The sequence below is a fragment of the Nomascus leucogenys genome, chromosome 2 (assembly GCF_006542625.1).
Source record: "Nomascus leucogenys isolate Asia chromosome 2, Asia_NLE_v1, whole genome shotgun sequence".
Classification (NCBI taxonomy): domain Eukaryota; kingdom Metazoa; phylum Chordata; class Mammalia; order Primates; family Hylobatidae; genus Nomascus; species Nomascus leucogenys.
In genome coordinates this window covers 123,549,604-123,610,551 of record NC_044382.1, presented here as the reverse complement: position 1 = coordinate 123,610,551, position 60,948 = coordinate 123,549,604, and the positions used below count along the sequence as shown (strand labels likewise).

The window sequence follows — 60,948 nt, the reverse complement described above, 5'->3', positions numbered from 1 at the left end:
CTATTTAAAGAATCGGAAATAGAATATAGGCTAACTCTTCCCAAAATTGCTATCCAAAATATTTTCAGGAATATCTCAGATTCAGATAATGATGAGTGTAGGCTCTAGGTGTGATAGTGAAGATGCTGACATTTCTAGTCTTATGTCAGGAGCTGCCTAAATAGGGGATCTCCATCTCTGGGCGGCAAATGCATTATCTCAGAGTTTCACTTATGTGCATCTGATGCTGACACCAAGGAGGTCATGGCTATGTTCCTGTCCTCCACCTAAACCTTGTCCTTTGAAACTTCTCTATCTTATATTTATGTTAGATATAATATTATTTAACCTAATCTAATATTCTAACATACAGAAAGAATAGGAAACCCCATATCTACAGGAATAAAATGATAGTTTTTGTTTCAGTAATGGCCTTCTGTGGAATAATTAGAGTCCTTGTTGTATTTCAAGCATTGTGCTGTGTACTGTACAGACATTTTCTCCTTATCTCATTCAATCCTTTCAGCCACCTACAATTATCCCGTTCTATAGATTAAGAAAGTGTATTAGAAAGGTTAGGTAATTTGCCCAAGCCTACATATTAGTAGGGGATATGAGACAATCTAGTCTCAAAGATTACGTTTGGGTCAAAATTCCCATTGCTGTGTTTTCACTGTAAACTGACCAAATTATGGGTTATTTTTTTCCTTGTAATACTTTGTAGTCCTTAGTAAAAGTGTGTACTTTACATAAAGATTATATTAATTTGTGTATTTTATAAAGCTTTCTCACATATATGTTCTTTCTGATCCTTATAATAATCCAGGGAAGTAAAGGAAAAAAAACTAAAAATCTGGAACAAAATTAAGTTCATATTCTCTAGATTATGAACCCTCCAAGGGCAAGAATCTTGTTTAGTTCATTTTCTGTCTTTATCGGGCAGAGTGAATTGAGTGCAAAAATGAACAAAATTCTTCCCTGGCCCCATACCCACCTTTGCAAAGTGTCTGTGGTGGATTTGTATCGTATTAAATTAGCTAATTCGGAGCTACTGTTTCCTAGAATTCTATTCCTTGCATAGACAAAGGTCAGTGTATCTGAAGTAAGGAAGCGGCAGCGATATTCTTTTTTATGCCTGAAGTCTTCTGACTCCCAGGCCAGGTATATGTTTAGTTCCATGAAGAAGAAAGACAGCTTTTCCTGCAGTTCACCTATCACTGAAGGTTGGGGCTTGGAGGCAGTGAGAAATGGCTGTACTTGTGGCCCATTCTCACCGGCTCTAGTTTCTCTTTATTTTTCCACTTCACATCCATCTTTCCTTCTTGACTATGGTCATTATCTTCAGACTTCAGGCTCCAGCACCAGGCACAGAAGCAACAGCCTCCCACACACTGTTTAATCAGCTATATAATAGATGTATATACAAAGACATCTATGTACTTGTTTATTTATTTATTTAGCCTTCCAGTGATTCTGCTTCTCTAGTGAAACCCTGACAAACATAACTCTTCCTTATCCCTGGAATCTGGGCTGACCTTGTGACTTTTGGATAATAGAATGAGACAGAAGTGACAGGGCCTAGTACTGGGCCTAGCCCTCAAGGGGCCTTTCACATTCTCTCTCCTGAAATCCTGAGATCATCATATGACTAATCCCAGGCTAGCCCATTAGAGGATGAGAGACTCCTACATGGAGAAGAGTTCAGTTTTCCTAGCCAACACCATCCTAGACCAGCCTATAGCCAGTTGTCCTGCCAAAATATGCGTGAACCCAGCCAAGATTAGCAAAGCTGTCTGTCCAATCCCCACTGGACCACTGAGGATGAGTGAGCCCAGGTGAGACTAGACCCACTCAGCCTCCCTAGGGTCTAATGTGCAGTAAACTATGAATGCAGATTTTTTTAAGCTACAAGTTTTGATGTGTTTTTCTCACAATAATGACTAACTGCTGATACATCCAGTATATTAAATTTTCCTTCTTTTGCTGTGAAATATAACATACATGCAGAAAAGTACATAAACCATATAATAACAAGTAAATATAAAGTGACCATACACGTAACCACCACCTATGTCAAGAAAAAGAGCATCACCAGCACCAAGGAAGCCCCCCACTTTCCCCACCCTGTGTTGCCTCTCACTTATTACTCCATCCTTCCCCACTCTCCTGACTATTGAGAGAATCATTCTCTTGCTTTTTTGTATAGCTTCACCACATATTAGGGAAAATGGGATTGTTCAGTTTTGCTTGTCAGCCTTTATATGCTGATTTTTTTCTGCCACCTTCTTTTGCATCATGCTTGTAAGATTCTCCAGTGTTGTGCTGTGTAGCTATAATAATGCTCATTCTCATTGCTATGTTATGTCCCATTTTTTTAATATACCTACATATACCTACATTTATAGATATCTGGGGTATTTCCAGTTGAGACTGTTACTAGGCTTTGGATTTTAGTCGTCTTGTATATGTATTCTGGTATACCTGTGCATGAGCTTCTTGAAAGTAGTGATTCTCACACTTTTTAGACTCAGAGTTTTTTTTTTTTTTTTTTTTTTTAAAGACAGGATCTGGTTTTGTCACTCAGGCTAAAGTGCAGTGGTGTGATCATAGCTCACTACAGCCTCAAACTCCTAGGCTCAGGTGATCCTCCTGCCTTAGCGTTCCAAGTAGCTGGGACTATAGGCATATGCCACCATGCCTAGCTAATTTTTAAAAACTTATTATAGAGAGGAGGTATCACTATGTTTCCCGGGCTGGTCTTGAATGCCTGGGCTCGAGCAATCTTCCCACCTCAGCCTCCTAAAGTGCTAGGATTACAGGCGTCAGCCACCATGCTCAGCTGGGCCTCAGAATCGTAAAAATCAAAGATTAAATAAAAATTTTAAAATTAAAAAATGTCCAATAAAAGTTATTGAGATCTGAGACATTTAAAAATATTTGATAATTCATTTAAAATAAACAATAAACCCATTACGTGTTGCATGAGTTTCCTGAGGATCCCGTCACAAATTACTACAAATGGGATGGCTTGAAACAACAGAAATTTTTTCTCTCAGAGCTGTAGAGTCAAGAAGCCTGCAAGTAAGGTATTGCCAAGGTTGATTCCTTCTGGAAGCTCTGAAGGAGAAGGTGTTCCAAGCCATTCTCCTAGTTTCCCATAACGATGGGCAATCCTTGGTGTTTCTTGACTTGTGAACATATCATTCCAATCTGTATCTTTGTCTTCAATATGCCATTCCCCTGCCCCCACCCTGCCCCTGTATCTTTGTGTCTGTGCATCTCAAATCTTCCCTCCTCTTATAAGGTGTATTAGTTCATGTTCATACTGCTATGAAGAAATACCCAAGACAGGGTAATTTATAAAGAAAAATAAGTTAAATGAATTGACAGTTCCACACGGCTGGGGAGGCCTCACAATCATGGTGGAAGGTGAAGGCAGAGCAAAAGCACATCTTACATGGCAGCAGGCAAGAGAGCATGTTCAGGGGAACTGCCCTTTATAAAACCATGAGATCTCATGTAGCTAACTACCTGTTATAAAATATGAACAATGTTTATAAACACGAATAATGCATTATAAACATGAATACTGTTTTATGGGAAACATGAATGAATGGGAAAAACCTGCCCCCATGATTCAATTACCTCCCACCAGGTCCCTCCCATGACACATGGGGATTATGGGAACTACAATAAAACCATCAGATCTCATGAGACTTACTCACTATCACCAGAACAGCATGGGAAAAACCTGCCCCCATGATTCAATTACCTCCCACCGGGTCCCTTCCACGACATGTGGGGATTATGGGAACTATAATTCAAGATGATATTTGGGTGGAGACACAGCCAAACCATACCATAAGGATAACAGTCTTTAGATTTAGGGCCCACCCTAAATCCCAGGATGACCTCGTCTTGAGGTCCTTAACTTAATTACATCTGCAAAAGCCCTATTTCCAAATAAAATCATATTCACAGGGGTGGAGGGGTTGAAACTTGGACATGTATTTTTTAGGGGGACACAATTCAACTCACTGCACACATTTACATAAATAACACATCTTTTAACAAAAATCTTTTCCAAATAAAAATTTAGCAAGAACAGTGACCTTATTTTTGTAAATCTTTCATATCTAGATTTAAGGAAGAAGGTGGGTGCTCATTTCCTTTGATATTCAATCTGTTATGCTGTTTTGGTTGAAATACATAATGAAAATCCAGCTTCACACAGATCATTACATACCCTCTGAAAGGGTTTCAAGAGGCCTCTGGGGATCTTCAGAGCAACACTTGAGAACCACTGCTCTAAAGCATGTACTCCATAAATATATATAAAGTGGAATTTCCAGACTGTGGCTATATATTCCAGGCCATATACATATATACATATGTATATGTATATATATATATATATATATATATACACACATACAAACACACACACTGTATATAGGTGTGTGTGTTCTGTGTGTGTATACACATATTCTACTTTATTAGATAATGGCACATTGTTTTCCAACTTGATTAACCAATTTACTTTTTCACTAGCAGTGTATAAGAGGTTTTGTGGCTCTATAAGTCGACCAATATCTGTTACTGTTACACTTAAAATTTTTGCCTATCTAGTGGTATGTAATGTATTGCACTGTGATTTTAATCTTATTCATTCATCCTTTTTTGTCTGTTTGTATTGCCATTTTATGTATGAAGAAACTTAGGTTTATTTAGAAGACCAATGTTACTTGTCCCAGGTCACAGAATTAGTAAATAGAACCCATGTTTTCTATTTTCGAATTCAGATTTCTTCCCACTCACCAACACAAATAATGCTTCGGTTTCTGGCCCATTTCTCAGGAAGGCTCAACGTCCCCCGATCCCTTCCCAATAACTAAGAATCTTGACTTCAAATCTTCTCCCCTCATTTCCCCACTGTGGAGGCTTTGGGCACTTCAGGCGGCTGGAGGACTGCACAGCAGCCCTGCATCTCCCTCCCTTCATACCCCACTACCCACCCACCCCCACTCTCACCCTCTCACTTCCCTGTCTGACTGCTTCCTATCTGCCTCTATTTCCTTTTTATAAAACCCTCTACTCATCTTCTGCTGACTAGACCCTCATCTAATCATTTAAAAAGGAATAATATCTAATTCGTGTGTATAATGCAAGAGAAAATGTATAATGCACTATAAGAATCACCTGTTAGCTGCTATTATTACCTATTAATACTATTACTTTTTAAGCACTTCAACACAAACCAGTGGTGTGATCATAGGCAGTTACTCAATGTTTTTCATCCTCAATTTTCTCATCAGTGAAAAGGCATAATACCTACCTTATGAGGTTGTTTGAAGGATGGAATGACATAATATATGTAATGTGCTCAGCACAGTGCTTTATGATAAGGCGTGCTCAAAGACGTTTAATTTACTTAACAAAAGTTCATCTAGTGCTTGCTATGTACCAACCACTTCTAGGTACTTTTTCCAAATATTGGTACTTTGTAATAATTCTCTATGGTAGGTGTTATTATCTCCATTCTACAGATACAGACTGAGGCAGAGAATTTAAGCAAGTGGCCGGACGTCACACAGGCAGTACGTGGCAAAGCAGGGATTAAGCACTCCTGCAGTCTGCTCTTAGAATTCGCGCTCCTTGCCCAGCTGCTTCCCCCAAATATTTATTATTATGAGAAAACTCTGCAAATTGCAAAGTGCTCTATCACCAAAGATTAGCACCTTAGGGCAAAATGAGCCCTTTACCACTCCCTAGATGGTCCCCAGCGCTAAGTTCCCAGCGGAGGTTGCAGTGAGCGCAGATCGCGCCACTGCACTCCAGCCTGGGTGACCAGGGCGAGACTCTTGTCTCAAAAAAAAAAAAAAAAAAAAAAGCCAGTGATTGGAGCGTAATTACCCTCGCCAACCGCCTGTAACCACGGCGGCCGCCACGCCCCGTGTCCTGGCCTCGCCCCTCTCCGCCCACGACTCTGGCCCCGCCCCTCGTCCCAGGCTGCCACGGAGGCAGAGCCAACGCCTCGCGGGCTTCCACGTACGCACTCCAACGCCTGTCCCCGGAGGAGAACACATCCGGGTCACAGGAGCCGGTGTCTCAGGCTCCGCCCCTTCCCCCCCCCCCCCCGTCAAAGGCTAATCCCCACTTCCGACCCTCTCAGGCCTTTTCCGCTTCTTTTTCACTGACCCAGGTGCGCCCCTTTGCGTCCCTCACGGGAATCCGGAGGGTCGCTCTGATCCCGAATCTCCCACAGGCGTGAACCTGCTCTGCGGTGTATCTTTGCGGGGCGGCCTGCGCTGAGGCCTGCCGCGCGCGGTGCGTCCGCGCAGACCCGACCGTGCGTCTCGCAGCTCGGTTGAGGCCGCCGCCGTCTTCTCGGGATGCCGCGGCCGGGGTCTGCGCAGCGCTGGGCGTCCGTCGCGGGCCGTTGGGGGTGCAGGCTGCTCGCGCTGCTGCTACTGGTGCCTGGACCTGGCGGCGCCTCTGAGATCACCTTCGAGCTTCCTGACAACGCCAAGCAGTGCTTCTACGAGGACATCGCTCAGGGCACCAAGTGCACCCTGGAGTTCCAGGTATCAGGGGCCTAGCAGTCCCTGGGCCCCAACTCACGGCTCCAGGATTGGGCGTGCAACTTTCCTGTCCGTGTTTCCCCATTCTTAGTCTAATTCAAAAATCGCTTCTAGGTAGCTGATGCCCAGCGTTTGACTTTCCTCTAATAAACCTTGGGTGAGAGATCTTAAGACTGGATATTAAAATATATGAATTCCAGAAATGCTCACTTTAGCATTTCTTTCCATTATCATTTTTAAGGCCTATTGAACTTTCTTCCTTAAAAGATTCCCTTAAAGAAAATCATTTATACTCTATAGTACCCAGTGTCAACCCCTCTACTCTTTAATCCGCACCTCCAATTTAATTGGATTTGAAGTGCTGCCAATGTCTTAACTTCATTGCTTTTCAGTTTTACCAATATTAGGACTGTTGGTTAATGCGGTCCCTGTCATTGGAAGAGCTCCATTACAGGTTGAACGGCCATTTGCCAAGAGTGTTGTAGAAAGAATTGCTGTAATAAATGAGAGGCCCTTTCTGATCTTTGGGATTATGTAAAAAAGAAACTTTAACAGAATGTGGTTTCTTCGGTTGGTTAGAACAGTCTTTACTGAGTTTCAATTTTGTTCGGTAGGCGCATTTAACATTTGGGTAGCTATTGAATACTAGGTGCCAGTGATACAGAAGTGGTCGAAACAGATAGGGTCACTGCCATCATTCATGATTCCCCTCTCACCCTACTTTTCCTAACTGGTGTCTGCTCATTCATCAGAACTGTGCCTTAAGAGCAGTAAGTAGGATCCATGAAGGAAGGCTTCCTTTGGAAAATTATTTTAAGCTGAACTTTAAAGGATGAGGTATAAACACCTTGGTAAGGGAGGAGGGGGAATAGCCTGTGGTTGTAGTGAACACTGAGAATTTCAGGGCCATAGAGAGAGGTCCAGTATGGTTAGGAATAAGGAGCCAGAGCAAGGGGGTCAGCAGGGGCAAGCCAGATAGTGTCTTGCTGACCATGTTAAGGATTTGTTTTTCCTGAAGGTGCAGGAAGCCATCAGAGGGTTATAAGCAGTTCAGTGATATGGCCAGAATATTCTTGGTGGCTGCATTAATAATAAATTGTGCAGGTAGAGAAGTGGTGGTAAGATGTTGCAGAGTGGATGTGGAAGGCTGATTAGGAGGTTATTTTGGTGGTCTAGACAAGAAATGATAGTGGCTTAGAGTAGGGTGATAGCAGTGGAGTAAATGAAAAGTGAAAGGATTGGAGAGAAAGTAGTAAGCAGAATCAACAGGACTTGGTGATGATTTGGCTATAGTGGGTTAGGGAGGGGAGGCCAAGGATGACCCTTAGGCTTACTTACCTTCATGGATTAGCACCAGGGGACAGAAAAGAACATAGCAGGAATTGTGATAAAATGTATAAGCCAACATTTTCTTTGTTTGAATTTAATAAACATTTCCTGTATTTTTGTGTATGCAGACTCAGTGATTAGTGCTAAGGATACTACTACAATGACTAACAAATTAGCATCTGTTATGTGTAGACAGTATGTTAAGCATTTCAGGTGTGTTCTCAGGAAAGCCCGATATGAAATTGTTATAGCTCTTACTCTTTTTTACTGATGAAACTGAGGTTTAGATAGGCTAAGATCCAAGGGCATAAAACTTAGAAGTAGCTAAATCAGTAATGCAGTCCGAAGTTAAATTCTTAACCACTTTATTATACTACTTCCCAGAGACTGACTTTGACCTGAGAGAGCTTACGTAGACATATATAGTCATAAAATGTTAAATGCAACAATAAAGGTATACACTAGGTATAGTGCTGGCAGAAGACAGAAGGATCATCGGGGGACATTTAGCTGAGGAGCTGATGTTAGAGCTGAGTCTGCAAGATAAGTAGCTGTTGCTCTACAAGGCGGCAGAGGAGAGAAGAAGGGGCCCTGGGCAGATATGTTCATGACAGTTTCAGCAGGCCTGAAATTAGCCTGAGCTATATTGCTAACATTTGTGCATAGCATTGAAATACACCAAATAATAATAGTTTTGTGACTATAGTTATATCTATTAATAGTCACAAAATGATTATTATTAGCTTTAATATAAAGCTATTATAATAGCTTTGTGACTGTGAGTCCAAGGACCTTGGGGGCAGTTTGTACCAGTTTGTCAACATTATTTATTGGTAACAGTGAGACTGATGATTTGCTCCTGGTCTTGATGAGACCACACCCCCAACCCAGAGCTCTGTTGTTGAGACTAGCTCCGTAGCAGGAATATGCCTTTGTGACCAGCAAAATATTTTAAAATGCAATCAAGACTCCATTTTGGGTTCCTTGGTTCCAGGGTGTTTTCTTTGCACACTTGGGTGGTTCCAGATCTGAGAGAATATATGTCTGGCCACAGACCTAACAGAGGGAAGACAAAGGAGCCCACACCTGACTTTTTCAGATCTCTTGCAGTGAGACAGCCTTTGGCTGTGATGTTTTATATTCTTTTCCTTTTGGGACTCTTTTCAGTCCCAAGTTAAATTCTTAACCACTTTATTATACTACCTCCCAGAGACTGACTCTGATCTCAGAGAGCTTACATAGACATATATAGTCACATAATGTTATAAACTGTAGATTTATAACATTATAACCTGCAGTAATAAACTGTAGATTTGCAAACACTGTCATTTTGATCCCCGTGATTCTTCTTTAGCAAACCCTGTTGAACTGCACTGTCAGTGCAGATGTAAAGCAAAGACTTGTTCAGAGAATTTCTGGTAGTCTGGTATTTTAGGAACATAGAACGAGTAAGGGTGTGAATAAAAGAGGTTCTGAAGCTACTTGGGAGGAAGAACAGGTGAATAGTATACCATTGTTAACAGGTTTAGATTTTTCTGCAGACCACAGGTAATTATCAAAAAGTGTTTAAGTGATTGCTCAATGGGAAATGAGGAAAGATGGGGAGATTGGCACCCCTCCTTCCCAGGGAATATTCGGCATCATGTTAGGAGAAGGGCAGCTACCTGCATCTAGTAGGTAGAGACCAGGTATGCTGCTTAAAGTGTCACAGTGCACAGGACCGTACAGCCTCCTACAATACAGAATTATTCAGCTCAGAATGGGAATAATGCTGAGGTTGAGAAACCCTGAGTTAGAGGGAGAAGATACTGGGTAGTGGGAAGACCTTTTAGGAAGTTGTGGCAGTAGTCCTGTCTGGATTGTGGTTTAGGAATGCGATGAATTTGAGAGGGGCAAAAAGATTGAGAGATTTGTGTGATCATATGGATAGATAGGGACACTTAGTTTGAGATGATCCTCAGTTTCAATAGTAGATGATTGGACAGGTTTGAAGGATACTATTAAGTGAGATTACTTGTTTTAAGTTTGGTGGAAGAGAAGTGATGTGATGATAAGTTCTGGTCCTATTCAGTTTGTATGTATGTGTTTGATTATTCAGAATGCAATGGTCAAGTATGTATAATTCACTATAGCAAAATGAAGTTATTATTTTCACCTGGAGAAAAAGTTACTTTTTGTTGAGGATGGGGATTGGTAAATCCCCAATTGATAAGACACTTTCATATCAAAACATTTTATCTGTATATTAACATTTACATATTTTTACAGTTTCGTAAGTGCATAATTATTTTCATGTGATTATCAAAATGATCTGTAACACAGTTCGTTAGTCATCCTCTCTCTTAAGTGAGAAAAGGTCACACAGGTCACAGATCCTTCTTTTAAATCCAGAGTTTGACGTAGAACGTCAGTATGCTAACTAAGAGAGTTCAAGGTTGAAAATAACAATTTTGTGCTGCCCAATCACATGGTGGTTTGGGAACCCTTCAACCCAATGTCTCTTCCTCATCATCTCTTTTACAAGTGTATACGTTCACTCTTTCTTCACCTCTCTCCAATCCCTCTTTCTTCCTACTCAGTTCTTTCTCATGTAAGGAAGCCTTTCTCTTTAATCCTTTCTCCCTTTTGTCTCTTACAATACTTATCCAGTTACCAGAGGAAAAATCTCTCCCTCCTCTGTTTGTACAACCCAAATGGCTGGAATTGTAACTGATTAAGCATAAGCCCTTGAAAGTAGTTCCACAGTTCTGTTCAGACTCATATCATCTACCTCCAGGCTTCCATTCAGCATGTTTGTCATTAGTACTGGCTTCCTAGATAAACAGACTTGCTGTCCTTCATGTTATTTTGTTTTTGCTTTAATCACAAGAGTTTCAACAATATTTTGTTTAATCAGTTATGCGTCTCTCCTGAAAACGTGGTTGTAAATGATTATATACTTTTAGAGTAGCCCACTCCATTACTCAACTTATAGTGTAGTTCAAAACAAAATGTATTTCAAATTCCATATAACTGACTGTAAAAGAACTTAATAAACACAATCTAATTTGGCAGTAAAATGAGCTTAAGTTCTACGATAGAAGTATAAATGGGGTGTTATCCTAAGGATTGGCCTACCTTATTACTTCACTGTGTGTGTGCTTCGATGATGCTAATAGGAAAGTGGGTGAGAAAATTTTCAGAAATATTGCAGGCAGTAAGCTTAGAGGTTAAGAATATGACTTTGGAGTTCAAGTTCTGCCTTCCCACTTAACTAGATGAATAGTCTTGAATAGGTTGCTTATTTAACATCAGTTTTTCAGTCTGTCAAATGGAAGGAAAAAAAGTATATTGTAGGGTTGCTGGGAGAATTAAGTGATCTAATAGATCTACATTAATTAGCACAGTTGTCTGGCTAGTTCAAAGTGCTTAAAAGTTGGAGGAAACTTGTTCAGTTTCTGTAAAGTTTAGTTGAAGTAAAATCTCCCAAGTTCTATCCGCTGGTGAAAATTAAAAAATGTAAAATTGTCTGTGATAGTAAAAGTCCTTTGCCCATTACCTTATTGCCATTTTAATAGGAAATCTGATTAAATCTGATTAATTTTTCAAACTTTTCACAGTGATTTTTTTTTTAATCTCTTACAGGTGATTACTGGTGGTCACTATGATGTAGATTGTCGATTAGAAGATCCTGATGGTAAAGTGTTATACAAAGAGATGAAGAAACAGTATGATAGTTTTACGTTCACAGCCTCCAAAAATGGGACATACAAATTTTGCTTCAGCAATGAATTTTCTACTTTCACACATAAAACTGTATATTTTGATTTTCAAGTTGGAGAAGACCCACCTTTGTTTCCTAGTGAGAACCGAGTCAGTGCTCTTACCCAGGTAAATAAAAAAATCAGCAATATAATGTTGGTATATTTAAAAGGAGGAAAAAAGCATAATTTAATATCATGCACCAACTGATGAGCATGGAATTTTGAGACTGACAGCCTTTAAAATCTATCTTAATTCTTACATGTAGGCATTTCACAGAGAACTTCAGACTTTTATAGTGAAAAATAATGTTGAAAGATTTTATGAACTTTTAATTGTAAAGAGAAAGAAGCATTAAAATAAGGAGGAATATCACTAAGGTAGAAACATCAGTGCTAAAAGAAGTTTGGGAAGGCTGAGCAGTGTTCCAATCTTCTGAAGCATTTTCTTTAATCCCTGAAGGAATGTTGCCGTCATACTCAGGAGGCTGGTGTAACTGGAAGCAAAATGATGCCTAAATTAGTAGATAAATAATACCATATGATAGCCTTTAATAGCATTACTTAGTGTTACTCAAGCTGCTGTAACAGTAACTTGTGCTGTAACTTTAGGTGAAATATTGAAGATTAATGGTAAGTCATCTCACAAAAATAGTTACAAAAGCTAAATTCAGATTTATTTTGGAGAAATAGAGAAAGCGTAAAAAATTTAAATCCAGTGAACAGCTATTGCTTAGGTGATGAGGACTGTTTTATTTCTAGTTCAAATACAGCAAAATCCAAAATGCTTCAAAATCCAAAACTTTTAGCTCCAACCTGATGCCACAAGTGGAAGATTGTACATCTGATCTCATGACACATCATTGAAAATATCATATACAGTTGCCTTAAGGCTGCATGTATAAGGCATATATGAAACGTAAATGAATGTCATGTCTAGACCTGGGTTCCATCACAAAGATATCTCATTATGTATTTGTAGACTTTCCAAAATCAGAAAAAATCTGAAATTCAAAGCATTTCTGGTCCCAAACATTTTGGATAAGGGATACTCAACCTGTATGGGCTTAGATCATATCTAAAAGTTACTCAATTAGGCATGAAAAAGAATTATTTACCACTTATTCATTAAAATCTTAAACTGGTATTTTAGTGTTCCCAGGTTCTATTTAGTCTCTTGGCCAAAGTCATGGTGAAAGAGACAGCTTTAAGAATGTGTAAAAGCCTTAATTCATAAACCTGTTGTTAGAATTAGCAAGATATATTCAAATACTCTTAATTTTAGAAATGTTCTCTTTATTTTAAGGTCTTGTGTGAAAGACACCTTTCTTTGTAAAATGATATTTCTTTGGGGCCATTACCTTAACCTGTATCCATTCCTTCATGAATTTTAACTTGTATAAGGTGGCTTGTTCTAAAAACCTAAGTGGGTAAACAGAAGAAATGAATGGTAATAAAGCAGTTAGTATCATAGCCGTCTTTATCCATGCTACATTTTTTAATTTTTCTCAGTCTTATTTTTCTACTTTCAAAAAGATAATGTATCATATAATAGGGGTAGTTATAAAGCAACTTTTTATACTACAAAATTGAAAATTACCGGCTAGTAATGCAGAGTAAATGGTAAGAGTTTTACTCTCACCATTTTTTACCTGTTGATAAAATGATGGATTTAGAGTAGGCAATGATCACCAGTCACTACTAAAACCATTAAGTAAAAGGCTGATGGGGAACTTTATACTGAGCGGATCAGACTGAATGATCATTCACAAATGGAGAGATAACTAGACATTATGTGCCTTATGATAACATGCAGTAAGAAGTACACAACACTGACTACTAGACGTTCCCACCCAGAACATTGCACCTGAATTCCATCAAGTCTCTAGCTCCAAATGCCAGTTTACAAGAAATACAGAGGATAAAGGAATAGCATGGGAATGCAATCAACAAAATCCAGGAAGTGGGAAATGCCACAAGATAGGGGTAGACGGCAAGGAAAAAAGAAAAAACAAGGAAGAAAGCCTAAAGATTAACGAAGACTTACATCAGCCAAATGATTGTGTTAACCTTACTGGGATTCTTATTTGAAAACCAATTTTGAAACAATAGGGGAAATTTGAACACTATTTCCTGACTTTAAGGAACTGTTTTAAATTATTTCATGTGTTATAATACTATTGGGGTTATGTTTTTAAAAAGTGTTATCTTTTAGAAATAAAGTATAAAAGTATTTGTCGCTGAAGTGATAAAATATCTGAGATTTGCTTTAAAAATAATCGGGGAAAATACGTGGGGAATGTAGATGAAGCAAGATTAGCCATGTGTTAATCTTTGTTGACATGGTGGGGGTTCATTGTACTTTTCTCAATACTTTTGAATATGTATGGAAGTTTTCACTGTAAAAGTTTTTTAAAAATCACATCTCTGGCCAGGCATGGTGGCTTACGCCTGTAATCCCAGCACTTTGGGAGGCTGAGGTGGGCAGATCATGAGGTCAGTAGTTCAAGACCAGCCTGACCAACATGGTAAAACCCTGTTTCTACTAAAAATATAAAAATTAGCTGGGTGTGGTGGAGTGCACCTGTAATCCCAGCTACTCAGAAGGCTGAGGCAGGAGAATCGCTTGAACCTGGGAGGTGGAAGTTCCAGTGAACCAAGATCGCACCATTGCACTCCAGCCTGGGTGACAGAGCGAGACTCCATCTCAAAAAAAAAAAAAGTCACATCTCAAAAGTTGTAGAATGCATGTAGTTTAATTTCTGTGATTTTCTCTAATTCAGTAGTTCTTAACCCATACCCCATGGACAGGCTTCAAGGAGTTCCTAAACATTCTGCATTTGTGTCAACTCCTTGCCTTTATGTGTACTTTCCAGGTGAAGAATCCTTGGGCAATATGCCATTTTGAGAATACACAGAAAGCAAAGAAATGCTAGAAGAACATCTCTCTGTAGCTCCTCATCACAAATTAGGAATCATTTTACCACAGTTTTGCAAATTTTTCATTCCTAGGGGCCCAAACAAAGCAAGGACAACAAAAATATTTGAGCCTTCTAATAGGTTAATGCAGTTTGTTGGCCTCATAATTTCTTACATTTTTTAAAAGTACTTTTAATAGAATATTTTAATAATTATTCCTTTCATACTTACTTTGGCAGAACTTTATTAAACATTATTTTCTAATTTCTATATTCCTTAACTAAAATTGAAACAAACTTAGATTTGTTTTTAAAACTCTTAATACAGGCTTGTTGCATAAAATAATAATAAAACATGTATTTTACCACTAGGATTAAGTTTGCAGCAGTAGAAAAATATTAAACCATGGTATACAAAAAAACTAGTCATTTAAGCTTTCTCAAAACAGATGGTATAATAAATGTATAAAAAGGCAAGCTGTTATCAGCTAAAGGCTCACAAATTGATTACACAGTGAAACTGAAACTTGCATCCTGTTGGGAACATACATATTGGTTTAGTTGACTGGCATGAGGTAAAAGGCTGATTTAACAAATAGATAAATGTAAAAAAAAAAAAGTCATTCCTATTCTGATATATCCCTTTCGGATTTAAAAGTTACTAACAATTTTGATGTTGTGGCTGTTTTAAACATAGTTCAAAGAGCTTTGACTAATTCAGCTTTTTTTTTGTACTATGCTTTATTTTTATAGATATTTGGACTTTGACTTATATTCTCATTATGGGTGAGCTCACTGCCATTCTCTTCCTCCTAATTCTTCTTTAAAGAACTTGGGCTGGAAATTCTGTAGTCACCAACCTTAGCTGATAAGTATTTCTGCTATTGTTAGCTTAGTGTTCCATCTGCCCCCTTACTGATACCATGGCTGTGACATCTCAGTTGGGGAAAACAGCTGCTTCATGAGATCTCTAGCCTTAACAGTTGTCCTAGTGAAAATGAGCAGGGGGGTTTCATTGCAAGGACAACTGGCATAAATGTATGAATGAATGCCAGATTAGTAGCATGTTAGTCAGAAGAGGAATTGAGATCAAATTGAAAGAAAAGCTGAATATGATAGATGAAGTCTACAGAAAGTATCACACATACTGACTGAAAACTATTTCTCTGCAGATGGAATCTGCCTGTGTTTCAATTCATGAAGCTCTGAAGTCTGTCATCGATTATCAGACTCATTTCCGTTTAAGAGAAGCTCAAGGCCGAAGCCGAGCAGAGGATCTAAATACAAGAGTGGCCTATTGGTCAGTAGGAGAAGCCCTCATTCTTCTGGTGGTTAGCATAGGGCAGGTATTTCTTTTGAAAAGCTTTTTCTCAGATAAAAGAACCACCACAACTCGTGTTGGATCATAACTACGTTTTGAGAATTGATGCACCATTGCCACTGTAATATTGCTGTCCTCTAATTAATTTTAGGTACTGAAGAACTTAATATTGGCAACATTTTTAAAACCTTACTCATACACTTGTTGGGAGGGATGTACAATGCATATTCCCAAACTGTGGAAAGGACACCTTTTTTTATTTGTAAAGGTGGAAAAACTTTGGAACTCATTTTGGGCTATTCATGTTACATATTCAGCACCAATGATCTACTCTGTTCTCGGTTGTTTATATCTACTCTTCGCACACTAAACTTTGGTATTTTGATTCCTTTTAACCATTTAAGACTACTTTTCTTATAGGTAGTTGATATTTTAAAAACCTTAGATTTAATGTCTACATGTGTTAGGGAGGAAAAAAATTGCCTTTTAATTGTTAATAAGAAAACCAAATGTGATGAACTGTAGCCCAAGCCCTATTCTGCACTGTTCAGTTTTATGGAGGAAAAATAAATCTACCATAGGAATGTTAGTTAATATTGATACATCATGGTAAAATTTATTTCTCACTAGCTTAGAAAATGTCAGACTTTTGTTTTTGGGGTTTATGATTTATAACCAGCTATACTATTTTTTCATAAAGGCATTTGTAGCACACAGAAAACAGTAGTTTCAGTAGCATAAAAGAGTTTATACAGGCCTTAAATATCAGACTGTTTGTAACAGGTAGAAATATTACAGAATAATTTAAGACACTATAATGGGGGCAAATGAAATAGGAAAATTTTTAGTGAGTTACCCGTACTCATTACATTTTCAGTGCTTTTACAAAGAAAAAAGGTGATATGTTTAATTTTAACATTTTAATTGGCTGGCTTTTGCCCTTATATGACTTTAATGTCTGAGTCATTCCCAGCTTAAATTAACAATTGTTAGTATTAGTGTCACACATAAGTGCCATACATTTTATCCTCATGGGCGTGATGCACTGAAAAGTTAGTTGCTCTCCTTTTTTCTTTTTTTTTGTCTTGCATATTTTATTTCTGTAGTTTCTAGTTAGCTACCCTGAAGTGATTTAAAAATTTAGAATGCAATGTGTTTCTTATTTGGTAATCTTCATTGACTTTTCTTTATTTAATGAGTATTAAATAGTGCATATTCTGTAGACTATAGGGTTTACATTGTGTTTGCATCTTATAACTTGTATAGATTGAGCTGATTGAAATAAGATTTTGTTCCAAGTATTATCTGATAGAATACAAGATGATTCAAAATTATATAGATATTTAAAGCTTTTCTGCTTTTTTTTTTTTTAATTGCAACTGCTTTTCTGCCATGCCTCTCTTCCCTACCCAAAAGTGATGAGTTCTGAACAAGACAAGACTGTCATATTGTAGAGACTTTGATATGTGATACCATAGAATACTGATTGGATAGCCATCCTAGTCACTTACCAGTACTGACTAGAAGTTAACTCTTAATTCTAAGCTATCTTAAAATGCATATATATACTTCTTGCATGGAAGAGCAAAACAAATTCAAGTTGTCATGCTTGATAATTTCAGATGCCGCAGTATAGCAAAGGGTGAACATGTTTTCAACCCTTTTTTAAAGATATTTGAAGACCAGCTACTCCTTAATATTTATCAATGGATTAAGAAGTTTAAGATTTTGCGGATTTATCAATTTGGGTTTTTGTACTGAAGTTGTCTTGCGGCTTTGTAAGTGTCCCTTTATATTTAAATTTGAAAGTTTTAAGCACTTATGTTAATGTGATTGATCAGCATGGGCATATGTAAAATGTCCTTTTCTGGTTGCCTCTCTATGCTATTATGTTCAGATACTTATAATTAAACAGTAAGTTATAGACTTGCTGAGTTTGGCATAGATAGTGTACTCATTTAATCTGTGCCTCTCAAAACTTCAGAATATTAGCATATTACCACAAATAATTTTTGGTGAAACTATTGAGATATTAAAATTTTTGAAATCACTACTGTTACCCGTTATAGAAAATAGTGTGGGCTTAGTCTAGTCTCTGTGTAACTGGTTACGTTTTGATGGTTGTCTATACTCAACTGGATATGTATATGTAAATTAGCAAATACATACCTATCCAGACATAAATGCTAAGTAACATTTTTTTTCTTCCTCCAACTACATAATTTGTAGCTCATCATTTTTCCTTAATCCTTTCCTAACTTGTTGCAGCAGTTTGAATTTCCCAAATATTTATGTTTGGACATAATGGCTCAGAATACATATTTGAACATCATAGTTGTATATATTTTTAAAGTAGAATAAATAATGGAAAGCAACTTGATATACAAGTTTATACTAAAATTTCAACTGTGTGAAGATACGTTTTAAGGTATTACTTTGCTAATAATCTACACATTCTTTTTTCTATTAAAGAAACAAATGGTTTGTGGTTCACAGCTTTCATCCAAGCTTGGTGATAATCAATTTTGAAAATACAGTGGACTGAAAAGCAAATTTACTCTTTCGAAGATTTCATTTAAATCTCTGTACTATGCATTTTTGTTTCAGTTTGTAAATGTGTAACATTTATAGTTAAATAGGACAAAGCAGGCCCTATGACTATTGTTTTCAAAAAATTAAATTAATATATAAATAATTCAGAGGGGTTTTTCATTTACTTTTGAAAAGAAATTTAACAGGATCGCACCTATCAATTTCTTGTAGAATAAAAAAAATCTTTCAACAAACTGACTTCAGTTGTTTCTGTCAGGATTTAAATCTTTCTAAAGCTCCTTATAAACTTAAAGCCTGGAGTACAGTTCTGTAATGAGAGTGATTATTTATTTGGTATTTTATTAAAATATCTGAGCGACTGTCCAAGAAAGAAGGTGAAAGAGAAATACCACGTGTGTACTGCCTAATTTGTAACCTTCTCTTTGCATTCCTTACTGAAAGTTTGTGTAGGTGAAAAGCAGTTAAATCATCAGTTGCTCTAAAGAGGTCTTAATTTTTAAGTAAATTACCTTTAGTTTGTATATTACCCAGTTGTATCAATGTTTTTCTTAATAATGTAGTCAGAGGGGACAGTCTGGTTCCTGGGCACAATTCTCCGAAAACAGCAGGGAAATAACTATAAGTATAGGTTAACATTTATTGAATGCCTACCTTGTGCTAGGTGCTGTGCTGAGTATTTGTATTGACACATTTAATCTTTGCAATGATTCTATGAAATAAAGGTATTATTTCCATTTTACAGATGAGGAAAGTGAGGAATAGAGGGGTTAAGAAGTCTCATATCACATAGTATATTAGCAGAGTTTGAATATGAACCATAGCAGTCTGGCTCCAGAGCCCTCTTTCTCAAGCACTATGCAATACTGCCTTACAAAAAACCAATTAAGGATAGATCTCTGAAGGCTTAGCTATCTTGATTTCATTACAGCTCAGTAGCGGTTCAGTGCTTTGGCTTTGGAGTCACAGTCAAGTTCAAGTCATGGTTGTGTGACTTTGGATTTTATTAACTATATATTTCTGTTTTCCATCTGCTGCTAAGGTGATGCCATCTGGTATAATGAGAATGAAATGAGATGTTTATTAAACACTGAGGATCAGTGCCTAGCATATACAAGCACTTAGTAATTATATTTTTATCATTAGTCTAATTCTGGTCTCTTGATCTTTCTTTAGTTCCTAAAGTCCTTACTGTGGTTTCTATTCATGTGGCTCTTACATGAACAATACATAACACAAATATGATAGTGTTCGAATGTCTGTCATGCACATAATGGTCTGCTAGAAATTTCAAAAATGAATAAGACCGGCTGGGCGCAGTGGCTCATGCCTGTAATCCCAGCACTGTTGGAGGTCAAGGCGGGCAGATCACCTGAGGTCAGGTGTTCAAGACCAGCCTGGCCAACATGGTGAAACCCTGTCTCTACTAAAAATACAAAAAATTGGGCATGGTGGCGCATGCCTGTAATCTCAGCTACTCGGGAGGCTGAGACAGGAGAATCACTTGAACCTGGGAGGTGGAGGTTGCAGTGAGCCGAGACTGCACCACTGCAGTCCAGCCTGGGCGATAGAGCAGGACTCAGTGTCAAAAAAAAAAAAAAAAAAAAGAATAAGACAGTCTGACCTCCAGGAACATAACCTAGATGGTGTAGATAGGATAGCTGTATGAGCAACTAATGTTACACAGGTAATGAAGCAGAGTGGACTCGAAGGGTGCTAGAGGAAGAAGAGAATATATAGGTCCAAAGACTTATTTTTAGGGAGTTTTACGTTATCTCCCCACAGCGGAAGCCCTGGTTATATGACTATGCCAGTAATTGAGTGGTTTAATCTCCAGTTTAGGGATATGGGTATTAACCAGTCCCTGTTGCTACAGATTGAAAGACATATTCTTTAATTTTGTTAACAATAAAGGTGATGTTTGATCTCCTGAGTAACTTCTCCATCTCAGGAGTTTCCAAATTCTGGAGGAAAATACAAGGATGTTATCCTATTTTTATCATTAGGAATCAGCTTCCTTGCTGAAATTTAGATACAAAAGTGACACTGGTCTGGCATACTCTGTTTTTAGTGCTGGATCATTTAGATTCGTAATGATCACTACTATCTTGAAAAGGCAACAGCATAAGAATTTGATTAATAATGGTTCAAAGAACAAAGTCTACCCAGAATTTCATCATTCTTTTTGGTGTATTTCAGTTATTTTTTATAGATATTTGTGTATCGTTTAAAGAAATCGGTGTTGTACTGTCTATAACAAATTTTTACACTTTTACATTTGTGAAATCTATCATATAGAAGAGAGCATTCAGCATGTACAATTTAATGAGAAATAAAGTTATAAGACAGATACTCATATACCCAATGCTCAGGTTAAGAAATGTACATTGCCAATACCTTAGAAAGCTCCTATGTATCCTTTCCTGGTCAGTTTCCTGAATCACCCCGAGAGAGAACCAATATTCTGCTTGTAATGCAAATAATCTTTTCTTTGTATTTTCACCAATTAAGTATACTAGTTCTCACACTTTTTAAAACATAATTTCTAAACCATCATAAAGTGATCCTTTTATAAATACAAAATCATGTACTTGAATGTATTGGCACTGTCAGATTACTATCAGCATTTCTAAATGTTTATGCATGCTTGCTCACTTCATGTGCTTATCTCTCCATCAGCTAATGACAATTGATCAATATGGGATCAATATGGGACCACACTTCGAGTAGTACTGATGTCTACATTCGTTAAAAATAGTCTAAACAGGTAGAAGTAAACATTAATAAAATTTAATAAAGTATTAAATTCTATTTAATAAATAGAAATGTCACTTTTTTATGACTTGTTGAACATCTAATGCCATCCCTGATGATGCATATGGCTATAGTTTTTGTTACTGTGTTTATTATTAACATACCACCACTATGTATTTCTTCCATGAAGATATTTGGATGATTCCACCTTTTTTGCTATTTTGAACAAAGCCACTATGAACATTCTTATATATATGTCAGGTTGTACATGTGTATGATCTCTTGAGAATACATCCAGCAATGGAATTGGTGGATCATAGGATATGTATATCTTCAAATTAACTAGGTGATACCTAACTTTTCCAAAGTAATTAACCAGTGCTTTCACCAGCAGCATTAAAAGATTCCACATTTGGTATTGTTAGACTTTAAAAATGGAAAATCTAGGCTTGTAATGGTACCTCGTTGCTTAATTTGCATTTCCATGAGGTTAATGAGGTAAACCTGTGGTCATTTGTTACCCAGCATAGAAAACTAACACAAGAGATAAAGGAGCATTTGGATGGAAATCTATAGCTTTAAATATGTAAATCAGAATAGAAAGTTGAAAATTTGAGGAGCTAACCATCCACTACAATAATATGACAAATTAACATAGAAAAGAAAAAGCTGAAATCAATAAAATAGAAAAAATAACAAAGAAGAAAAACAAAAATTAATTTCCATGAGACTCATTTCCATGAGTCTCAATATCTAGCATTTTAGTTATTCACTAACTGCAAAGTTTTTTATTTCATTATCATTACTACTTTGTTCCATAGATATTATTTGGAACTATAATTTCCAAACATGAATATTTAAGTTTTCCTTTATTGTTGATTTTTAACATAATTGAATTGTGATCAGAGGATATATTCTCTATATGATTTAAATTCTTTGAAATGTAACTGTTAACAGTTGCTTCATGGCATAATAAGTGGCTGGTTTTTATTAATTTTAGGGTGCTTGAAAAGAAAGTTCTACAGTTATTTATGTTCATTAATCATTTTAGTCATGTTCATTAATTTTCAAGTCTTCAGTATCCTTGGTGATGATTTTTTTGTTTTTGGTATATATCTCTTGATTTACTAAGAGAATTGTGTTAAAATGTAGCTAGCATGATTTTAGATGTGTCTGTGTGATTCTTTCAATTTCTCTATTTTTCTATTTTGTATTGGGATACCAATGTGTAATTGTTATATTTTCCAGGTTAATTGAAAGAAGCTTTATCATTACAAAATTATCTTTATTTCCACTAATAAATTTTGCCTTAAAATTAATTTTATTTGATATTGATGTAGCTATACCAGCTTTTGTTTGGCTAGCACTTGTGTCCTATATCATTTTCCACAGTTTTACTTTCAGCCTTTATGTATACTTAGTTTTTAGAGGTGTCTTGTTTATATCATATTGTTGTTACTATTACTATGTGTCCTATCTGTTCTATGTTCCTTTTTCTCTACTCTTTTTTTTTTTTGATAGTTTTGTTTTTGTTACTCCTTTTTTTCCTCTACCTATTAGATTGGACATTGTATATATTTCTGTTCATGGTTATTCTAGAAATTTCATTATGCGTCTCTGACTTATCAGCGCCTAAACTTGCCCAGACTTCTGGGCAGTGCAGTAGCCTTAGAACACTTTAATTCCATTTACTTTCCTCCCAGCTTATATATGTGGTTGTCACATATGTTGTATCTCTTTAAATGTAAGTTATTACTATTGTTTTATATAGTTAATATTGACTTAGATTTACCCACAAATTTGCCACCTTTCTTACTCTCCATTCCTTGCTGTGTCTTTGAGCTTCCATCTGGAGTAATTTTTCTTTTGCCTGAGTATATGTTTAGAATTTACTTTGGTGCAGATCACCTGGTGGCACATTTACTTTGTTCTTGTTTTTTGAAATGTCGTTATTTTGCCTTTTTGAAGGACTTTTTTTTTCCCCCTTGAAATGGATGGTTATCTGGAAAGGTAAAGATAACTTTCCCTTGTATTCTGACTTCCACTGTTACTGGGAAGAAGTCACCTGTCAGTCTTTTGCTCCATTTAGACTAATCCATTTTTTTTTTTCCTCTGGTTGCTTTCAGGATTTTCTCTTCGCAATTATAATTTTTTTTTTGAGTTTCATTATGTTGTATATAAGTGAGGATTTTACTGTATTTTCCCACTTAGGCTTTGTTTGGCATCTTGGATCTGTGGGTTGATATGTCAGTTCTGGAAAATTCTCAACCATCATTGATTTGTTCAAGTTTTGTTTAGAATCTTACATCTGTATCCATGAGAGATGTTGGTCTGTAGTTTTCTGTTTTTGTAATGTCTTTTTTCTGATTAGTATGATACTAATGCTGGCTTAATAGAAGATTTCAGAATTCTATTGAATCCTTTTGAATTTTTTTGAAGAGTATGTGTAGGATTGTTATTATTTCTTCCTTAAATGTTTGGTAGAGTTCACCATTGAAGTCACCTGGACATGAAGTTTTCTTTGTGGGCACATTTTTCACTACACCCTAATTTCTTTGATAGATTTAGGGCTTTTAAAATAATCTGTTTCATCTTGACTGTTTGTCTTTTAAGGATTTTTTCCATTTCATATAAATTGTTGAATTTGCTGGCATAAAGTTCATAATCTTTCCATAGTAACCTTTTAATGACTGGAATGTCATGTCACTTCTCTCATTTCTAATATTAGTAATTTGCATCTGGTCTCTTTTTTCTTGACTTATCTGGCTAGAAGTTTATTGATTTTGAACGTCCCAGTAAAGTATCTTTTGGTTTTATTTCTGGGGGAATAAAGTACCATAATCAAGCTTAGTAATCCTTCTTCTTACCTTCCTCCAGGATTTTGACTAGGTAGGATTCTTTATCTAATGAAGTGACCTAAACCTTCATTTCTACAGAATTGAGCCGTTGATAGGCCTGTCTTTACTGGGTTGCTGCAGTTTTCCACTGACTAGGACTGTTAGCACTAAGAGGCATTCCAGTGAATTTCCTAGTTTCCAGATATAGCCTTCTTGTTTCCATTGTATAACAGAAACACAGTTTTCCTCTGGTAACTGGAATTAGCTACCCTGGCCAGTCCATTGAGCTGCTTTTCTGTTAGTTTAATGGCATGAGGAACCTCAAAAGGCCAAGGCCAGTCTCGGCTCCTAAATCATCAAAACGTGATTCTTTTTCCTGAAGGAAGTGTTCTACTCTTAGACTCTAGAATTTCTAAGCCCACCAAGCCCAACATTTTGGGAATGGGCAGCAAAAATTATTCATGTAGATTCTTAGGTATACTATTGAACAGAAACACTCCTTCCACCCTTTGGCTCTGAGACCCGTGCATCTTGGTAGTGGGGAGGCAACTCTGTATATTGACTGCTTATTAAATTAATACACCACATTCTATAGGACACCACCCTACCTTTTCATGATGTTGCCTCCCAGATATCTCTGTAACTGAGCTCTCATTTTGCCACTCAACTGTTCTATCAAGCTAGCTACTTTAAGAGATAAAGCATGTGTTAAAACCATTGAATTCACTCCATTGCCATAAACTGTGTACCTGGTTGGAAGAAATGTTTCTGGGATTCCTACGCAATGGATAAAACCTTCAGAAATGTCAAGAATATTAGTGCCAGTGGAAACACTGCAGGCAGAGAATGCAGATTCATACCCTAAATGTGAATTATCTTTGTGAAGACAAAGTGCTACCTATTTCTTATGGAAATTGCCCAATGTAACCATCATGTTACCAGGTTGCCAGCAAGTCTCATTGAGAATAATGCCATATTAGGAGCCCAGCCTTGGAAATATAGTCACACTCCACATTGTTGCCAGGTTGGACACTCAGCAGTGATAGTAGCCAAATAGTGTAGGTGAGGAGAAGACCATACTATTGAACCTGTCACTGCTTTGATAGCCACTTGGTACATGGGCCCATTAACCAAGCCCTGGGTTGGCTGGAGAAAAAGACTGACATCTACCAGACAATTCATCTTGTTCCCCTTATTATTGAAAATCTTCTCCACCTGATGCATCCTGTTAGGCACTTAAGTAGGACATGAATAGCTTCACATGCCCTCACCACTCCAAGAGGGTTATCTGTAAGTCTCACTCAGAGATCTTTTACAAATTTTCCATTTTGTTCTTTCCAAGAACCTAAAAGCTGGACAATCCATTAGACACTGCCTGTAAGTCAGTATATTTATCAGTTTGTCGTGTTGTCCCCTCCTTTCTTGAATGTGAATAACCAGGTATGTAGCTAGAAATTGCCCACTAGAAGATTCGCTGTCCCCATTAGCAATGCATGGATCTGAAATTGTCTCACTTCTTTTTTTTTTTTTTTTTTTTTTGAGATGGAGTCTCGCTCTGTCGCCCAGGCTGGAGGGCAGTGGCGCAATCTCGGCTCACTGCAAGCTCCGCCTCCCGGGTTCACGCCATTTTCCTGCCTCAGCCTGCCAAGTAGCTGGGACTACAGGCAGCCGCCACTACGCCCGGCTAATTTTTTGTCTTTTTTAGTAGAGACGGGGTTTCACCGTGTTAGCCAGGATGATCTCCATCTCCTGACCTCGTGATTCGCCCACCTCGGCCTCCCAAAGTGCTGGGATTACAGGCGTGAGCCACCGCGCCCGGCCTGAAAGAAGAATTTTAACAAGCAGGATGAGCATAAAGGCAAAGTGGGGTTGTCAACATCAAGGAAACACAGTGTTGGGAGACAATGGTCGACTTTGTCAATCGCCAAAGAGACTCCCAGGAAAAACGAGGGCAACAAAACTATCAGTTGGATTTAGGAGGCTACTGCTTACCCAAAGAGTTTAGGTAGAATTGCTGGGAGGTGCAGTGGTTGGAGAATCAACTGCGTCAATAATGAATTGTGTTGATACGGTACATAATACGGTATTTCTGACTACATTGGCGGCATTTCACCAAGTAATTACTACCGGAAGTGCCTACCTTCAGTAAGGCATCCTGTTGTTGGATGGGGAAAGAGGAGGAAATAACTCTTAGCTTTACCTGTACTGTGCTTCTGAGACCCAGGTATGGACCTGCACTCCCAATTTACTATCCATGGTGTCATCCGATGTTCAGTAACTGGGTTCTCCTTTGGCAGGGAGTAGGGATTGCCTGAGAGTTAAAAGGGGAGAGGAGATTTCTGAACTGGAGCTGTTAGGTTATGACTAGGATTGGGTGCCTGAGGCAGCATTGGGGCTTTATAACGCTTCTTACGCTTCATTTAACTAATTGCTTTTTTGTTCTCTCGATATTCAGTGGAGTTCCAATCTGTTCGGTTGTGGAGAACGAACCTGAGAAAAGGGATCTTTCTCAGGGTAGTTTTTGGGGGGCAGAGGCTGATGTGCTGCACCCCCTAATCAGGGGTATGGTTGGCTGCAGTAGTCAAGTGAGAGGGCCGCAAAGGGACCGGAAAAGTCGAGACTATCTTAGGGAACCAGGAGAGGCGCTGTACCTCTGAAGGATCTAGGGTTTGTCTGGTCTGTAAGGAGCAAACATGGTGGAATTCCTTTCCAGATTTTTCTGGGCCTCGACGTCTGGCTTTTGGGGTACATGCCAAAAAAAAAAAAAAAAGCGCAGGGAGAGTCCACTAGCCTCGGTGACAGTTCCCCATTGCGGTTTCCCCTCCTCCACCCTTCTTTGCGAGCTCCTTCCTTCTGCCTAGAGTTACCCCGCCACATTAACCCCTGACTCGCAGCTGGACCTCCCCGGCCCGCAGCGCCACGTCCCGGGTGGGGCCCGCCGCGGCCAAGCAGCAGCCCGGCCTCGAGCGGCCCCTCGGGGGCGGCGGGGTTGGCGCCAACAGCAGTCAGGCCTGACGAGCGGCGACCTCCAGGGGTGAGGCCACTGCGAGCGCCCGACTCACGCGCGTCCCGGCTCTGCAAGCGCGGCGGGGAGCAGGGTACTGTGGTCGCGGGGACTGGGTTGCGGCCCGCCGCGTACGGGACGGCCCCAGCCTCTCGACGCCCGGGGCAAGACGCCCACCGCCTGGGCGCGCTCGCTGGGCCAGAAAGGAAGACAGAAAAGCCGCGGGCTGACCGTGGTGGCGCTCGCCTGCAGGCAAGTAAAGGGCGCTAGGGCGGGGGCCGCCGCCGGGGGCGCGGAGTGGGTTGGGGGCCAGGCCGTCAGGGGCGCGGGGTGGGCTGGGGGCCAGGCCGCATGCGCTACCTCCCCAGCCCACCCTACCCGACGGCGCGGGTGCTGGCGCTGCTGTCCCCAGGGGGGCGGGCAGGCCTTTCCTTCACTTGGCTTACTCTGAAGGGAAAATCCACACAGCTGTCTGCCTTTTTGTTTCATTTTGACTACAAAACCCATTTTCGAAAAGACACCTCAGAACCATAAGCAAATAGCCCAGAGTCTTAAATGCTCTAAAGGCTCTGCATGAGCCCCTGCCAGGCACACTGAGCCAGTGCTGGAGGTTTCGGCATGGGTTTTCCTACTTGGCTTTTTGTCCAAAGCTAATTTGGATAAAAATAATTTGACTGGCAGCTGTGAGCTAGTTTTCAGTATATTAGGACCTCTCTAGCTTTCCACGGTAGTAAACTTTTTTTTTTTTAAAGAAAGTATTTTAAAATATTCTCATATTTATTATTATTTTTTAATTTATCCTTTTAATTTTGGAAAGCAAGGGTGAGAAAGGCTATATGATCTGGAGGTAAAAATACACCATTATACAGTGTGGAAGTGTCATCCCCCGAACCCACATTGCACGTCTACAAAGGAGAACTTGTCCTTCTCCAAGTGTTTAGTATTCCTTAGATGAGTGTTTTTCAAACAAGCCTGATGGTAAGACGCATTTGGGACTTTTGTTTAAAATGCATCCCCCCACCTCTAAAGGTTTAATTTGGTAAGCTTGATTTCCAGAATCTGTATTTCTATTTTTTTATTGTTTAATTTAATTTAATTTTATGTTCTGGGATACACGTGCAGGACATGCAGGTTTGTTACATAGATAAACGTGTGCCATGGTGGTTTGCTGCACCTATCAGCCCATCAATCCTTACATTTTAATATTTTGAAGTAGTAGGTTGGTTATAAATGGAGTTAAGCAACTCCACTTTATATCTCATTCAAATGAGAAAATAGATAAGCAGGTATAGAGTATTGACACCAGCATTTGAAGCAAAGTAAATGTGACATGTACGTCTTACTGTATGGAACTTGAAGTATAAACCATGTTTACACTGTTGAATCATGAGCACCTATCTATCTGTTGAGTCATTTGTTCCTTATGCTATTCTTAAAATGTATTTATTTAACAAATATCTGCTGTTAAATCTTTTGTCTTTAATCCCCACTAGACCACACATCCCATTCTAGATGCCGCTCCACTACTTTGCTTCTTTTTATAACAAACAAAAATCCTCTTTGAAAGATTTACCTCTAAGGCTCCATTTTCATTTCCCCTGTTTCTTCCTACCCCCTCTCCTCTGAGGCTTTTTGTCCCCATTACCCCCTATATGGTCCTGACGTTGCCAATGACTGTCTTGTGAAATCCAGTGTCTGTGCACAGTTCTCATCTTTCCTGACCCCTCAGCAACATTTGATCACTCCCTCCTCCTTAATATTCTTTCTTCTTCACTAATGTTCTTCACTAATATTCTTTCTTCACTTGGCTTCCAGGTCACCATATTCTCCTGCATTTCATTCTGCTTCATTGTGTCTCCAGGCTTCCCCACCACTAAATCTTAGTATGCCAGAGAGTTCATTTCTTGGCCATATTTTTCTAGCCATACTTTGTCCCAGGACAATTTGTATCGCAAGCCATATTCCTTGGCTATAAATAATATCTGTCAGCTGATGACTTCCAAAATTTTATTTCTAGCTTTAGTTCTCTTCTGAGCTCCAGATGTGTATGTCCAGCTGTTTACTCAGCATCTCCACTTGGAAGTCTGATAGACATTTAAATTTAGTATCGACAGACAGAACTACTGATGCCACACTCACCAAGTTCTCCCTCTGTTTCCCCTCAGCTCCCTCCCTTGTCTCAATAAACAGCCTCAGTTATTGCCATTCAAGTAGGCCGGAATTCTAGGAATTTACCCTTGACTTCTCTTTTTAGGTCAAACTCCGCATCCAAGCATCCAACAAATTCTGTTGACTCTACCCAAATCTGCCCACCTCTCCCTCCCTCTCTAAGCTAAGCCACAGTCCTCTCCTACCTACATGATTGAGAAGTCTCTGCCTCTGCCCTTGTTCCTCTACAGTCTTTTCCAAACAGCAGTGATTTTTGTCATACGTACTCAGAAGTTTCATTTCCCTTCAAAACCTAGTGGCTTCTCATCAGAATCACAAAAAAAAAAAAAAAAAGGAAAAGAAAAAACAGACTTACAATGGCTTTAAAGCCCTGTGTGATCTAGTCCCTGACTACTTCTCTGAACTCATCTCCTGACTTCCCTCTCGTCCACTCCACTGTAGTAACACTGATTGTGCTGCTGTTGCCTTTGCCTGCAGTTGGTGTCTGCTAGACCATTGCGCACTGTACTCCCTCACTTCTCTGTTAGCATACTGTCTCAGTGGTTACTGTGCTATTTCAGCAAGATCTCTTTTGCGGCTGGGCCTGTGTGGTAGGTTGCTATTAAATACTGAATGCTACTCTCTAGTATTCCATGAAGCTTATGGCACCTTTAAAACATTGTTGGTTGCTTGAGTTCCGTAATATTAAAAATGCACAACCATTTTTCTTTTGAGCCTAATTTTGATAAGATGGACAGCTTGCCTTTAAATTCTGTGTTTTTATAAAATCTCTTCCTGGTTTGGAGATTTGCCCTTTACCATCAGTTTTCATTTTCAGATACACAAAATAGAAGAAAAATATCCAGTTCACTAAAAAGAGTATGTAATAATATTTGGTGGGGGGCAGTTACTTTTTCCCCCTCCCCCCACCAATAGGGGCAGTAGGAAATAGGAAGCAATAATCTAACATTTGGAGACTCTTTGAATGGTACCAGCAACAGGTAGTTTATGGGAAGAAGAAAAATAAAGACACTTGTTCAGAGAATAATATACAAGTTTCTAAGTTCTTCAGTGACTAAGCCAATATCAGAGTTGTCAAGATTTTATAAGATATTATATAAATTGAACTCTTTTTTTTTTTTGAGACAAGGTCTTGCTATGTTGCCCAGGCTGGCCTTAACCTCCTGGGCTCAAGCAGTCTTCCCACGTCAACCTCCCAAATAGCTGGGCCTAGAGGCACTTACCACTGCATCTGGCTCCAGTTCTCTTTTGAGGACTATGTAGAAATGAAAAACAATATTATCACTTTATGAAGAGGTGTAGCAACTAAAAGATTGTTTAATTTATAATCATTATTTTTCATTTTAATCTCAAGGAACTGGTTCTGTTATCAGTAGCATATGTACTATTGCCCCTTCTTTTAAAAGAAGAAAATTCCTTCTCATTTCAGAATTAAGATTTAAGATACTTTAATAAATATTTCCAATATAAGATTAAATTAAATTAAATAATAAGTAGATTTGGAATATCAAACAAAGAGAAGAGTAGGAGGGTTAAGCAGAAGCTAGGAGTGAAGTTATTAATAGTATCAAAACATTTGCCATAAGCTGCTGTCTGTTGGCCAGAACACTCATTAACCTGGAGCTTCCTAGCAACTGAGTGAAGAGTTAGGGTCCACAAGATGAAAAAGCAGTGCCCAGGTGAAGATCAGATAGAAGCATTTTTTTAAATATTTACTTGCTCAAGGACCTGTTTTAGGTACTATGAAGATGAATGTTCTGTCCTTTGGAACTTAAGAAGAGTATTGGAGAAGCCCTATTTGGTTTAGGGTTAGCAAACCCATGCTCTTGGAATATTTGCATGTAAATAAAAAACATGAAATACAGCTAAACCTGGAGATAGGCTAAACTCATTTGGAACGTAGAGATAGAGCATGTAAGGAAGACACTTACCAAAGGCGTTGGAAAAGATATATATAAGAAAGATACTATTTAGATGGAAATCAAGTCAACATAATTGACATAATTGTTGACAATTATTGACCTAATTGATATTTATAAAAATATAAAGCCTAGAAAATGAATTTTTATTTACTAAAAAACTTTTTTCAGACAGTGTGATCATGGTTCAAAAGGTGAACATGTATGTGTATATATGTGTACATGTGAAGAACACGTGAGTTATTCACATATATATGAAGGAATACATATATGTACACATTTGTATATTCTTATGCATATATGATTCACGGAGGATCAATGTTACCTTTTTGGTATTCACTTGGCCCATGAACAACATGGGTTTGTATTATGTGGGTCCCCTTATATGTGGATTTTCTCCAACAAAACATGGATCAAAAATGCAGTATTCCAGGATGCAAAACCCACACATACGGAGGGGTGACTTTTTGTATATGCAGGCTCTGCAGGCTGACTGTAGGACTTGAGTATTCTTGGATTTTGGTATATGCAGGGGTCCTGGAACCCCTGGAATCAGTCTTCCCTGCCCTTAAGTATACCAAGAGACGACAGTACTTCTTTCTAATCTATTTTCTCTGCATTTTGTTTAACAAAACTGAGATCATATTCTGTATACTATTTTATAGTCAGTTCCTTTTCTTTAATTACATTTCATTTTCGTGTCATGAGAAGAGTTTTCTCATGTCGTTAAAATTATTCATAACATTCATAAACATTTTTAATGGTTTTATAGGATTCAATCATATGAATAATGTGACATAGTTAAAATTTTCATTCCCCAGTTTTTGGATATTTTTATTTTTACCTCCAATGGAATGTTGACTAGCTTATGATACTATGTACAAGATCTCTTATGATAATAAAATATAGTCATATAACTCGTACTTCAAATATGCCAGAAAACATCTCCATAGATTGCATGACAAGAGAAAGCTAAGCCAGTTTGAGAAACTGACAAAAAGGTCTATCAACCTAGATAACAGAGGGAGATAGAGGCTCTCTAAAAGAAAGTAATATTTATTCAGAAATGGGCATTGCAGTGGGAATGTGTGTGCCATAGTAAATTGTGTGTACTCAGGGAAGTAAAGGCAGACAAAGATTTTCAAAGTAAAAATGAGGTTTACATAATTGTTTTAAGATAATTATTTTGGGCTTGTGGATAAATAACAAGGGTGGCACCAGTCTGAAATTGGACAGGAAGTTGCTGGGCAGATGTTCTTGCAGAAGTACTTTTTATATAGGACTGTGATGGCATTTGTGCAAGGTTCTGTTTTTTGTTTGTTTGTTTGTTTGTTTGACGGAGTCTCACTGTGTCCCAGGCTGGAGTGTGCAGTGGCGTGATCTCGGCTCACTGCAAGCTCCGCCTCCCGGGTTCACGCCATTCTCCTGCCTCAGCCTCCCGAGTAGCTGGGACTATAGGCAGCCACCACCACGCCAGGCTAATTTTTTGTATTTTTAGTAGAGACGGGGTTTCACCATGTTAGCCAGGATGGTCTTGATTTCCTGACCTCGTGATCCACCCGCCTCAGCCTCCCAAAGTGCTGGGATTACAGGCGTGAGCCACTGCGCCCGGCCAAGATTCTGGTTTTTGGGGAGACTTTTATGATAGTTCTTGTTACTAGGCATTTATGTATAAGAACCTTTCCTTCATGGCCTTCCCTGGCTCTGATTGTCCGGTTTTTTAACACTAGTAACTCCATTTTGATTCTGACAACTCTTACAGACCCATAAAGACCCATGTGCAGGGAGCTGGAGGAACAAAGTGGAGAAAAGCATGAGATGAGGTTGGAGCTGAGGGAGCCAGGCTATGCAGGGTATTATTTGTCATATCAAGAAATTTTTATATCAAGCACAGTAGGAAGCCAATGCAGGGTTATAAATGGGAGTAACTCAAATCAGATGTTTTGAAAGATCATCCTGGCTGTTGAGTGGAGAGTGGATTAGACTGACTGAGAGTAGGGGACCAATTAGGAGGCAGTGCAGAAGACCAGGGTGGAGACATTGATCTAGAATGAAAATGTGGTGGAGAGGAAACTTGAAACAATTTGAAGTTATCTGTTAGAGTTAGATACACAGGACTTGGTGATCACTTGGAAGTGCAGGAAAAGGAGAGTAAGAGGAGGGTGTCAAGGATACCCCAGGTTTTGGGTCATAACAGAACAAATGATAATGCCATTTACCATGATGGAGAAGTCTGGGAAAATGAGGTGCAAGCTACCTTCCAGGTCAGCAAGTAAGACAAATTAAGAGTGCTGTGCAATACATATTATAAGAGATGTGAACCAGATATTATGGATATACAGAGGATGAGTACTTAATTCAACTTGGAGATAAAAGGAAATGCAATCCTTGAGTAGTGTCTTGAATCATAAAAAGGAGCTATTCATGTAGATGGTTGGGCAAGGGTATATTCTAAGATGGAACATGGAGGCAACAACATGACATGTGGGAAAACTGTAAATAGGTGGATATTAGAACTCTCAAGAGTAACATGGTAGGAGCAAATGTTATGGATAAAAGGGGAGATTGGATCATAGAGGGCCTAGAATGTTATTCTAATAAGATAGAGTTTTTCTTGAAGGCATTAGGGTATTATCAAAGGGATCTTTAAGCAAGAGAAAAACAGGATCAGTTTTCCATTGCAGAAAGATCTATCTAGAAATGATGTAAAGGGAAAGAGACTGGAGGCAATGAAACTAGTTGGATATTATGGGAGTTTGTAATCTTCTAAGGAGGAACAATATAGGTCTTGAACTAAAGCATAGGTAGGGAATGGAGAGAATGGGAAAAGAGACAGATATGTTTAGGAGACAGACTAAACATATCTATTAGCAGGACTTAAAGTTTAGTGGGTGGAGCTGTGGGGAGAGTTTGTTTGAATGGGTGAAAGAATATGAGAATAATTTCTAGGTTTCCATCTTGATAGGTAGAGAGGATATTAATATCATTGACCAAGGCAGAGAAGATTGAGGAGGAAAGATTGACTGATTGATTGATTGATTGATTGATCCATCTGTCTGTCCATCTATCCATTTACCCTATGCTTATTGAGTACCTATTATGGCCCAGGTACTATTCGCTTGACCGAGTAAGCAAACTTTGGTCAACAGAGGGATTGACTGTACCAAGCCCAGTTTGATATCTATCACTCATATTAGTTCTTGTGGCCCAGCCTCCATTGGAGTCATGTCAGAGTAGTGTGCAGAGTCAGTGGTGCTACAAACCTAGAGAAGGGAGTGCTGTTTGGCAACATGTCATAGACTGAATTGAGTCCGTATCCATCATCTCAGATGGGGATGAGCTTGTCTCCTAAAAAAACTCCTAAAGTCATGATACGCCTTTAGCCAGCATTTATTTCAGTTCATCCAGTTATGAGTCAGTCCTCCTCCCAGGCTGCAAGGGTATTTATGGTGCCTTCTTAATGCCAAAGGATTTTCACCAATTCCTAATTGCCTGCTATTTGTATACTCTTTTTCTGTGGTCATTTCCTGAAAGTACTTTTAGCCAAAACATCTATCATATATTTTTTTCTAACAGGTCTAGCCACTGTCACTTTTATGTCGTCGTTATGCCTGAAAACTGTTTGCTAGAAAACAACATTTTGGCAAACAGTATAAACACCTTGTCAAGCTGCCATTCAGACTGAGGAAAACTTAGTAAGTTGAATAATTTTGTATTTCTTGGCTGAGAGCCAATGACAGAACTTAGTCTCCTAAGCTGACTGATCTACTAGCAAAAAATGTATAACTCTGCTATTTGGTATTTAAACACACATACTTACATACTTTTATTTATTTAAAATTATAAAAAGACATCTAAGACAAACAGTGCTCTCATGAATTGTATTGCATAGGAAAGCACACAACCATATGTGTGTTTGGGTGTATGTGAATATGTATGTATACATACACACAGTTTAAAGCAAGCATATGCAAAGATGCACATATTCAGTGTAATTTTAACACAGAATTGGGATCATACTGTAAGTATTGTAATATATTTTAATTTGATCATTTTTTAAAAAGTAAGTAGATAATGTTACAAAGGTCATTTTAGTCAGAGGAAACACATTTCAGGCATGGATGAAGTTACAGAGCTGGAAAGGCTGGGCATCCTGGCAGAAGAGAAAAGGACCAAGCATGATACTCACATTTTTGAAAATTGTTTTTATATAGTAATAACATAGAACACAAAAGTGCATAGATCAAAGTATATAGTTGAATAAATAAAAAAAAAATCAGCCATGTAACCATTTTGTGGTCTACAGTCATTTTTCCCAAAGATTATCTTTTCCCCACTACTCTGCAGTACCTCTTTTGTTGTACATCAAGTGTCTATATATGTTTGGATCTGTTTCAGAGCTCTTTATCCCATTCCATTAGCAATTTGTCTAACATTTTGCTGTATTACATTGTCTTCATTGTTGTAACTTTATAGTAATTGTTGATGCCCAATAGAGCAAGTCCTCCCGTCTTATTCTTCCAAGTGTATTGACTATTCTTACTCTTTATATTTCCATAGAAATTCTGGAATTGAACCAGTAAAACCCAACTAAAAAAAGTCTTGTTGAGATTTTGATTGGTATTGCATTGAATCTATATATCAATTTAGAGAGAATTGACATCTTTACTATATTGAATATTTCAAGTAATATACATGATATATATGTGCATTTATTTAGTATTTTCCTTTTATATCTTATCTCACTAATATTTCTGTGTGGAAATCTTGCCCCTAACTATTTGATATTTTTTGATCTATTGAAAAATAACATTTTTTGTAATTTTATCTTTTACCTTTGTTATTGGTATTCAAAAATACAATCGAATTGTTTATGTTGACCTTATTATATCCATTTTCTTGCTAAACTTGCTTATCTTTTAGTAGTTTTGGTAATTTTTAAAATTTTTGGATGATAGAAGACCCTTTTATTTCCAGTTTGCTAAGAGTTTTTATAATGAATGGATGTTGAATTTTATCAAAAGATTTTTATTTTTAATTTTCAGTATGATTACTTACATTGATTTTTTTTTTTTTTTTTTTGAGATAGAATCTCATTCTGTCGCCCAGGCTGGAGTGCAGTGACAGGATCTTGGCTCACTGCAACCTCTGCCTCCTGGGTTCAAGCAATTGTCTTGCCTCACCCACCTAAGTGGCTGGGATTACAGGCATGCGGCACCACACCTGGCTAATTTTTGTATTTTTAGTAGAGATGGGGTTTTGCCATGTTGGCCAGGCTGGTCTTGAGCTCCTGGCCTCCAAATGATCTGCCCACCTTGGCATCCCAAAGTGTTGGGATTACAGGCATGAGCCACCACACCCAGCCACGTCGATCAGTTTTTACCTGCCAAATCAACCTTGCATTCCTAAAATAAACCCAACTTGGTTGTGATGTATTATCCTTTTTCTAAAAAGGATCCATTTTTCTTTTTTTTTTTTTTTTTTTTTTACTGAATGATATTTACATGGGGTTATTGTCTTCCCTTTGTGTATGTTTAAAATTTTCGTAATAAGCATATTTATATATACACACATAAAACATATATGTACATATTAAAAAAAGGATCCATTTTTCTCACATTTTGTTTGTGATTTTTGAAGTAATAATCATGAGTTAGATTGAACTATAATTTTCCTTTTTGTAATATTCACATCAGTTCTTGGTGTCATGGTTATGCTGGCCTCATAAACATGAGTTGGGGGAATGTTTCCTCTTTTTTAATCTTCTAGTTTTATTATTTTTTTCTTTACATATTTGGCTACCATTTGAACCTGGATTTTTCTTTTTGGGGAGATTTCCAATTATGAATTTATATCTTTAATAATAATTGAGAGAGAGGATTAGGAAGAATAGCTAGTGGGTGCTGGCCTTAATACCTAGTTGATGGGATGATCCGTGCAGCAAACCATCATGGCACACATTTACCTCTGTAGTAATCCTGCACATCCTGTAAATGTACCTCTGAAGTTAAAAGTCGAAGAAAAAAGATAATTGAATTCAGGTTATTTCTTCTGTGTCTATTTTGAGAAGTTGTCTATTTCTTGGAATGTGTTTATTTCATCTCAGTTTTCACTTTTGTTTACATGTGGTTGGTCATAATCTTCTTATTACATTTTACAGTCTGCAGGATCATCGCTGAGATCCCATTTTCATTTCTGACACTGGTTATTTGTGCTTTGTTTCACTGTGTATATGACTCTAGATTAGCAGCTATTTTCTTTCAGCACGTTAAAGCTATCATTGTTTCTCCTGAGAAACATTCTTATTGTTGCATCTTTTAAGGTAATCTATTTTCTCTTGCTGTTTTTAAGACTTTTTTCTTTGCTATTGGCTCTTAGCAGTTTTACTGTGTTGAAGCTAGGTGTGGTTTTCTTTTTATTTTTCCTTGAAGTTCATAGGACTTTTAAAAATGTGTGATCTGATGTCTTTCTTCAATATTGCAAAGTCTTCACATTATCTCTTAAATTACTGCTTTGCTTTAATTCTGTCTCTTTTCATCTGGGACTCCAATTTACACATTTGTTATACCTTCTACTTGTATAGTTGTCCTGTATAGCTTTTACCTGCTTTCTTGCATTTTACATTTTTTATTTGTTCCTCTCCCTTATTCTGAAGGGTTTTTTTTCTAGCTTGTTTTCTAGTTCATGAGTTCCTTCTTCTGCTGATCTAATCTAATGATAAATCCACCCATTCAATTCTTAATTTCAACTATTATATTTTTCAATTTTAGATTTTTTTCTTACATGCCATGCCTTTTTTTAAAGTTTGCAGTTATCTGACAAAATTCTCAATCTTTCCTCCTCTTGTGCAATCATAGTTATTAATAAAAGTTTGAAATCCACATAGATTTATTTCTATTTTCAGCTCCGTTTGCTGGCTTTCTTGTCTTCTTCCAGAGAGGATTTAATTTTTGCTTGTGCCGGGTTCCTCACAGCAGTAACAATCTGTGATCACTTTAATCTGATTTCAGCGATGGGAGTTATTAAAAATAATGCTTCCATTTCTGGGAGGATCAGTCTGTTTTTAGATGACTCTTACACCTAGGTGTAGCCTTCAGGGTCCCAACCCAAAGCACATGAGTGGAATCACACTTTTGTCTCATTAACCATGAGGGGCAGTCAAAAAGCACAGCACTAGCTTTCCTCTTCTGAAACTGAAAAATAGTCTAGGGGGAGAGTTGTCTCTGGATTTCTGTCTTCTGGATTTGGGTTCTATAATTCTTCACTATGTCGTTAGTTCTCTGATGCTTCAAGCCTATTTTTTTTTCTATTTCGTCTAGCTTTTCTAGTTATCCTCAGCAGTAGCATTGATCCAAATTACCTATTCCACCAGTACTAGAAGTGGAAGCTGCAAATAGCCACATTTTGATATTTGAGAAATAGGCCAAGAAAGAGCATTTAGTAAAGGAGACTAAGAAGGAGGAGATGAGAGAGAGAGACAGAGACATGATGATATAGTTAAATGGATCTTGGGAAATGCCTTTAGTGACTTTAAAGCCATAATAGAGAGTTAAATAACTTTTCATAGAAGTTATTTCCTCTTTCCTTTGTAGCCTATATCTTTGGAAGAGAAAGAAAGATAAGATGATAGTTCTAAAGGGAAAGATATTAAATAAGTATGACATGCAAGTAAAAGCAGGAGAGCAAAAGTACAAACAGAAGAACCTGAAAAATCTTAAAGAAAACTGATTGTCAGCAGCTCAGACATCTGTATACATCTGTAGCTAATAGATAAGATATGGATGGGTAATAAAGAAAGTGAACTTGAGTTTTTAATACAATGTATCCCCTGAAAGGATTTCACTTCAATTTAGAAAATGTACATTAATATTACTTTATATCAATAAGACAACCAACTTGTACAGAAATTTCTGAATGCAGGTATGGGAAGCACTATGGAAAGGTTTCATATTTCGTTTCTTGATAGTTAGATAATGGTCCTTTTGTCTACTTTGTAATCTTTTCTGTTTTCCATATTATGTGTAATGCATATGTCATATTTATATTCACGTAACTTTTTCTTTTTTGAGACAGTGCGTTGCTCTATTGCCTAGACTAGAGTGCAGTGGTGCAATCATGGCTCACTGAAGCCCCAAACTCCTGCACTCAAGTGATCCTCATGCTTTTTAAATTTATTTATTAAGTGTTTTTTGTAGTCATGGGGTCTTGCTTTGTTGCCCAGGCTGGTCTCAAACTCCTGGCCATAAGTGATCCTCCCACCTCGGCTTCTGAAAGTATTGGGATTACAGGCATGGACAACTGCGCCAGACCCTATATTCACATAATTTTTTTAAAAATGTAGTATAAGTGATCATTTTTAAAATCTAACAAAATATATTTGGTTTGGTTACTTTCTATTCTGGTTGAGTCAATGATTTATATAATAGGGATGATCAAAAGCTATCTGTTTGGCTATCTCTCTAAAGCTACAGAATTCTGTCATATCTTTGGAGCTGATTAATTTATTCATTCACAAAGCATTTCTTGAATGCTAACTATATGCTAGGCTCTGGGGATATAGTGATGAATAAGACAAGCTGATCGTTGTTCTGATCGAGTTTGCAGTCTAGACAGAAAGATGAGAAACTAAGCAGATAACTATATACATAAATAATTAATTGTGATTAGTGCCATGAAGGAAAGATTCAGAGTGCTAGGCTTTGATAGATCCCATAACTCTAACCTTTCTAATGCAAGCTCTGATACCTAAGAATGAAAAGTGTAGGTACTGGCTTACTCTAACTGTAAATAAATGACAATAGGTAATATTTGATATTTGATAATCTTTTTATTTAGGCTGGGCCTTTGCCATCCTTATTGATTCTCTGCAGTACCCCACATGCAAAAAAACAAATGACAGCTGCTTCTCAAGAATGTTATTTCAATCTAAGATCAAGATGGATTCAAATTCTACTCATTCTGTTCCTGAAAATACTTATCACCCTAGTTGGGATTTTTTAATATTTCCAGTGTCTAAGAAGTCTAAGAATAGTCTACGTGTTTCTCATCTGGCTGGCATGAATCTGTTCTACTGTGTCCTGACAGCTCAGCAGAGCTTGGCACACTCCTATGCTGTAGTTGAGGGATCAGCAGACTTTTTCTGTGAAGGGCCAAGGAGTAAATATTGTAGGCTTTATGGGCTATATGGTTTCTGTTGCAATACTCAACTCTGCCTTTGTAGTATGAAATAAGCCACAGACAAATACATCAATGAAGGGACATGTCTGCCTTCCAATAAAAATGTATTTACAGAAGCAGGTAGCAGAGTGTGTTTTGGATGTTGTATCAATCACAGTTTGGTTGTGGACAACAGAATCTACTCTAGTTAGTTTAGGTAGAAAGGTATGTTTTATGAGATATTACAAGATGTACGGTATCATTGGGAAAGTTGAAGAACTGCACTCTAGGTTGGGTTTCTAGAAACACGTCTCAAAGCCACATAACAGACTTGTCTACTGGCCTGGGGCTTTTGGCACACTCAGAAGCCTCCTGCCAAATCAGGAAGCAGCCAGCTCCTTAATTACGCCAGCTCTACCAGAATCTTAGCCAGCGAAACAGGTGCTTCATGTTCTACCTCCTTGCATATTTAACTCAGACGTGTAAGTACATCTGATGCTGAACTTAAATTACATTTAGGAAACCTAGCATCAAGGGAGTCTGGGAGATAAAAGTCTTTAGTACTTGTGGTACAGAAAGTACAGGAAGATACAGTAAAAAGAGACAGGAATAAGTTTTGGATAAACAATTCTTTAGTAGATACTGCAGCAGATCTACAGAACACCCCTTTGGCTAATTAACATCATGGACACTCTGCTTTTCAAACCTAAACTTCTAGACAACAGCAATAGCTGTAATGGCATGCTATCTCCCAATATAATGCAACTCTCCGTCATATAAACAGAAGTGGACTCACCTTCTCTCTAAAAGGTACAGCCTGAAGTCCCATAGGTCAGTGTATCTTCTGTAATATTCATCACAGGCTTTATCCTGTGACCCAGCACACTCTAGAGTTAAGTGGCCTATTCTTTTTCAGAAAAGGAGTGGTGGTGGAGAGACAGAGCTTACCCAGTGCCCAAGAGCAAAAGACCTTAATTCTAAGAAACTTCCACACATATATTTCACCCTCTTTACTATCAAATTCCCTTCAGTTCGTAAGCATTCCAAGTATCTCTTCTCTTAATGAAAGCCTCTCCTGACCCTGCATTTAGTTGTGAGTATTGGCCTCTCCTTTCCCTCTCAGCCAACCTTTTCCTCTGAATGTCAAGATGCTAAATGCAGTGGATGCTGACTTCTTGGCAGCCATGGGTGCTGACCACTGCTGAAGCCCTCTCCTCCCTTGGCTTTCAGATGCCATTCTGTGTCTGATTTTCATGCTGCTCCTGGGCCACTCCTGTTCCGTTATGGGCCCCTCACCCTGCATATGCTCTTCAGTCATTTGTTCTGTCTTTAGCTCTCTCTCCTCTCTTTTCACTACCTATTCTCAGTTACTCACATAATTTAAGCAAGCAACTAACTTGTATCCCCAATCTAAGATGCTCTTTTATGCCCCAGACCTACATGTCCAAGTGCCTACTGGACCACTCTTGGAAGCCATGGGCACCCAAGCTCCATAGGTCCCAGACTGGATTTCTCGGTCGCCCCCAACCCACTTTATGGGGTGATTATATTGCTTTTCTCAGTGAATGGCACCACCACCCACCAAGTTACATAAGGCATAAGCTTTGGAGGCATCCCTGACTCTTCCCTCTCTGCCATCCCCATTACCTCCCCATTACCTCATATCTTTGTCTCCACTATCACTTCATCTGTTTGGGGCTCTGCTTTCTCACCGACACTATTGTAGCAGCCTCTTAGCTAATTGTTCTCCCAGTCTAGCATCTTCCGGTCCTGTAGCCTAGTTTCTTTACAAACCTAAACTTCCAGACAACAGCAATAGCTATAATGGTATGCCATCTTCCAATAGAATACGACTCTCCTTCATATAAACAAAAGTGCACTCACCTTCTCTCTAAAAGGTACAACTCAAAGTCCTGTAGGTCACCATATCATCTGTAATATTCATCATCAACAATTTTAGGACTATTTTAACCTGCATCAAGTCAGATCAGATCACTCACATTTAACACCTACCAGGGGCTATCTGTCTGCCAGCATGATGAAACCCAAAGTCCTCAGCAAAATACCTTAGGTTCCTTATAAGGAACCTCTTTTAATCTACTTTACCTTTCCCCTGCTCTTGCTTCTTTCCCTTCCTCTTCTGCCTCCTCCATGGACTTGAGCCATAAATGTCCAGTGCAAAATGATTCTAACATACAGTCTTTGCCTTCTGGTACCTCAATGTTTTTTCAAGTGCTGCTTCCACTGCCTAGAAAATGTCCACCTGTCTTTGTCTTGCAAGTGTGAAGAGTCCCCTGCTGCAGATGGCCCTCCTGAGTGCTTTCGTGGCACCTGATATTCTGAATAAAGCACCTGTGCAGTGAGTCCTAATTGTCTTCTTTAATTATCCTGGCTTCACATCTCTAAAACCTAGCATGTTTTGCTGCAGAGTGAGTTTCCAATAGAATATTTATTAATAACAAACATTAACAACAAAACTTATTAATTTAACACAGGAATCTTGATTTTACATATATTTGCCACAAGATGGTGCTGCTCAGATATGAATGAAAAAGGCTCTCCAAGGCTGAAGGATTCAGTACTAGGTGAAATTACTTTAAATATGTTAAAATTTTAATATTGCTACATTCATCAGTCACCCTACTTGACCAGTCATAAGCATCTGAAGTCGGTTAAGCACTGTCTTTCTCTTGAATTGTTTTCTTTCCTTAGCAGCTGGGGTACCACTCTATTCCGGTTTTCCATCAACCCATCAACCTTCCTGACTAGTCCTTTTCTGCCTTCTTTGCTAGTTCTTTCTGTTCTGTTTTTTTTCCCAACACTCTACCTTTATTAATGGTTTCATTAATGGTTTATGAATTGCATGTTGTCGTAGCAGTAAGGGGTAGAAGTGACTAACGAATTGCCATAAATCTAGCCTAAAGACAGATCATCAACTATCCAAAAATCATTTGTAACATAACACAAATAAAAAATCACTGTAGGAATAGTTAATCTTAATAATAATGACAACAATAACTCTACCTTCATAATGTTGGAGTGCCATAGGGCTCAGCCTTTCTTTTTCTATCTATACTCACCTCCTTAAAATCCTGTATAGTCTTTAATGATCTCATATTGTCTTTTTCAAATACAATCTATACAAAGATAAAGGCCAAATATGCATCTCCCCGCTGGACCTTTCTCATACACTCCAGACTCTATATTCAGTGCCTAGTCAACATCATCAGCAAATCTTCTCAGTTCTACTTTCAAAATATGCCCCAAATTTAGCCAGTTCTCACCACTTTTACTACTACCATCCTGGTTCAAGTCATCATCATTTTACTATTGGGTTTCTGCAACAGACTCCTAACTAGTGTTCCTGCTTCCCCTCTTCCCTTCCTGCCTTCTATTCTCAATGCAGCAACCAAAGTGATCCTGTGAAAACTAGTCAGATCATGTCACTCCTCTGCTCAAAATCCTCCCCTGGCTTCTCCTCTCGCTTATCTCCTTCTAGGCTACCCCTTGGCTCCCTCCAGGCCCACGGCACCCCTTTGCGGTTTCTATTTTTTCCTTATAGTGTTTGGATCCTTGATTTGTTTACAGCCTCCCTTTTTATCTAATTCTGTTAATTTATCTCATCTTTGCTATTTTTGTTTCATTGATTACATATTCTTTTTAGTACCTCCTAGAGCAAGGTTACTCAAAGTGCTTGTCCATGATAATCTAAGAAGCATGCACCAGAATGTAAACCATGCTGCTTCCTGCTTTGAGAGTGTCTTGCTAGGAAAAAAATGTCAGTTGGACTAAACAGCATACTTACTGATGTAGTTGATTTACATCCTGGCACAATCTGCTTATCTCCTCACTGACTGGTAAAGAGTTCAGAGACTGGCATCTTGTTCATGGACTATGCTTTGAGTAGCACCATCCTAAAATATAAACATTTGTTGTATAAATGTTTTAGCTTCTTTGTTATGTATTTAATAGCAATAATAGCTGCTAACGTTTATTGAGTACTTACTATGTGCCCAGCACCATCCTAAGTCATTTTGATCTTCATAAAACCCCTAAGGATAGGGACTATAATTATTTTACAGATGATGAAATCAAAGCACAAATATATTGATTAAGTTGTACAAAATCACAGTTATTTTATAGCAGGAAGGGGATTTACACTCAGGCAGTCTGATTCCAGAGTGCATAGTCTTCATGAAATGGAATTTTAAATCTGTTTTTGTACCCTATGATTCTTCTTTATATTCTTTTATATTTCCTGTAATATTTTACATATTCACCATAGCATATTTGCCATGTTGTTTTTTTCATTCCTCTTCTGTTTAATACAGAGAATTCTACTGTGGTCCTCTTTTGCATAGATATGAGGTGGATAAATTCTGGACTCTCCTTCCTTCTCATCTCAGACCTATTGATCTTCCCTTCAGAACTTTAGTTTAAGGGCACCATTTGGATTGATTATGTTTCTTCACATTTCTGTTGCCTGAGGGGATGGATATTATTCACTCTGCTGGGCTTTGGTCAACAGTAATTGGTAGTTTTTCTCTTATGTCTTTTCTGGGGCAAGGGATAGAGTTGGGGTGTCATTCTATCAAGTTATAAGTTGTTTTTAAAAAGGCTCAGCCCTACGGAGAACAATTTGACCAAATGAATCACTGTTACAAATGGAAATCCCATTGGGGGCATTGTTCTATAGATAAACTTACACACATACGAAATGCTTTTTGTACAGAATTATCCATTGCAGCATAGTTTGTCCTAATAGTAGACTGGAAACAACTCAAATATCCAAGAACAGGGAATGATTATGGGATAGCTACATGCTGCATGATTATATAGTTGTAAATAAGAGGAAGTTCTCTATGTGCTGTTATGGAAAGTTCTGAAGATATAAAGGGAAAAAGCAATGTATACTAATGTTTATCCACTGCTGTTTGGGATTTATATGTCATGTATACATATGAATAATGATACTTTTTTTGAAAAGGAAAGAATAACAAGAATATTCTTTCAAAATATTCTTATTTTGAATTTTGGGACATTTTTGAAAAAAGGAAAGAAAAATAAGAATATATATTCATAGAGAAACAGTGGAAAGATGCAGGAGAAACTGATAAAAGTGGCCACCAGCAGGAGACCATGGGAATAAGTAACAGGATGGATGGAGACACACCACCTTTTTTTAAAAAAAGTAAATGAAAATCTATATACATACACATTTTAATTTTTATGAACAGTGGTCTCACATGCGTCTCCCAAGTGGCACCCTCACTCTCCTTCCATTTCGCTGAAGCAAGGAGGTGAAACCTAAATTTTTTAAGCCTGGTGTTTATTGTTCTGATGGAGGAGGAGGACTTTAAAGGAGGCTTTCCAGGATTCCTTTGGCCAACCTTCCCCAGATTTCCTTCAGCACGCCATGCCTTTCCTTTTTTCCAATAGAGCCCTTTTTATTGATGGAGTTAATTGGCCCACAGTGAAGCACAGTCCTGTCCTCTCACTTCCTCCCAACCCTGGGAACCACACTGCAGTAATGAATCCTGACCATCTCTCCATGTCTGAGTCACAGTGGTGGTGGGAACAGCACAACTGTCCACAGCTTGTTCCCTTGGCAGTCTCCTTACTCCCTCCCTCCAGATTAGAAGGTTATAGTAAAGTTTTATAGACATTGCCACTAGCTTTTTTCTCTCAGTCTGATTAGGTGGGTGACACTGCTTAGAAGTTGGAACACATCATAGATTTCTGAAGTCTTTTGCTCTTTTTTGCTAACTGGTATTTAAGAAAAATATGTCGAAGTTGTAATTCTTTGTTTTTATTTTAAAAGATTTTGTGATCTGCCTTGACACACTATCTTACCCTAGAAGTTTTTCATGTTCTTTACAAATAGCGGTTATATTCCTTCAAAGCACTTGTCTGTACCAGCTAGTGACTAAGATAATGGTGTTGAATTCAGTGATAAGTGTAGATCATTTTAATTGACAGAAAATAGATGCCTCTGGATGGTTTAACAATTGTTTTCTCATTCAGGGGAAACTTCTTTCTGCAACTTTGCATAGCAAAACCCTTATTTTATAATGCAGTAACAAAAGTCAGCAGTGAATCCTAATCAATGAAGGGAGTCCAAATTAATTTGGTTTTATTATTTTGGATGGATATATGTCACATTTTAGAGTTATTATGCCTTAGAATACCTCTTGGTAACTAGCACAATATACCATGGAGCGAGAACCTAAAGTACAGAGTGAATGACAGGGAGTGGTCAGCAGTTTCCTCACTAGTCAGAGGCAGCTGCAAACATTTTTACTCACATACATTGAATGAAATTCTCTATGTTTTTTTCCTTGGTTTTTGTTCCCATGACAGTTTTCACAACTTTTGTTGAACAGTTTCTTCTAAACCTGAATTATTTAGGCATATGTAGCCATGTTACTTATGTTGTTACGAATGTTATAATTTCTTCTTGAGGTCTGGCCTTTGCCCATAAAGAATAAGTAAAAATGCTCTGGAATATAGCCTGTGGCTCACATTTGAAAATATGAAATCTGTATTTATATATTCTAAATGTTCTGTCTTTTAGTAAAAGAATTCCCCCTTGAAACTGCCTGTTTGGGGGATTTTATTAGGAATATTGCCAACATTTTCTGCAGAGTTATTTAAATTAGATTCACATGGTATACTTTTCTTTCACAGTTGATCTAGTTCTTCCACTTTGAATTTAGAATTTTTTTAAATAAAAGAATGAGTCTAGGCCAGACACGGTAGCTCATACCTGTAATCCCAGAGCTTTGAGAGGCTGAGGCAGGAGGATTGCTTGAGCCCAGGAGTTCGAGACCAGCCTGGGCAACATATGAAACCCCATCTCTACCAAAAAACAAACAAACAAACAAACAAAAAATTAGCCAGGTGTGGTGGCATATACCTGTAGTCCCAGCTACTCCAGAAGCTGAGGTGGGAGTATGGCTTGAGCCTGAGAGGCAGAGGTTGCAATGAGTTGAGATCACACCACTGCACTCCATCCTGGGCAACAGAGCCAGACCTTATCTCAAAAAATAAATAAATAAATGAATAAATAAATAACAAAAACAAGAATGAGTCTAGACTATAATCATTCTTTGTTGATTTCACTGGAGAAAGTCTCAAGTCTTTGTTTCTAGAGTTCATTTCCAAACTGAGATGTTAATTTTTCCCTAGGTGAATAAATATATTTTCTTCAGTAGTTACAGGATTCATTGGAAAAAGATATTTCTTACTTTTCACACACTCTTATTATAATTTATTCTCCATTAGATTCACCATCACCACAATGCCTGACTCCAGACAAACAAAAAAAGCTCTGAACCAGTGAATCCTGGACATCATTTCACTTGACATTTCAGATCTTCTGTTTATGCTGTCGGTAGAGATGCTGCCAGTCATCGTTAGGATATTTGTGTTCTATTTTGTTTGTGCTTGACACAGAAATATATTTATGCTTAACATTTGAATATTCAGTTTCTTTATATTTTCCTGTTTCTAGTCTACATGGTAATTTGATAATGGAGAAATTAGATTTAAACTGCATAAAAAGATAAAGTGGTATGGTACCTATCACGAAAATACCAATGTAGTTTATTTCAGTCTGGAGGTTTGTAGTGCTAATATAACACCATTTACATTTTCCGAATGTCTCCTATTGTATTAAACTGGACCCTTTATTTAACGTTCCCTTCGCTGCCTGTGATAGCCCTTGTGAAGCTCACAAAAGATTAGTAGTTTAGCTTCCCAATTATCTGTTTGTCATTTATGTATTTGGATCTATTATAATCTTTTTGAGCTTTTCAGGTTGAATGAAAGTTTCCATTTTTAATGTTTTGATTAAATTTATAATATTCTTCTATTTTGTTACTTCTTTTAGATTGAAAAGAAATGCTGAGAAATACATAAAGTTTTCCTCTTCTGCCTTGGATATTTATAATGGGTATCGGGAAGTCTAAAATAAATTCCTGCCCTCCTTCTCTCTCTTGGGGTAAAAGGCACAGTGTGGATACAAGTCCAGGATATCATGAGTCAGATTCCAAGAAGTCTGAAGATCTATCCTTGTATAATGTTGCTGACCACAGCAATACAACAGAGGGGCCAGCAGGAAAGCAGGAGGGAGCTCAGAGCGTGGAAGAGATGCTTGAAGAAGCTGAAGAAGAGGTGTTCCTCAAATTTGTGATATTGCATGCAGAAGATGACACAGATGAAGCCCTCAGAGTCCAGAATCTGCTACAAGATGACTTTGGTATCAAACCTGGAATAATCTTTGCTGAGATGCCATGTGGCAGACAGCATTTACAGAATTTAGATGATGCTGTAAATGGGTCTGCATGGACAATCTTATTACTGACTGAAAACTTTTTAAGAGATACCTGGTGTAATTTCCAGTTCTATACGTCCCTAATGAACTCCGTTAACAGGCAGCATAAATACAACTCTGTTATACCCATGCGGCCCCTGAACAATCCCCTTCCCCGAGAAAGGACTCCCTTTGTCCTCCAAACCATCAATGCCTTAGAGGAAGAAAGTCGTGGCTTTCCTACACAAGTAGAAAGAATTTTTCAGGAGTCTGTGTATAAGACACAACAAACTATATGGAAAGAGACAAGAAATATGGTACAAAGACAATTTATTGCCTGAGATGAAACATGTAATATGTGGCTGGCTCCTGTTTTGTAAACCAAATGATTAATCTTCACTTGAGAAAGCAGTTTCTAGGAAATGTTTAAATAAAAGAGAGTCTTCGCCTTAAAGAAACCTGTGGAGCACAAGAAAGATAAATTTCTGCAGGACAATCTATAAAACTGTGGTACTTTTTGATGTTTCAGTAAACTTGACATTGTCAGAGTTTCAAGGACTTTTCTTTCACAATTTTCCTAGTTCATGGATATGAAAAAGGAATTCTCAATCTATATCCTCGTATTGAACCTTGAACAAAAACTTGTATGACAGACATTTTTAAAAATGTGACAACACTTTTATTCTCTGAATTTTGATCTCAGAGGACACAGAAAAAAATGGCCCCAGGAGATCTGATCACACTTCCTCCTGAGGCACCTCTCATGGATGTTGCAATAAGCATTTGGGTACTATCACCCAGAAATATGAATTGCCAGAATAGAACATTTAGCATGTTGAGTGTTGATGCATATAAAATCAGAAATAGATGTGAGAATGGTGGAACTTTTTAAAAGAACCCAGTCAAATATATTTTCTGCTGAAATCTGCATATTCGGAGGCATTTCCCACCACCAATTCACAGCCCATTTGATAGTGTGGTAGTTAGGGACTTCGTGGAGTGGTGTTCAGACGTCCCCTGGGGCTTAAAGCTCTTCATATTAGTCATCATCTGTAACTATGGCTTTATTTGCAGAGCTTCTAAAAGGCGTATAACTGTGTGAGTGGCCAGATACTCACTTTTTAAATCAAAAACCTCTTATGGAAGCTTTAAAAGTTTCCCTCACACAAAATTCTCTTCTCAGGAAGTATTTCTCATTTAGGTCTTCAAAGTAGCCTGACTGTGTGCATGTGTGTGTGTGACAGGTTATTTGTAAAGACTTTGGATAGAAGGAGATGTATTTTATTACCTCCTTTTCTAGAGCCCCATGCTCCTAACAAGCCAGAGAGGCCCCAAACAGGCTTGTTTCTTTCCTCCACAGCCCTTCTGCCCATCTGAGATTGAGGGAGCATCGTCCACTTGAGATCAGGGATGGGGTGGAGAATGGGTCATGTCATGTAATGAGAAAAGCCCTCTGCAGGATCATGAGACCTGGTTCTAGTCCAATTTCTGCCACTGAGGATGAATGTAACTGTGGGCAAACTATTTACCCTCCTTTATCTGTGAAATGAAAGGGTTGAATTGATGGATCTCTAAAGGCCTTTGTCCTCTATGAGGATGTGAAAAATTAGGGACCACAAAAGGGAACAAGCAAAAAAGTTTGGATTGATAAAGTGATATATAATAGTTGCAGAAGGCTTTATATATGCTTATAATGAAAAGATATTTTTTGTATATTGACAGCGTAATTTATTTTTAATGCTGTCATTACGCTTAAAGTCACACGAAAAAAATATACATGCTTACTCAGGCTTTCTTAAAAATAAATTTTTATAGAGATCCTTGAGTAAAGACATTTTGCTTAATTTCTTTCTTCTTATCCCCACTTGTATATCCCCTACCAGTACTGGGATCTGCACACATCTTTTTGCAGTTACCTCTTCGTAGCCATGAACCAAAACGTTCTATGAGGAGCATGCAAGTAAGTCAAGCCTCCTATTCTATTAGTACTTATTAGAGGAGGAGATGGTTTTCATTGCATAGTGACATTTTCTTAGCTGTAGCATTCTGATAGTAGCTTACTACTCACTTCTCTCTTTCAGTTTTCATAATAAGTATTCATTTTTTTGCCATAATGCTTCCTGTAAAGCCAATTTTATATACTAATAAAACATGAACTGCCCACTCTTCATGCCTGCCAAACTTGGGGCAATTGATGCTAAACAGTATTTTTAAAATAAATCTTTTTATTCTTTACTTTTGACTAAACTTGTTTATTTTCAAATCCAATGAAGAATGTGGAAGAGTGTTTTGAAATGAAGCATCAATTTGTACTTCATAGAGCACCAGACACAATGTCTCACCCAATTTGGAGTTCCATATTTTTTTTATGATGAAGAAAAATGTTAAGTGCTGAATTATTATATATGTTGAAATTATCAATTGTAACAAAATAGCTAAACTGAGGATGAAAACAGGTAAAGGTGTGGGCTTCGTTATGTGTTTGTGTGTTGTGTACATATGTGCGTGTACACACATTTCTAGGTACATACACATATCAGGAAATATGGGAAATTTTGTGCTATGCTGGGGAGCTTTCATTTTGAGTACTCTGTGGGCCTTATTGCCCACCCTGGAGCTTTACAGGGGAGAACCCTAGTTGAACCTCATGTATCAGTTAGGAAAACCCCACACCACATGGCCTAAACCGTAAGAAAAAAATATCTGACTTAACAAGAGGTCTGCCAAGGTACAGGGGCTGAAATATGTCATTAAAATCCCAGTCATATACTGAAATATTATTCAGTTCTAAAAAGGAATGAAATTCTGATACATACTATAACATGGGTAAACCTTGAAAACATTATGCTAAGTAAAATAAGCCAGATACAAAAGGACAAATATTATATGATTCCACTTATATGAGGTAAATTCACAGAGACAGAAAGAATAGAGGTTACCAGGGGCTGAGAGCAGGGAGGAATATGGAGCTATTATTGTTTAATGGGTACACAGTTTCTGTTTGGGGTGTTGAAAACGTTCTGGAAATGGGTAATGGTGATGACACACAACATTGCGAAATTTACTTATTATCACTGAATTGTACACTTAAATATGGCCAAAATGATAGATTTATGTTATATATATTTTACCACAATGCATGTTGGTTATCCCTTATCCAAAATGCTTGGGACCAGAAGTGTTTTGGATTTTGGATTTTCATATTAGAGATGCTCAACTTGTAATTAAAAAAAAAGAAAAGGTAAAAAAACAAACCCAGGTTCTTTCCATCTTTTTGCTCTTCCATTATCAGTGTTTCAGTTGAGCTCCCTTCCAAGGTGTAGCCTGGCTGCTCCAGTGTCCAACACCGTATACAGACATGACGGTCTCCAGCCTATTAAGACAATAGGAGTGGTCCACCCATATGGAAAAAAAATTCATCACTGCATTATTGAAAATTGTTCATACCCAGTAATACTAAAGAGCCATCTGTCTCCCAGCTGGTTCTATTATTTCAAAATTCTCCCTACCCCTACCCTGAATGGACACCTCCTAGCCACCCTGCATCTCAACATCTTCCAACACCGTTTCTGAGTCAGACAACCTGGATTTGAATTCCACCTCTGTCCTCTATAAGTGATGTTCTTAAGCAAGACATCTAACTTTTTTGAGTCTTAATGTCCTCATCTAAAAATAAAGATCATAAATACCTCCCTGAAAGGTCATTTTGAGGATTTAATGAGCTAGTGCCTCACATATAGCTACCATATCTATACTACTAGAACTATTTTTTGTTGCCTACACACATTCAATATGCAGCATGGGTTGGCGGGCAGCACATGTATGCATTTTTACATACCCACAATCCTATCCTTGGAAACCTCGCAACTTGTAGGGAATAGATTTTAAACAAAGACAAAGGAAGATGCCAGGCCTTGTTCCCATGTGCAGTACAGCCCCCAGTCAGGCACTGAAAAGCAGAGGAGCCCCCTTGATCAGCAAGAGATGTGTGAGCTGTTAATGATGAGTATGAGTGCGGAGGAAGCTGGTGGCATGAAGGATGCAAGAGCATGGCGCCATGATTCTAACAAGTAGAAAGCTGGGCCATAAACTAGAAAAGCAGGAAAATGGAGTCTAGGAGTGCCAGCTTTGAAGCCAGTTAGGAGGAAGAATGAGCCAGGCTCAGACCTGGATGCCTTCAGTGAAGTTTTGTTGCTCCTTACACTCAAAAATGGTGGATCAACTTTGTGTTCATTTGATTTTGGAGGGCAGGGGGTGTAATCCATTTAATTTAGCTCTTTTCTGGGGCTTAGCAACTCCCGGATAATTTTGCCTCCTTTGGGAATAGGCTGTATGAGTTTAGTTACACTGTTCCCCTTGGGTTGGGTGGAGAAGGGAGTAAGAGTATCACTAGTCTACTCTGCTCCTTTCTTTCCTGACTAACTTAAGTTCTGCCTTGAATTCAACAAGCTGTTTGCTGGGGTTAACCCTTTCCAGCACGAGTCAGGGATGTTTTCCACTTCAGTCCCTCATCCTTCAATTTTGCAGGTCCTAATGCACTGGTTGTCAAAACCACCTCACTGCATAGAAGGTAACACCACTAGTCACAGAAATAACTTCCCTGGGCCCTCTCATTCGCAACAGCACATTCCTAAGACCCAATCCTAGTTCCTGATGGTGGATGTTGTTCCAGCCTGGAAAGCTTAATCACTTCCTCTCCAGTAACAAATACATAGGCTAGATTTCACTGAGTCATCTGTCTGCCCAGCAAAGGACCCTGCAAGAAAGAGATCAAAGTGGTTTTCACAGTCTTGTTGCAAAGGAAATCTGAGTTGGGACCCAAGTGTCCAAAGGGTGTAGAGTGGCTCAATATTAGTATCTAATTCAGGAGAATCATTTCAGTCCAGGCAAATGATCTCAGGTCCTTTATCTGTACGTTTTGCAGGTAAAAAGCCTCAGTGCAGGTAAAGAAACCACATGCCATGCTGTGGAGTCAGGCTATTCCCAGCTGTAGAGAAAGCCCATTGATCCCTGAGTGTGGTGGGGCTGGCCCCAGGGCTAGTGAGAAGCTGTTGCCATGGCTGCATTGCTGGTAAGCTGGGATTCCGTGTGTTTGCCCTGAGCAATCTGCGCTGCCTCTGTGACTTTCCTCCTCTTCTCAGTCTTACACCGTCTGGTCTTAGGTCATCTGCTAAGCTGTCACAGAAAGTGACTGTACCCTCCACACCTGTGGATGGTCTGAAGGGCAAAGAGGAAATTTCAGAAAGCTGTCAGGCACTTGATGAAATGAAACCACAGCATCTGGAAGTTGATATCCTTAAGCCATTGACTAGAAGGAATGGACAAGAGAACTGATGTTGTTGTCCATGGACCTGATATTTCTTATGAGATTCCAAGTAGAAAAATTTATTAGATTTTGAACACTTAACGGCTGGATAAGGACAACTTTCTCATATATATATATATATATATATATATATATATATATATGTCATATGTGGCAATACTCTTGTCAATTAACATATTAAGTTTGGATTGAGGTAAGTAGTACTTGAAAGTGCCATTAATTAATAACTCAGAGCATGAAAATTATTTGATTAAAAGCTCAAGGAGGCTGGGTGTGGTGGCTCATGCCTGTAATCCCAGTGCTTCGGGAGGCCAAGGTGGGTGGATCACGAGGTCAGCAGTTCAAGACAAGTCTGGCCAAGATGGTGAAACTCCGTCTCTACTAAAAATACAAAAATTAGTCGGGCACAGTGGCAGGTGCTTGTAATCCCAGCTACTCAGGAGGCTGAGGCAAGAGAATTGCTTGAACCCGGGCAGCAGAGGTTGCAGTGAGCCAAGATCTGGCCACTGCACTCCAGCCTGGGCAATACAGTGAGACTCCATCTCAAAAAAAAAAAAAAAAAAAAAAAAGCTCAATGAATTACCTTGTCAAAAAAAAGAAAGACAGTTGCTCTCTTTTCTCCTTTGCTAATGAACCTGCTCTCACAACTGTTTACTCCAACATCTATACTCCTTCACAGCTGTCTTCTTTTCTGTCTTTTTTTTTTTTTATTATTATACTTTAGGTTTTAGGGTACATGTGCACAATGTGCAGGTTTGTTACAAATGTATCCATGTGCCACGTTGGTTTGCTGCACCTATTAACTCGTCATTTAGCATTAGGTATATCTCCAAATGCTGTCCCTCCCCCCTCCCCCCCACCCCACAACAGTCCGCAGAGTGTTATGTTCCCCTTCCTGTGTCCATGAGTTCTCATTGTTCAATTCCCACCTATGAGTGAGAACATGCGGTGTTTGGTTTTTAGTCCTTGCGATAGTTTACTGAGAATGATGGTTTCCAGTTTCATCCCTGTCCCTACAAAGGACATGAACTCATCATTTTTTATGGCTGCATGGTATTCCATGGTGTATATGTGCCACATTTTCTTAATCCAGTCTATCGTTGTTGGACATTTGGGTTGGTTCCAACTCTTTGCTATTGTGAATAGTGCCGCAGTAAACACATGTGTGCATGTGTCTTTATAGCAGCATGATTTATAGTCCTTTGGGTATATACCCAGTAATGGGATGGCTGGGTCAAATGGTATTTCTAGTTCTAGATCCCTGAGGAATCGCCACACTGACTTCCACAATGGTTGAACTAGTTGACAGTCCCACCAACAGTGTAAAAGTGTTCCTATTTCTCCACATCCTCTCCAGCACCTGTTGTTTCCTGACTTTTTAATGATGGCCATTCTAACTAGTGTGAGATGGTATCTCATTGTGGATTTGATTTGTTTTTCTCTGATGGCCAGTGATGATAAGCATTTTTGCATGTGTTTTTTGGCTGCATAAATGTCTTCTTTTGAGAAGTGTCTGTTCATGTCCTTCGCCCACTTTTTGATGGGGTTGTTTGTTTTTTTCTTGTAAATTTGTTCGAGTTCATTGTAGATTCTGGATATTAGCCCTTTGTCAGATGAGTAGGTTGTGAAAATTTTCTCCCATTCTGTAGGTTGCCTGGTCACTCTGATGATAGTTTCTTTTGCTGTGCAGAAGCTCTTTAGTTTAATTAGATCCCATTTGTCAATTTTGGCTTTTGTTGCCATTGCTTTTGGTGTTTAAGACATGAAGTCCCTGCCCATGCCTCTGTCCTGAATGGTATTGCCTAGGTTTTCTTCTAGGGTTTTTATGGTTTTAGGTCTAACATGTAAGTCTTTAATCCATCTTGAATTAATTTTTGTATAAGGTGTAAGGAAGGGATCCAGTTTCAGCTTTCTACATATGGCTAGCCAGTTTTCCCAGCACCATTTATTAAATAGGGAATCCTTTCCCCATTGCTTGTTTTTTGTCAGGTTTGTCAAAGATCAGATAGTTGTAGATATGCGGCATTATTTCTGAGGGCTCTGTTCTGTTCCATTGATCTATGTCTCTGTTGTGGTACCAGTACCATGCTGTTTTGGTTACTGTAGCCTTGTAGTATAGTTTGAAGTCAGGTAGCGTGATGCCTCCAGCTTTGTTCTTTTGGCTTAGGATTGACTTGGCGATGTGGGCTCTTTTTTGCTTCCATATGAACTTTAAAGTAGTTTTTTCCAATTCTGTGAAGAAAGTCATTGGTAGCTTGATGGGGATGGCATTGAATCTATAAATTACCTTGGGCAGTATGGCCATTCTCATGATATTGATTCTTCCAACCCATGAGCATGGAATGTTCTTCCATTTGTTTGTATCCTCTTTGATTTCATTGAGCAGTGGTTTGTAGTTCTCCTTGAAGAGGTCCTTCACATCCCTTGTAAGTTGGATTCCTAGGTATTTTATTCTCTTTGAAGCAATTGTGAATGGGAGTTCACTCATGATTTGGCTCTCTGTTGTCTGTGATTGGTGTACAAGAATGCTTGTGATTTTTGTGCATTGATTTTGTATCCTGAGACTTTGCTGAAGTTGCTTATCAGCTTAAGGAGATTTTGGGCTGAGACGATGGGGTTTTCTAGATATACAATCATGTCATCTGCAAACAGGGACAATTTGACTTCCTCTTTTCCTAATTGAATACCCTTCATTTCCTTCTCCTGCCTGATTGCCCTGGCCAGAACCTCCAGCACTATGTTGAATAGGAGTGGTGAGAGAGGGCATCCCTGTCTTGTGCCAGTTTTCAAAGGGAATGCTTCCAGTTTTTGCCCATTCAGTTTGATATTGGCCGTGGGTTTGTCATAGATAGCTCTTATTATTTTGAGATACGTTCCATCAATACCTAATTTATTGAGAGTCTTTAGCATGAACGGTTGTTGAATTTTGTCAAAGGCCTTTTCTGCATCTATTGAGATAATCATGTGGTTTTTGTCTTTGGTTCTGTTTATATGCTGGATTACATTTATTGATTTGCGTATGTTGAACCAGCCTTGCATCCCAGGGATGAAGCCCACTTGATCGTGGTGGATAAGCTTTTTGATGTGCTGCTAGATTCGGTTTGCCAGTATTTTATTGAGGATTTTTGCATCAATGTTCATCAAGGATATTGGTCTGAAATTCTCTTTTTTGGTTGTGTCTCTGCCAGGCTTTGGTATCAGGAAGACGCTGTCCTCATAAAATGTGTTAGGGAGGATTCCCTCTTCTTCTATTGATTGGAATAGTTTCAGTAAGGAATGGTACCAGTTCCTCCTTGTACCTCTGGTAGAATTTGGCTGTGAATCCATCAGGTCCTGGACTCTTTTTGATTGGTAAGCTATTGATTATTGCCACAATTTCAGAGCCTGTTATTGGTCTATTCAGAGATTCAACTTCTTCCTGATTTGGTCTTGGGAGAGTGTATTTGTCAAGGAATTTATCCATTTCTTCTGGATTTTCTAGTTTATTTGCATAGAGGTGTTTGTAGTATTCTCTGATGGTAGATTGTATTTCTGTGGGATCGGTGGTGATATCCCCTTTTTCATTTTTCATTGCATCTATTTGATTCTTCTCTGTTTTCTTCTTTATTAGTCTTCCTAGCGGTCTATCAATTTTGTTGATCTTTTCAGAAAACCAGCTCCTGGATTCATTAATTTTTTGAAGGGTTTTTTGTGTCTCTATTTCCTTCAGTTCTGCTCTGATTTTAGTTATTTCTAGCTTTCTGCTAGCTTTTGAATGTGTTTGCTCTTGCTTTTCTAGTTCTTTTAATTATGGCATTAGGGTGTCAATTTTGGATCTTTCCTGCTTTCTCTTCTGGGCATTTAGTGCTATAAATTTCCCTCTACATACTGCTTTGAATGTGTCCCAGAGATTCTGGTATGTTGTGTCTTTGTTCTTGTTGGTTTCAAAGAACATCTTTATTTCTGCCTTCATTTCGTTATGTACCCAGTAGTCATTCAGGAGCAGGTTGTTCAGTTGCCATGTAGTTGAGCGGTTTTGAGTGAGTTTCTTAATCCTGAGTTCTAGTTTGATTGCACTGTGGTCTGAGAGACAGTTTATTATAATTTCTGTTCTTTTACATTTGCTGAGGAGAGCTTTACTTCCAACTATGTGGTCAATTTTGGAATAGGTGTGATGTGGTGCTGAAAAAAATGTATATTCTGTTGATCTGGGGTGGAGAGTTCTGTAGATGTCTCTTAGGTCCACTTTGTGCAGAGCTGAGTTCAATTCCTGGATATCCTTGTTAACTTTCTGTCTGGTTGATCTGTCTAATGTTGACAGTGGGGTGTTAAAATCTCCCATTGTTATTGTGTGGGAGTTTAAGTCTCTTTGTAGGTCACTCAGGACTTGCTTTATGAATCTGGGTGCTCCTGTATTGGGTGCATATATATTTAGGATAGTTAGCTCTTCTTGTTGAATTGATCCCTTTACCATTATGTAATGGCCTTCTTTGTCTCTTTTGATCTTTGTTGGTTTAAAGTCTATTTTATCAGAGACTAGGATTGCAACCCCTGCCTTTTTTTGTTTTCCATTTGCTTGATAGATCTTCCTCCATCCCTTTATTTTGAGTCTATGTGTGTCTCTGCACGTGAGATGGGTTTCCTGAATACAGCACACTGATGGGTGTTGACTCCTTATCCAATTTTTCAGTCTGTGTCTTTTAATTGGAGCATTTAGCCCATTTACATTTAAAGTTAATATTGTTATGTGTGAATTTGATCCTGTCATTATGATGTTAGTTGGTTATTTTGCTTGTTAGTTGATGCAGTTTCTTCCTAGCCTCGATGGTCTTTACAATTTGGCATGTTTTTGCAGTGGCTGGTACCGATTGTTCCTTTCCATGTTTAGTGCTTCCTTCAGGAGCTCTTTTAGGGCAGGCCTGGTGGTGACAAAATCACTCAGCATTTGCTTGTCTGTAAAGTATTTTATTTCTCCTTCACTTATGAAGCTTAGTTTGGCTGGATATGAAATTCTGTGTTGAAAATTCTTTTCTTTAAGAATGTTGAATATCGGCCCCCACTCTCTTCTGGCTTGTAGAGTTTCTGCCGAGAGATCAGCTGTTAGTCTGATGGGCTTCCCTTTGTGGGTAACCCGACCTTTCTCTCTGGCCGCCTTTAACATTTTTTCCTTCTTTTCAACTTTGATGAATCTGACAATTATGTGTCTTGGAGTTGCTCTTCTCGAGGAGTATCTTTGTGGCATTCTCTGTATTTCCTGAATCTGAATGTTGGCCTGCCTTGCTAGATTGGGGAAGTTCTCCTGGATAATATCCTGCAGCGTGTTTTCCAACTTGGTTCCATTCTCCCCGTCACTTTCAGGTACACCAATCAGACGTAGGTTTGATCTTTTCACATAGTCCCATATTTCTTGGAGGCTTTGTTCATTTCTTTTTATTCTTTTTTCTCCAAACTTACCTTCTCGCTTCATTTCATTCATTTCATCTTCCATCACTGATACCCTTTCTTCCAGTTGATCGCATTGGCTACCGAGGCTTCTGCAATCTTCGCGTAGTTCTCGAAACTTGGCTTTCAGCTCCATCAGCTCATTTAAGCCTTTCTCTTCATTGGTTATTCTAGTTATCCATTCGTCTATTTTTTTTTTTTCAAAGTTTTAAACTTCTTTGCCATTGTTTTGAATTTCCTCCCGTAGCTTGGAGTAGTTTGATCGTCTGAAGCCTTCTTCTCTCAACTCGTCAAAGTCATACTCTGTCCAGCTTTGTTCCGTTGCTGGTGAGGAACTGCGTTCCTTTGGAGGTGGAGAGGTGGTCTGCTTTTTAGAGTTTCCAGTTTTTCTGCTCTGTTTTTTCCCCATCTTTGTGGTTTTATCTACTTTTGGTCTTTGATGATGGTGATGTACAGATGGGTTTTTGGTGTGGATGTCCTTTCTGTTTGTTAGTTTTCCTTCTACCCGACAGGACCCTCAGCTGCAGGTCTGTTGGAGTTTGCTAGAGGTCCACTCCAGACCTTGTTTGGCTGGGTGTCAGCAGCGGTGGCTTCAGAACAGCGGATTTTCATGGGACCGCAAATTCAGCTGTCTGATAGTTCCTCTGGAAGTTTTGTCTCAGAGGAGTACCTGGCCAAGTGAGGTGTCAGTCTGTCCCTACTGGGGGTGCCTCCCAGTTAGGCTGCTCGGGGGTCAGGGACCCACTTTAGGAGGCAGTCTGCCCGTTCTGAGATCTCCAGCTGCATGCTGGGAGAACCGCTACTCTCTTCAAAGCTGTCAGAGAGGGACATTTAAGTCTGCAGAGGTTCCTGCTGACTTTTTGTTTGTCTGTGCCCTGCCCCCAGAGGTGGAGCCTACAGAGGCAGGCAGGCCTCCTTGAGCTGTGTTAGGCTCCACCTAGTTCGAGCTTCCTGGCTGCTTTGTTTACCTAAGCAAGCCTGGGCAATGGCGGGCGCCCCTCCCCTAGCCTGGCTGCCGCCTTGCAGTTTGATCTCAGACTGCTGTGCTAGCAATCAGCGAGACTCCGTGGGCATAGGACCCTCCGAGCCAGGTGCGGGACACAATCTCCTGGTGTGCCGTTTTCCAAGCCCGTTGGAAAAGCTCAGAATTAGGGTAGGACTGACCTGATTTTCCAGGTGTCGTCTGTTACCCCTTTCTTTGACTAGGAAAGGGAACTCCCTGACCCCTTGTGCTTCCAGAGTGAGGCAATGCCTTGCCCTGCTTCGGCTCGCGCACAGTGCGCTTCACCAACTGTCCTGCACCCAGTGTTTGACACTCCCTAGTGAGATGAACCCAGTACCTCAGATAGAAATGCAGAAATCACCCGTCTTCTGTGTCGCTCAGGCTGGGAGCTGTAGACCGGAGCTGTTCCTATTCGGCCATCTTGGCTCCACCCTAACAGTGGTAATTCCCTTTCTGTCTTGAGCAAGAATTGTTCTGGGGAAATCACTTCTTTAGTTAGTTTAACGCACTTCTATTTCTCTTCAGATAGAGTGAGTTCTGAGTCATTTTTACTCTGAGGTGAATAATTAGAAATGCTTTTATTAGGAAATAACAGGAACCTGCATTGAAGCAGTTTCCAAATCTAAT

General features: G+C 38.6%; 3 protein-coding genes across 4 annotated transcripts; 2 read left to right on the top strand and 1 right to left on the bottom strand.

Annotated features, from left to right (window-relative positions):
• Positions 1–5,976: 5,976 nt before the first annotated feature.
• TMED7 (transmembrane p24 trafficking protein 7) lies at positions 5,977–18,658 on the top strand. Of its 2 annotated transcripts, none has more exons than XM_030817940.1 (3): positions 5,977–6,563; positions 11,514–11,759; positions 15,720–18,658. In XM_030817940.1, exons 1-3 carry the CDS (start codon positions 6,372–6,374, stop codon positions 15,954–15,956), a joined length of 675 nt encoding a protein of 224 aa, XP_030673800.1. In that variant the 5' UTR covers positions 5,977–6,371; the 3' UTR covers positions 15,957–18,658. The 2 variants fall into 2 exon arrangements, with proteins under 2 accessions (XP_030673800.1, XP_030673808.1); XM_030817948.1 differs by lacking the exon at positions 15,720–18,658 and adding an exon at positions 15,301–15,333 and having other exon boundaries at positions 5,981–6,563.
• Positions 18,659–26,132: 7,474 nt separating this feature from the next.
• LOC115837225 (translation initiation factor IF-2-like) lies at positions 26,133–27,520 on the bottom strand. The gene is made up of 3 exons (XM_030822091.1): positions 27,392–27,520; positions 26,661–27,279; positions 26,133–26,320 (listed from the first exon to the last, which is right to left on the bottom strand). The coding sequence occupies exons 1-3, from the start codon at positions 27,518–27,520 to the stop codon at positions 26,133–26,135; spliced, it is 936 nt and encodes a 311-aa protein (XP_030677951.1).
• Positions 27,521–48,152: 20,632 nt separating this feature from the next.
• Positions 48,153–50,806, top strand: TICAM2 (toll like receptor adaptor molecule 2). Its single transcript, XM_030817931.1, has one exon. The coding sequence runs from the start codon at positions 48,208–48,210 to the stop codon at positions 48,910–48,912; it is 705 nt and encodes a 234-aa protein (XP_030673791.1). The 5' UTR covers positions 48,153–48,207; the 3' UTR covers positions 48,913–50,806.
• Positions 50,807–60,948: the final 10,142 nt, after the last annotated feature.

What these genes read in the sequence shown, in the direction of transcription:
- TMED7 (XM_030817940.1), top strand. Translation starts at nt 6,372, where the DNA reads ATGCCGCGGCCGGGGTCTGCGCAGCGCTGGGCGTCCGTCGCGGGCCGT. An exon ending in AGTGCACCCTGGAGTTCCAG is followed by an intron (nt 6,564 to 11,513) that starts GTATCAGGGGCC and finishes AATCTCTTACAG; the next exon opens with GTGATTACTGGTGGTCACTA. An exon ending in GAGTCAGTGCTCTTACCCAG is followed by an intron (nt 11,760 to 15,719) that starts GTAAATAAAAAA and finishes ATTTCTCTGCAG; the next exon opens with ATGGAATCTGCCTGTGTTTC.
- TICAM2 (XM_030817931.1), top strand. Translation starts at nt 48,208, where the DNA reads ATGGGTATCGGGAAGTCTAAAATAAATTCCTGCCCTCCTTCTCTCTCT.
- LOC115837225 (XM_030822091.1), bottom strand. Translation starts at nt 27,520, where the DNA reads ATGGGTTTTGTAGTCAAAATGAAACAAAAAGGCAGACAGCTGTGTGGA. An exon ending in GCCAGCACCCGCGCCGTCGG is followed by an intron (nt 27,280 to 27,391) that starts GTAGGGTGGGCT and finishes CCCCCGCCCTAG; the next exon opens with CGCCCTTTACTTGCCTGCAG. An exon ending in AAACCCTAGATCCTTCAGAG is followed by an intron (nt 26,321 to 26,660) that starts GTACAGCGCCTC and finishes TTTAACTCTCAG; the next exon opens with GCAATCCCTACTCCCTGCCA.